Here is a 69175-nt window from a genome sequence, read left to right on the forward strand (position 1 = left end):
TTCATAGCAGATGATACGATGACAAAGGAACTACAGATCAAATCGAATCAAACAGTCATTTTCAACTAACTGAGATGTGACAGGCGAGACATCTTGAAGGCTTACAGAATGCCCAGTTCTACTGCAATGCAAGCCTCTTTTCTCCTGTTCCCATATTCCACTTTCTCCACTGCAGAATGCAGCATCAATCATATATCACTGACTTCGCCAGGACTCAATGTTTGGTCCAGGGTTTCCTTCAGTATGCTGCCAAACTGAAGGTTAAATCTCAAAACTATCTCTTAACCACCCCAGAGGGGGCCAGTGCCATAACTCCAAAAGGTTGTGTGTTGCTTCATGCTGCCAGCACTGATGTTACTATATGTTCAATTAGAAGATGCTCTTATCCATAGGGATTTACAATGAAAGAGAAAATAAGTGTGTCCAACAGAGTTTTGTATGCAACAGCACCAGACTAGCAAGGCTAAGTGCAGCATGAATAAAACACTGAATGTAAGCTAACTAAATGTAAGTACCAACCTAAAACCATAATACATGGTGGGAGTGATGCACAGTATTAACAACAAAATAAATACAGCATTCACACAGAGGTACATAGGTCCTCCCAGGATGGACTCCTATAGATAAACTCACCACTTCTATTATGACTGGACTAGTAGATTAATCAGAATAAATCAGGAATTTATGTATGGCAGTTAATTGAGGGAGGACCTATGTACCACTATGTGAATATAGCATTTATCATAATACATGCATCTTGTGGCTGCTATATTATGGTAAGGGTCTCTTGGCTAAAGTATGTTTATTACTATTCTTATAGCAGTAGCATAATCATTACTCATTTTGCAGTTGGCTACACAGAAAGTTTGCCTGGCTAATGCTCTTCATTTATTAATGCATCTGTTTTTGGATAAGTGATTTTTTGTCTGTTATTAAAGAAACAGAAAACTGTAATATATTGTAAGTATGTGAACTTTACATAGGAGGATTTCACAGCAGCGTAATATGCTTCAAAAACAACTGGCAATAGTTTATATATTTCCAATGTATTGTGAACTGTTATAATCTTGAATCTTGATAATTTTATTTAATTTCAGTACATCCCATTTACATAAGGGTAGTTCTTATATTTTTGGCTCTGTACTCCACAATATTAGATACATAATCGCACGTGGTTAAAGTGCACATTCTCAGCTTTTATTAAAGGGTAATTTTATACATTTTGGTTTCACCATGTAGAAATTACAGCACTTTTTATGCATACTATAATGTTTGAAACAAATTGCTTCACAGCTGTTCACAATTAGTCAGGTGTGATCAATTGCTTCCTCAATGCAAGTTTAAGAGAGCTTTCAGTATCTAGTCTTGATTCTAGGCTTTTGATTGGAGGATATATCTTAAATATATAGATTATTCAAATGGCTTACACATATTTAACATAGCCAGACCATTGGTCTTACAAAGAGTTTATGTGCAAGCTTATGTTTTTCCTCACTGCTTTAATATCTTTTAAATTTTGTGACATTTGTCATATGGGCATTTTAACAAAACTAAGAAGAGATTTCTAGTTCTTGATAAGTAAATATGACTTTTAGCAGCTTTATCCAGGCCAGAAAACCAGTAAGGAAAACACAATGAACTAGAGGCTGAAGACATATGTGAAGAGATTCTAAATATGTGGAGAAAGAAAACAAAGACAGAAATGTACAAAACATTTTGTAGAATTTCAAACTGCATGAAAAGGCAAAGGCAGATGTAAAATGATTTATTTACTATTCTCTTGCTGAAGCTCATAGTAGGAGATGATAGACTGGTATCCTAGCAACGTCTCTGTCTAGCCTGCAATAGCTTTATAGTAATGTAGCAGTATCTCTAAGAACATAGAAACAGAAATTCTCAGGAGTGGCATCAAAAACCATCTTAATGATCATGTTCCTCTGAGACTGGTACAGCGTGGCTTTATGTACACAAACCCCTCTCTTCAGCATATCAGTGCGTGAACATCTGTTAATCCTTTCACAGCATCAGTATGTAAGCGTCCATGTATGCATGCATGTGCAGTACTTACAGGACATACAGAGTGCACGTAATCAGGTATGTATACCACAACTCAATACTTGCATCTGATAGATATGTTATCATTTAAATATCAAACACTGAATGTTTCATTGCACATAACATTGCTATTTAATAAATTAGTATTAGTTGTAAAACTTTGTGTACATGGTTATTTTCCACAGTAATGGAACTGAGTCACAATATAAGGCATTAGTGCATCTACTGTGGTTAAGTCTCCATTCTGGTAATGATCTTAACCTATCCCTGCATCCCTGTAAATTCACAGGATTGTTTAGAAAATACTCATACAATTAAAAGAAAATTTTCTAACAATATGATGAGGACTCAGACATCACTTGCACGGTCCCCAGAGAGCTGTAGTTGACCCTTATGAAAAATAATGTGTTTAAAAACTACATGTGTAAAAAAAAACCACGTGTGAACAAGCAAGAGTCCACGTAAACTATAAAAATAATCCCACTTAGAGAATGAGAGAGAGAGAAAAAGGTAACCTGATTTCAAGTCACATGTTTTGTTTTCACATGTAAAAATTGTAGTTCACATTGTAAAAAATCTGTGACGTACTGTAGTGACGTTAAAATGTGAACATGCAAATGACTCAATGTGACCTATTTTCTTTACACGTGGAAATCTGCAATCACATGAAAACATTAAATGTCCAGTTCACGTGACATTTTCTTTTCACAAGTAAATATTTTAATTTGCATGTTAAAATGTTAAATTCACATGTGATATAGTGATTTTCACATGTGAAAAGGCAAATTTCACATGCAATTTTTTTTGTAAGGGGAGGGTGGCAAATAGAGTGTCCTATGGATAAGAGATGGCATCTGTTCTGACATACTGGGCATCCATGATTTTCAATAATTACCGTGGTTCTTGTATCATCTGTATAATATTGTGCAAGCTCAATGCCAAGTCTACCGATGTGATGAACAGCCTGGTTTTTTCAGTTGTTATGTTATCTTATGTTCTTTTATATTGCTAACTGTCATGAAAATATTGCAGTATTCTTTCATCTTTGCCTTCAGAACTGTTTTAAGGTTCGACGTGTTGCGCGTTCAGAGATGCTCTTCTGCATACCTCAGTTGTAACAAGTGGTTATTTGAGTTACTGTTGCCTTTCTATCAGCTCAAACCAGTCTGGCCATTCTCCCCTGACCTCTGCCATCAACAAGGCATTTTCGCCCAGCGAACTGCCGCTCACTGGATATTTTCTCTTTTTCGGACCATTCTCTGTAAACCCTAGAGATGGTCGTGCGTGAAAATCACAGTAGATCAGCAGTTTCTGAAATACTCAAACCAGCCCATCTGGCACCAACAACCATGCCAAGTTCAAAGTCACTTAAGTCACCTTTCTTCTTCATTCGGATGTTTGGTTTGAACTTCAGCAGATCGTCTTGACCATGTATACATGCCTAAATGCATTGAGTTGCTGCCACGTGATTGGCTGATTAGATATTTGCATTAACGAGCAGTTGAACAGGTGTACCTAATAAAGTGGTCGGTGAGTGTGTATATATATATATATATATATATATATATATCTTCAGTTTATTAATAGTGAAAGTAAGTAAATAAATAAATAAAAGCCCATAAATGTGCACACCAGCTTTATTTTATTGATGTAATTGCTTAGCTTATTGAATCAGCCAACATCTTTGGTGGCCATGTTTTTCATGCAGAGTACTTCTTTAAACTTCAACTGCATGTCAAATGACAACTGACCCTTACGTGAAGACTGTTTTCAGAGTGGGTCACTCTTTTCCGAACTGCAGATAATGCTGGGAACTGGGAACTGGGGCTAGTTGGCTGTGTTCACCTTCCTGCCGTGCACCCCCATTTTACCCCCCTAAGAAACTAAGTAATCAAGTGTGAACAAATATAAGAGTCTCATAAAGCCTCATTAGGAAAACATGGTTGAATAGCTGTATAAAACAAGTCATTTTAGTGTGTTTGTGAGTAACCAACACAGCAGACAAAAAAAAAAGAAAAAGAGGGAAGGGGAATGCATTACTAATGAGGGAAAATAATTCATTTTCAAATATTCTTGTACAAAAACACAAAATAAGACACTTTGGGTACAGTGTAAATAAGCGGGGTGGGAAAAAACTAGTGGCACTATTCCATGAATCACGCGAGCCTCACCGGCTTGCGTTCTGCTGTTAGACTACCGTACTTTATTAGCTAGTGGTCCAGCATGTTGATTCGCGGCACATTTAAAAGTAATATTTAGGGCTTAAGTGCCATGCACATCTGAGTTGCATTCATTTCAAAACAACCGTTTGTTTTGATTCCAGAAAAAAGTGCATATTACTCCATATCCATGTACAATAGGAAAGATATCAATAAAATACTCGACTTTTTAAATTATTTTAAGCTTTCAAAAATTTGATTATTTTGGCACAGTAGCTAATTATCGAGGGCATATGATGCAGTGAATATTAATAGCCTGTTTTAAATTTCAGTGAAAGGGTACCACATTGTACTTTCTAAAAGTGAAGGGCACCTGATTTTACCGGGAAATTTGCATTTTCACAAACTAAAATACTGAAACAGTTTAGTTCAGGCTGTCAGACGTATGTACCGCTAACCAGAAAAATCCTTCACCTGCATCTCAACGTGCATGTTCCGCTGACATTGTTGCCTTCATTGGAATGCTCCTTTCCTCTCTGTTGTGTGTATAATACATTGGTGAGCTGGTAGAAGCGAGTGTTGTGACCACATGGCTCTGTTCCAATGAGAGGCGTTTGCGACCAAATCTGACACTGAAGCAGAGCAGTTACAAGTTGTCCATCGTCCTGGGCACCTGATAGCATCACTGTTGCTAACTGGCATATTCCGTTAAATAGGGAGGAAAAACAAAACAACGAAACCAAATCTCTCTCTCTCTCTCTCTCTCTCTCTCTCTCTCTCTCTCTCTCTCTCTCTCTCTCTCTCTCTCTCTCTCTCTCTCTCCCCTCGCACTCTAGCTCTCTCTCTCTCTTCTCTCTCTTTGGGTCAGGCATCTCTTAACCATCCACTGTCTTGTTAAGACAATTGCGGGTGATCATCGCGTGAGCCAAGAACGTTTACTGTACAACCTATATCGGTGAGTAGCCTACTACGTCTTCATCTTGTCAAGTTAAGCATTCATCCACTGTTGGGGAGTCTTAATGATGAATTAATGTTGATTTGATCAGAGGTGAATCGCCTTGTCTGTTTGGCTATCACTCTTGGCACACGATTAAACCTCTACATCAAAAACTCATCAGCTGTTGCCTTAGGACAGTTAAGTAAAGAACATTGAGTTTTTCAGTGCGACAGAAAAGCGTATCTGTCATTACATACTACATGTCATATTTCGGAGAAAGAAGTAGCCTACCTAGTTGACCGGATATATTAATTTTCAGATTGCTTCGTGTAGAACAACGCAATTAGTCGGATGACATGAAGACAAAAATGTAACCTGTTTGTTTCGTTTTCAGGCTGTTACAACGTCATGACAGCCGAAAAGACTATCCCAATAATTAATGGAAAACCGGACGATGCTATGGACCCCGAGGCTTCAAACACCAATCTCGTGGGTAGCAATGACAGAAAAGTGAACGAGAGAGGACACTGGAACAATAAGATTGAGTACGTGCTGTCCGTCGCTGGAGAAATCATAGGACTTGGCAACGTGTGGAGATTTCCTTATCTTTGCTATAAGAACGGAGGGGGTAAGAATTGGCAACAGTTTATTTAAGGGACCGTCGTCGAATTTTTGTGTTTTAATTGCTTATTTGAAGCATTTTGTTTCTTTGCATTAATATATATCCTTATTCATGTGTTGAGAAATGGAACAAAATAATAACCACTAAGAATGCTGTGCACGTGCAGTTGCGCTGGCATGCGGAGGTACGTGAAGTTCTACAGGGTCTACATGTCAAGAGAACACAGCAGATTACTGATACCAAATAAGTGTTCTACATCTAACACCTACTATCTTTTTCATAGGTCCTTTTGCAGTGCTCTTCCAGAGTGTCATTAATAATGCATTTCTGGATTATGTAATGCAGAAGATAGAAATATCACATGGTTGTATTTTCTGCTCAGTGTTTTCGTTTGGTACCCTAATTCCGTTTACTGATAAAACTGTATTTGTATGTTGTGTATTACTTTTTCAGTAATGTATAAAGGTGCACAACCTTGTCTTGCATTTATGCAGGAGATAACCAAAACAAAAAAATATATAGACAATTCAAACGTCTGAAAGTTAGTCGTGTTTCTGTTTCTGTTACCTCGTGATCATAATTCATGTCCACACCTCTCACTTAGAGACATCGGGCTGAGCCCCAGGGGCCTGGAGGCTTTGCCTTAACACATGCTCTCAGTTTCTTAATGAATGTGGACTCATTCACTTGACATCATTAACATTTAAGCCTGTTGGATTAATTGTCTTTTTAACTATTAACTGCACCCTCAGACAACAATTGCGGATTTTCATTAAGGGCGCCTTAAACATTGCCTGGTTCCATTTGTTTGTGTATTCCAAAGAGAATAGAGAGTCACAGACCAGAATGAATCCATTCATACCTCTTTGAGCCAGCCAGGTGATGAGAGTTACAAGAGTAAAGTACTGCAGATGTCTATAGACCATCCTGAAGATGTTTTTTTTCTTCTATTTGGAAGCATGAAGAATTAAAGCAACATAAAATATAATCATTTCCTGTATGGTATAAGGTGCTTTCTAGCTTTCAATCAACATGAATCTATGCAAATCTAGAATATTGATTCCAAATTTTATAGAAGATGAAAGTCATCATTAATTAAACAAAATTTTGAACATTTTACTTCAGTCAATGCTTTACAGAAATAAAAAATGAAATGCGAATTCAGAGAAATGGAAACAGCTTGCCCCTGAACTTTGGCAAATAGAAAAACCCTGAACCATTCTCAGGTTTAAATCATTAACTAAAAATTTCTGACCGCATTACATGAGGCTTGCACAAATCACAAGATAACTGCTTATTTGTACAAAATGGATGCACTTGCCTTGGTTAATATTTTGCTTGGTTGATGTTTTGCGTGCAAGACAAAGTGACATTCTAGCATAAACATAGATAAACTTCTACTTAGAATTTGGTGAATCTATGCTGGCACTAAGATCTTTGAGGGTTATTTTTATTGGTTTATGCATCTAAAATTAATGCCACAGCTGCTTCAAGGACAGGGAAGGTGATGAAATTATGGAAATGCATCAAAGCTAAAATTAATGACTAAAACTAATGCCTTTCTATATACATTGCAAAGATTCACTTGTCAAGCTTGGTATGTTCCATTTGGGCTTTGCTGTGAGAGAATAATGACTTTTCCTCTGTTGATGAACTTTATCTTGCAACAGTAGAAAACAGCATAATAACCCCATGCCTCAGCTGGCCAGATATTTTGCTATAGATAATGTCTACATTGATAAAACAATTAGTTTGTTGACATTTTGGGATAAACTCAGGATTTTCAGTTTCATGAAGCGAGTTCGCAATTTAGCCAACACTTGTTACCAGGGCAACAGTCTTAAACCCAAACCTAGTTAGCAAGTTAGTCGGATAACACGGACATAACCTATAAGCCACAATGTGGAATCACACACACAGCAACAGTAGAAATTAACGCACAGATTGTAAAAGGTTCTTGTCGATAAACAAGCTATCATTATAAGAAGAGAATTTAGAAGGGAACGTGTTTTTAGGGACCGACAAGATCCTTTAGGCCGGCCCTTGGATGATTATCTTTATGCGCTCTACTGAAAGTCATGACAGAATTATTTAACTTCAGCAATTAATAGGAGTTCACATTGCCAACTTTGAGCGAGCCCCAACAATGATTCAGATACTGTATTGGACGCTTCCTCGCACGTGCACATTTCAATATGCTGCTGGCGATGCTGAAAATATAATACCTTTATGAGTTAATTTGTTTCAAAAAAATGTTATACAAGGTCTTTCACAATTGAAGACAAGAATAAAAGCAAAATAAAACTAACAAACAGGATTCAAGGTTACACAATAAACAGTAGCAAAATGAGGAAATTAAAACAAGACAGAGGCAAATGAATGAATGGATGAATGGATGAATGGATGAATGAATGAATTAATGAATGAATGAATGAATGAATGTGAACTATCATTAAAGCCACATAAATGAAAATATAGATCTACTGCAAGTAAAGCCACCGTATGCCAAACACAGAAACGTGTACCCTGCATTCTAAAGGCATATCAGTGTGTTCATGTTTCCTGGCCATGCAAGGGTGAATACTATTAAGGAATGTTTCTATGCAGTCACAGGTAAATGTGATATAGTTTGCGAGATCGTTTCACAATTCTAACATTTACATAATCACTAATAAATAAATTTAAACTAATTTGTACATTACCTAGTTGAAAATGTAAAATTGCAATTGCAATATATTTTCATATTTGTCGTTGACCTGCAGCCAGCCCCTTTTGTAGATGCCGTTACTTGCGTTGGGAGGTCATGAAAATAATATAATTTAATGTGTCAGTGTTTTGACATCAAAAAGTATTTTGAATAAAATACTTCTTATGTGTTTCATTTGTCTGCAATTATCTTCCAGGCATCCTTCCTCATTTTGGCCACTCTGGCTATGTTTGATTTGCTAGTTACAGTTTGAGAGTTTGTCCAAAATATTGATTTCGTCCATTTTGGCGTGTCACGTGACCCCGCAAAGGGCAGCGTCACCTCCCTTTGTGTCTATATAAGGAGTGTAATCCTGCTTTTGGCGTGCAACTCCCCTTTATAGAAGAGTGCGTGCACACAGTTATCTGAGATAATTAAACCTTAGATTAAGTCATCAAATTGTAATTCGCGTTCATGAAATGGAGTAAGCTTGAATTTGATTCATGAGATAATTTGATAAGATACGCATGGTTTTTTTTAAAGCAACCTATGTGAAACAGAGCCCTGTGCATACCTGAAAGAATATCTATCCTCTCAATGTAATATATATTGCCCCCCCCCCCTTCTCAATACACACAAATACATACATACAAATGCACACACATGTACACAAAATTATTATTGCATAACTTAAATAGAAAAATGCCTGCTCACCAGGAAACTTTGTCACAGGTACACGGAAGAAACAGTAACCAAAATACAGACATGTAAATCTTAGGAAAAATAACTTTACAGTAATGAAGCCTTTAGGTTAAACAGACTTACTTGAAGATCATTTTGAGTTCATATTGTAATCAATGCATAGCCTACCAGAATTTATGAATAAGAAATCCTTAGGATGCTCAAAACCAGGCTTGACAAAACGCTGGTTCCTCTTTAGACTCATGTTTGCCAAGCTGTTTCCCACAGGCCACTGACTATATATAGTATGAAGAATTCTGTGGAGTAGATGAGTATTTCATTTAAAAACAAGCATGTTTTTAATTCACAATATGCACAAACCTTTCAGAAAAAAGAAAGAAGAAATTCTATTATCTATGGATTTTGTGCATATGTCAATGTATCAGCAAACCAGCTGTCTGTGCATTAAAATCATAACTTTTCCAACTAACAGGGAGGCTCTCTTGAACCATGGTTTGACAACCGCTGGTTTAAGCAGTAAACATGACAGGGCCTATTCTTGTAATCAAGAATATTTTATTTTTGCCTCTCTGTAGAGGTTTTAAACACAATTATATCCAAGGGACACAGTTTAGAGTATGACGAATTGCCTTTTTATGCATATAAATGTTTTTCAGGTGCTTTCCTGGTGCCATATGTGATATTCTTCATTTGCTGTGGAATACCATTGTTCTTCCTGGAGACAGCTCTGGGCCAATTTACCAGTGAAGGGGGGATTACCTGTTGGCGAAAAGTGTGCCCACTTTTTGAGGGTAATTATTTATGCCTGATATTTCAAAAATATTTTTGGTGTGATATTTATGATATTTCAATCAAAATGCAACGCATTGTATTGGATGTAGACGGTGTCACCATCAAAAAGGTTAGTTTAGAGTGAAGCTCTAGCTTCCTTATTTTACATTAAATAATGTAGTTTATTAAAAATAAAATGAACAACTCAATTTCTACAACAGAATGAAAACATGTAGACTGCATGACAGTCAAACACAACTTCAGGTCCCCTTCCTTGTGCCAGTTTTATAAGCAATAACTCAGGGCATACAGTATACTGTATTGTTCACACCACTGTATGGATTTCATTTTGATACAACTGCATTTTCTGTCTCTTGTATAGGTATTGGATATGCTACCCAAGTCATCGAAGCCCATTTGAATGTATATTATGTCATCATTTTGGCTTGGGCTATCTTTTACCTATTCAATTGCTTCACAACGGATCTCCCTTGGGCTTCATGTGGACATTATTGGAATACAGGTAAATATTAATCAGTTGGTAACCATAATGCTACCTTATTTCTCTTGTGCACCTACTCTTATGTTGTAAGATCATACATTGACTACTACTATTGGTTGTAATCCTGATTACTTAGCATCAGCAGTGTACTTTGCCCAAATTGATATTAATGCACTTATGCAAGTTGGTCTGCATGAGAGCAACTGCTAAATGCCTAAATGTAAATGTACATGCACATGATGTAATTTTCTGAATACAGTTGGATACTGGTTCCCAAACTTCCAAGTATACATGACAAAAATAACTTACTGCATATTGGTATATAATTTCCATTGATATTATACCAGCCAAATTAGGCCAGTTGTGTTGCCTGCACCAGTTACAGTGCACATGTCATTGTTTTGGCATATAAAACATTTACATCCTACATTTGAACATATATTAATATGGGAGAGATTACAGTTCTTGTATTTGCTCATTTAGTCATTGGCTCAGAAACAATGGGACCCCTGTAAAACAAGCATGTTTCTTTTTATGCAATTAAAAGACAAGTCTTTTCTTAAATTCAGAATGTCAGCAATACACAGTAGAATTCTGTCTATGTTATTTTAGCTGATCTTCATACATACATTATGTTTGGCTATGTAGATTTGGTAAGATATGGAACTGAGGTCATGATAATCCAAATACTTTTCTTTATAAGACCTGCATTGTTCCCTTCAGAGTTAAAATTATTTATAATGCCTTTTCTTCTAGAGAGCTGTATGGAATTTCACGTAGTGAATGGAACCAATGTCAGCCACCCCAATGCCACTTCGCCAGTCATAGAGTTTTGGGAGTGAGTATTCCTGTTTCCATTGCTTCATAAGAAGCTTAGCAAATATTTGTTTTCACAGATGTATATGCTCTCATTAGAGGTCATGACATTGCACAGTGTATGTTTCCCATTTGTGTGTTCACAGGTGTGTCTGTCTGCTGACACATCTGCTTGTTAATTACTCCTCTGGACAGTGTGTCTGAGGACACTCTCTCTCATGCCTTACAGACACAGGCTACAGATAACACTGGCTTTGTTTGCTGAAACAGCCATGTTATTTCTCCATTATTCTTTCATCAAATGGACACCAGGGGACGTGTGTGTGTGTGTGTGTGTACAGCTTGCTGTTGCAGAACCAGTAATGAGGAAGCTTTCCCCATGTGGATACTTGTCCTTTAACAACCATTATCTGCTGCTGGGAGCTTGGAACAGCTGATGCTATTGATGGAATGCCAACAAGTATGCCAGTGTGCTGGGATGTACATAGATTCATCAATGATAACAAATCAGGAAGAGATTTTTATATTTCAGATTAGCCCCTGTGGATAAGAGTGTGTTATCAGGAGTGTTTTCATTGCTGGTTTTTCAAGATTTTATGAGAAATGCTGAATGAATAACGCAGAATGGCCGCAAGGTAGCTTGCCAGAAAGACTTTTGGCGCAATGTAAGTGTGGAACAGTGAATGTTTAACCTAGATTATAATAATTTGTCATTTCTTTTGCAACTCTCTTGTCAACAAGAATCAAAAGGGCACTTGCACAGCTAGAGGTGGTATGGACACAAATTTGGCTCTCAGGCTATTTCTTTCTTGCATATTTTTTGTACAGCTGCCAGTGGCAGGCAAGGGTCATAACTGCGGCTGTCTAGACATTTCCAAAAAAAAAAAAAAAAAGATTTTTTATGGTCTGATGCCAGATATTTTGTTAAGTTACTAATGGATTGCTGGGCATACACCTTAGCACAAGGTACAACCACTGAGAAATTAAGAAGATCTCTCATAGGGTTGCTGTTTCAAAATGGTTTACGTTTTGTTATTCTCTTATAAAATCACAACAGAACAATTCAGTATGGGATTGCTGACTCTCTGACTCCAAAGTCAACCTTCCCGAAGGGGTACTAAATGTTCCTGGTATCCAGGGGTATGGGGTTTTATGGTTGTAGATCAGAATTAATGTATATATTTTCAACAAAATGCAATGGTTTCATATAAGATCAGTGACCGTTAAAACCACACTCCAGGATATTGAGAAAATGCAACTTCCCCTTTAAAAAGTGAGACATTGAGCCAGCAGTGCCACATCGAATTGCTCGATTTGTAAGCAAAAGCCTTTTTAAATGCAAATTTTAAAAATGTAAGAAATTTTAAATAGGAACCAAATGATAGATATTCATAATTTATCACTCTTGCCGTTTTAGGTCAAGGCCCCCCTCCCCCAGTGGCAGCTCCCTTTAAATACTTATTTGGTTGGTTTCCTAGAAGGATGCAACAAAAGCGTCCAATCTTGAGTTTGAACCTGCAGAATCAGAAAGAAACTCATTATACCATATTTCCCAGCATTGTAACAGAAACCAATTCTTTTCTTAGTTCTTCCTCCTCAAGTGATATTACACCCAAGGGGAGTATGTACTGGTACGGGTCAATGTGGAGTGACCCAGGCTGAGCAGTGACCAGGCTGGCCTTTAGTTCTGAGACTGATATTAGTTGATGCCCCACTCTTGTCAAGGCAGTGAAAGGAAACAGGACTGTTTTAAGGGTGAATTGCCAGGACCATGCACATCTTCCAAGAACATGTCAAAAATGATCAATGGGGTTCCAATCGGATGCCATTGTTGGCTCGCACATTGTGGGTTTTCACCTCATCCTACGGGCTGCTGCATGGTCTCATTCTGGGAGAGGCCAATGCATCAGGGAAAAAGTGAACCTCCTGTCTAGCTGATCATCATCCTAGTATGTTCTGTGAAGGTTGTGGTTTATATGTGGTCATTTGGCTTGTCTATGGTTGAGTGAAGGTTTCAGAACAAAAAGATTTGGTTCAACTGTGCATCAAGGCCATCAAGAAATGCTTCTCATTCCTTTTTTATGTAACTGGTCATTTCCAGGACAGCTAGCTGAGAGACATTGATCAGAACCACTGAACTGGTTGTAATATTTGCATCTCATATTTGGAAACCCGTAACAAGTCTTATAGAAGTCTTTTATAGTTTATGTAAAAGAGATGAACAGATGTGCATGAACACAAACAACAAAACAATCTTCACGAATCCAATGCATGATCCAAATTTCAGAGCTGCATGAGGAGCCAAGTTTAATGGGTCTACAGTTCTGCTAAATGTCTCATAATATGCAATTTAATGACTTAGCTTATCAATAGGACACTTCTGTCTATCACCTGTATGGCTGTATGGCTGAGTACTTTGATCCATCATTGAACCTTGTTTCCATCGACAGGCGACGCGTCCTGGGCATATCAAGTGGAATCGAACACATTGGGAATTTAAGATGGGAACTAGCTCTGTGCCTGCTCCTGGCATGGTTCATATGCTATTTCTGCATATGGAAAGGACCCAAATCCACAGGAAAGGTAAAAAAGACAAAAAAACACAATACACATATATATATTAAAATATCACATTGGTTCTTTTATGTGGAATGAGAAAAAACAAGATCACTGTGTTGAATCCATGTTGAAAGGAAGTTGCACTAAACATGGAGTATCTGCATCAAGAAACAGGAATATGTGACCTTCAATTCAACAAATTCTGATTTTGGATAGTCATGCCTGTAATGCAGCTTTGCAATGAAAATTGTAAGGATGATTTTTGAAATGGGGTGAGAAGGAAATAGTGGCCATGTCTTGCTGCTTTTAGCTGACAACTAATGAAGTATTGGAGAAAACATATATGCAGACACAGTGGTTGCCTGTATTGTGAATTATTCTGAGCTTTGGAACAATTGGAAGTTGGGCTTACAGAGTAACAATTAAAGTTGCAAAAATAACAATTGAATGTATCTCAGATTTATTTTACTAAATCTGAGATACATGAAGCAAAGCTTCCTGAGTTTACACTATATTTCTCACTGAGAAGACTTAATGGGCGTACGTCTTCCCAGAATGCTTTGTCCTATTCTCCTGGCAGACGTGAGAATGAATTAAAAAAAACGAATCTATTACAAAGTGTCAGCAATTAAAGACACCATCAATTGCTGCCTGCAGTGCCTCTGAATAGAGTATTGCAGAGTGTCTGCCTACCTCCTGTGTGAAAATTGACACTTGACTGAATAAATCTCTCTTCTTCCGGTTCACTCTGACCCACAGTTGTAAACAGTTTTTTTGAAGTCTCACTACAGTACCTGTAAAGGTATATGATATCAAAACAGTAAACAAAATTGTGCATAAAGATTATACATGATTATGCAGCATGTGGGCCATGCTGAAAATTATCCTCATAATATTTCTGAATGGTTTAATACCTTTTCTTTGAAAAACTGTGAGACAAAACTAACAGACAAAAATTCACATATTTTGTATACATTTTATAGCATGTTTGGATGACACAAGCAGTATATGAAAATTTTTCCATGTAAATTCCCTAAAAATACACTGAAGATCTGACTTAAAATCAGCATGCTACGATCACACATTAAAGTTTAGCCTTTGATTTAGCATTTTCGTACATGAATATAAAATACAAATTTAAAAAACTTTTGGGAGTACTGAAAAGAATATTTCCAAATAACTCAACTTGATGGCAAGTTATGCCTTCATTTTTAAAAAACTTTATTTGAAGTTGTAAGCAGGTAGATAGATAAATAGATGTATAGATATTAGATAGATAGAACAACAACAAATGGATCAACTAAGATAAACTTAAACAATTGTTGTAAAAAGCCTTACACTGAAGAAAAAAAAAAAAACTTTTACAACCCGACCAAGACAAAACACTCTTAAAGTAATGTATTATCCCAATGCAGTGCAGACAAAGAGGAACTGTGGCCCTTCCTCTACCTTATACCCAGCATCCCCTGCATTCTGAGGGCCCTGGTGCTACTGCCAACAGCTAAAACTCAGTCAGTAGATTTCCCGCTGGAAGCTTTTCTTTTGCAGCCTTTTTAAAAAAGTCTAACAGATTCAATGAGGCATAAAGAACCAGGAAAGAAAGGGGAAAGAGATGTGTGAGGGAAAAATAAATGGGTTCACATTGTACAGGACCTGGAAAAGGAGCTAGGCAGCCATGCCTATATCTCCTGAAGTGGCTTTTGTTTGGGCATGAAGTAATAGGGAAGAATGCTCCTTCATGGCCAGGCTTTAGCGGCCAGGCCAAGATTGATTTCTGTATTCACTGGAGAAAAGTAGAACGTTCATGAGAAGCATGCTGAGTTCCCTCGCCCAGCTCTCCCCTCCGTGAGGAATTACAGCGGCTAGTGAGCCTCTTTCTTCCTCTCCCCCCCGTACCCCCATACAGATCTGAGCATTCAAGGCCATCACTAAGCTGTTTGCCACAGGCTTTTGTGTTCTCGTTTGAGAGCAATTCTCACATAGCCAGCTCCAGATTTATGGCAGCATGTTTGATCTGTAAATTTTCTAGGCTTATACTCAGTGTGAAGATGGGGGTCTGATATAAACAGAGCCTTGTGAACTGGGACAGAGGAAATGCAGGCCGGTTTGTTTTAAAACCATGTATTTAGCCAAGAAGTTGGCTTATATTTGGTGTGTCTGTGATTTGACAAGGATGAGCTTTGGATGTGTAATCATCTAATCAGTCTAATTAAAGATGTTGTGAGTTGGCCACTGTGGGAGCTTTCCCATGTTCACACTGTAGGATGGATAAGGAAAACTGAATATTGTTTTTCCCATGGCGCGCAGGCAGGACTGCCGCCATGGGCTATCTGTGGCAAATTGTGGTCACTCACTCACTCATGGACGTTTAGTTGGACGCAAGTGCAGGTGGTGCCAGCTAAAATGTGTCTGCGGAAGTGAGTTGCGCCGTGGGTCTGGACGGTTTTGTGCTTGTTTTGGAAGTTGCCCTCACGTTGATGGCGGTCTCATTATTCCCTTAATTATTTTCTTCCCCTCTGATTTTTTGGCTTTGGTTCTTAAGAAACCATGGTCACAAGTCAGTAATTCTGGCTTCATTCAAACGTAGTGGAAAAAAATGCTAAACGCTGCATATCATTTTGAGAAATTTTTTAACAGAAACATAGTCATAATTTGTAGTGTCATTTTGTAGTGTCATAGAGACAGGCATATAGATTGGTCTCTCTCTTACACTGCCTGTTTGTTCCATTTTGTCTCTACAACAGCAATGGATACAAAGCAGTTCTTTAGAAACAAAACAGACCATCAATGTAATCAGTGCCCTAAGATGCGCTTTACAGTATAACAGTGAAACAGGTCACCTGAAGGGCTTCAGTAATTGGTGGGTGGTATGCAGCTAGTTTTCCCACACTGCCAACAGTGCTCTGTTAGGCTTCTTCTAGTGGAAAACTGAGGAGGAGGCTTTTGTGTTTAAGACCCGTCTTGTCCTCACATGCTCCTGACTGACTGCCAGGGAAAGAGGGTCCTAGTGCCTCTTTTGGGAGGGAGGTGGAGCACATGGAATTGTCTGTAGAAGAGCCACAAGAATATGTTTAACAAATTTCCTGAGAACCATTAAAAAGCCTCAAAAATGACCGTGAAGGTAGAATCACTCAGATAAACCTGGTTGGAAAGGAAGCACCTGTTAGACCCTTGGCCACCCGTAGCTGTCCTCAGGGCTGACTCTTAAAGGTTGTGCTGCAGCTCTGTGTCCACAGAGACTTTTGATCTCTGTGCAAGAGAAACCACCTCCTTCTGCACAGGCAGAGGGTATCCACCCTGCTCATTGAAGGCATGGTAATGATTCTGACTTGCAAAATTCAGGCTGATAAGTTGTATCTCTTGCAGAGGCCCGCACACTATTTTATTTTATTTTATTGCCTTTTTTGTGTTTATGTAGCAAGGAGACATGCTGCTGGGTGCTTTTTCCTTCCAAACCTCTGGCTCAGAGCTTAGCCTCTTCCTTCCTCCAGAGAATTAGCCTTTCAATCTGCTCTCAATTAGGCTTTTCAGAAAAGAACCTGCTCGCTTGGCACCGCCACACGGCATCCTTAACCCCTTCCCTGCACGGCTCCCCGAGCATCCCCCCATCTCCCTTCACAGACTCACACACTGGGGCCACCGACTCATAATTAAATAAAGTACATTTATACCTGGGGGACCCACCTTTGTGTTTCCATGTTTGGCAAATTAATAAGCTGCAGTCTTCACCCTCTGGTCCCCTATGCTGCCTGACCAAGCTTCAAGTTCAACTGCAATGCATGATTTATGTGCTTTATATTCTGCTAATTTATGATTTACATAGATGAATGATGAAAGGTACACAGAGCACACTGTGTGTGTATATATATATATATATATATATAAACTTGATTGCGATGGAATGTAGAAAATTAGCCATCACATGTGCTTTAACTAATGAATATGTCTGCTGTGGAGCACTGTCACATTTGATTTCAGTCATGCATATGGTTCTGCTCTCATAGTTTATGCCCTAGTTAGGCACATAAAATCACTGAAGTCTAATACAGACATCTACAGTAACTTCATGGGCCAGGGACAGAGAATGGACACAATAACCAATTATCTGTCAACATGAGCTGTCCTTTGACTTGTTTTATGATAATACACCTAAGAACATCCATTGCTCTTATAATTTGTCCACAGGTTGTGTATGTGACTGCAACCTTTCCCTATGTCATGCTGCTGATTTTGCTGATTCGAGGGGTCACTTTACCAGGAGCGGCAGATGGGATTAAGTTCTATCTGTACCCCGACATATCCCGGCTGTCTGACCCTCAGGTAGGAATGCATGGTTCCGTACATGTTCCATATCCTGTTTTCTCCTGAGCATTCGCTAGCTTTGCATCCAATCCTATTTTTACAACCTTTTTTCGCAAGCCGCAAAATATAAAATAATAATATGTTGAAAGCAGAGTGCCTGAAATCTCTTTTTCTATTTCTATTATTTATCTGCCAGAGTTGCCTTCACATTACTTGGTGTAATATGTGTTAGAGCATCTGTCTGTGGGGTACAAATTTTTATTTTATTTAAAATTTCTTATTAATATGTTGTGTGTAAATATCACGTAAAGCCACTCTTGCTATGCTTTATGCCATGCAATGGATTTTGGATTAAAACTAATTCATTAGATATCCATTTGACTTCCTTTGTTCCCAGCGAATTAAACAGACAGCCACATATTCAGAATTTGTCACATCATGTTTCATGAAATACCTCAGATACAAAAATACTGTATCTGCATACAAAATGTTACATTATGTTGCAAATGTCCATTCCAATAGGGTTTACTGGCAAAATGAGTTTTGTCATATACGTTTTATTGCAGTATAAATAAGTATAATTCTAACAATTGTATGTGATATGATATTTACGTATTGGATTCTGAGAATACATATCCTCTTAAAGCAGAGAGTGCCCCTACCTTATATTCCCCTCCATTGAACACAACTGTTAATGACAGACAGACGTCCATTTGATACTATAAAACATTGAAGCAACAGGAAACATGTACACCAGTGAGTACAGGTAGCTATGCAGCCAGCCATTTGAAATGTTACAAGCAGTAATATGTACGACTTTGTATGTGTCCTAGCTAGACTTCATGCTTCCTCCTCTTGTAATCCACTCTTCAGAGAATTTGCTTTAGCCATGCAAATGAGTTGGCAAAATGAGTAAAATCTGCCAAAAACTGAAGGAAAAAAACAATTAAGTCGCAACGAGTGCTTGTATATTACTGTGTAATGTTATGGTTTACTGCATAATGCTGTGATGAAGTAACGGCTCAAGTTATTGCACGTGGGTCCTTCTAAAATCATTTAAAATGAGACACAATACACATTTGGAAAGCTTATACTTTCCTCTATTGGACAGAATAGATATCAATCAAACCAGAATAAATAGAACAGTTAGACCAGTCTAAATTGCAAGTGATGTTTTGCAAATGGTTGTTGTAAATACCTACCCCTGCTTTCTATTTGCATATTTATTTCTCAAATGGATGGTTCAAGACAGCAAATGACCACTGAATCTTAACATCTTTTTTGTGAAACCAATGGTAAGAGTGTATATTTATTCCATTTTTAGTCCCAGATATTGATAGGAGAATGACATGGCATAATTCCACAAAAAAAAATTCAAAAATTCCTCTTGTTAATTTTGCTATCCAGTGAGCAACATATTTCATTGCTATATTGGCATACCCTTGGGATATTGTGGGGTTTAACTAGTTAAAATGACATAATATGAATTTTTGGAGGTGACAAATATTTTTAGGAACTCCCAGATAGACACTGTTGTCCCGTGTGTCAAGCCTGGGGAGTGTAGTGGCAGATGAGACTGCAGGAAGGGGTGCTTGTTAAATGGACAACCTAAGCGACAATGGTGGCACTTAGAAACTCCATCTTTGGCATAGTTGTTGTGTATCTTCTACTAATAAAGCTAGAACAGAATTTGTTGTTTCCACTCATAGTTTGGTTTCAATAGCACTGAATGTCTGAGCTGAGCGATCTGAGGATGCCAGGGTCCTGTCCACTAGGCGGCTTGCACGAAGGGTTTCATTGTTAATCTGCTGTTGCTATAATTGTGCAAGACTCATGTCCATATTGCAGATATCACAGTTTCTTGTTTTGGGACAAAAATTTTGTCCAAAAGGATTTACTCTTGTTGTATTGTAAGTTGTGTAATGCAATTATGCAGCTACAGATGAAAACAAATGATACACAGCACTGTACATGAGGGTCAACTTACAGTAACAGTAAGGGTCTTTCATGTAGCAGGTGCCAACCCTCAACATCCAGAACAAGAGTGTCTAATATACAGCAGTCTAAATACTCAATAATCTGTCCTCTGGAGTGCAGTGCTTGTTAAAAAAGCAAAAGAATAGCAAAAAAGAGAGGAATATTAGTTCTGAATTACTCCAGGTGTTTGATTTCGGAAAATGGTCATGGACATGTAACATTTGTAAGCTGTTGTGAGCTTCCCTCAGATTGTGAGTGATGGATCAGTCTACAGAACAGAAGGTTTGACCCTATCTCTTGACTGCAGACATCTGAGGTTGCTAGGCAACAGCTCCAGCAGAATATCTTTGGTTCTGGAGTCATTCAGCTGCTTGAAGGAAAATGACTTGTTTTGCACCGACCCGGAAAAATATCTCTGTCCCCCCCTAGTTGCTTGCCAGTTATGATAAACTGTCAAAAAGGGCTAAACTTCTACATTTGTAATAAGAGCATTTCCAAACATATACATATTTTGTATTTACATTTCAGATAAATGATGGCATGGCATGTGAATTTGTCTGCAAATAGGTTGTCTTTCAGTTGGTGATATTTAATGAAATGCATAGGTTTGGTTGGTGATACTTGATAGTGCTATGGCAACACAGACAAATATCAGCCCTGTGTGGATTAGTCAACAAAGTCAGTAAACCCCCTTTGATTACACTGAGATTCTCCCAAGCAGTCTCCCCCGTTCACAGTCTGAAGCCAGTTTCACAGGACCTCAGGGGTGTCATTGTCTGAATTTGGTGTTGTTTAAAGACATTAACATAGGGCCTGTATGTTATGCTTTTAGCTGCAGCTGCAACATTAGCTTTGGCTGATTATTATGGCCACTGTATACACTCTAGAGAATCTTTATCCTTATCTTAAATACAATTATATCTCAATTTTTACAAAAGTAAGAAGAAAATTTGAGCTATGTCTAGCCCTTCACTGCTATTTAGTCATTCCAAGAGGCTTTTCTATTGCATGGGGCTCTAATAAGACTGGTATTGTGCCATAGACATAAATCATTTTGTAACACAGGGCCGTGATTTGTCAGATAGTTCAATCGGAGTTTAGCGGTGGTCACTCATGCCAAAGTCTTGACTGCTCTCATTTATCGCAGTCAGTGAAGAGCTGATAGAAAAATAAAAAGAAGGAAGATGAATTTCTGAGTGTTAAATAAATGCAAGTGTTGTTTTACATACACATACACACATTCTCCATAATACTCCATAATGTTCGGGACAAAGACATATTTTTATCTTGATTTCCCTCTGTACTAATGGCAAGGTTTATTATTATTATTATTATTATTATTATTATTATTATTATTAATAATAATAATAATAATAATAATAATAATAATAATAACAACAATAATAATAATAATAATAATAATAATAATAATAATAATATTTATTTGTGTAGTACCTTTCATATAGTGATGCTGCTCAAAGTACTTTACATAGTGAAGTGGAAAGAAAGAAAATAATAATAAAATGAAATAAATTAAAAGGATATAAAAATAAAATGGCAATGAGTAGCTAAAACAGGAGTAATATGCTCTCTTTTCTTTGTTTATCCATGCATAGCATGGATAAACAAAGGATGGGTGCTTTGAGGGTGGGTGCTTTGGATCTTGGGCAGTTCCTTTTGGCCAACACACTTTGCTATTGCCATCACTCTGATACAAGTCAATCTTAGTCTCATCTGTTCACAATACCTTTTTCCAGAACTCTGCAGCTCTTTTAGGTACTCCTTTGCAAACTGTATCCTAGCCATCCTGTTTTTGTGTCTAACTAGTGGTTTGAATCTTGCAGTGTACCAGGTATTTGGGGGGGGGGGTTTCTTCATTATGGTGAGGCATATTCTCAACTATAGAGTCTATAGTCTTCCTTGGCCTAGCAGGCCCTTTGAGAATACTGAGCTACCAGTGCTGTCTTTCTCCTTAATAATGTTCCAAACAGTTGATTTTGGTAAGCTTAACATTTGGCCCATGTCTCTGACTGTTTGTTTTTGTGTGTCTGCATTTTGCCTTGATTACTGCCTTCCCTTTGCTTGGCATTGATTCCAGCAGCTTATGCAACACCTCATATTCCATTTCATCCCAGCACTTTCTCAACACTTCCCATAGATGATCTGTTGATGTTACTTGATATCTGGCTTTTTCCCTCTTCAACTGGTCCTACATGTGCAGTGACTGTGGTGGGAATATCATCCTAATAACCATCCCTTGTTCTCAACAATGTATTTTTGAATAAGAAGTGTAATTGGAGTAATCAAAATCGCATTATTCCTTGATAAATAATGAAAACAACCAGGATGTGGTATTGTCCTCAGACTTTTTGGTCAGACATTTGGCATGTCCCACAGTTTAAAGAATTGTGTTTGATTTTTGTCCTTGTTTGCCTCAAGTACTTGCTGGAAATCAAGGTTATGCAATGTCTCATCAAACATTAATTAAAAGACCTAATTATTGAAGAGCCAGGTGGAGACAGATCCCACACTAGATATTAGCAGAAGTTGATGAGCTCAAAAGCAATTCTGTCTTTTGGAATTCGATTTGCACGTTTGGTTTGGTAGAAACATTCAGCAGGGATTTACTGGGGCCCTGTAGCATTTCCTGGGGTAATTTCAGTGATGTATTTTGTACACTGCCAAACAGTCCTATTTTTAAAAATAGTTTTCATATTTTTAGCCCAATTTTTACTAGAATTTATGCTATGACTTTTATGTTGTGCCTTACATTATGGAGGCATACAGAGCTGTACTGTTGTGCGTAACGTTACGAGGGGCATTACAGAGCTGTGTGGTATAGCATAGTATCAGAGGGATACACACAGAGCTGTACTGTAGAATGTACCATTAGAAGGGGACATACAGAGCTGTATAGTATAGCATAGTATCAGAGGGATACACAGAGAGCTGTACTGTAGATCGTACCATTAGAGGCGGACATACAGAGCTGTGTGGTATAGCATAGTATCAGAGGGACACACACAGAGCTGTACTGTTGTGTGTAGTGTTACAGGGGCATATAAAGCTGTACTGTTGTTTGTAACGTTACAGGGGCATACAGAGCTGTACTGTTGTTTGTAACGTTACAGGGGGGCATACAGAGCTGTACTGTTGTGCGTAACGTTACGAGGGGCATACAGGGCTACATGGTATAGCATAGTATCAGAGGGATACACACAGAGCCGTACTGTAGATCGTACCATTAGAGGTGGACATACAGAGCTGTATAGTATAGCATAGTATCAGAGGGACACACACAGAGCTGTACTGTTGTGCGTAACGTTACGGGGGCATTACAGAGCTGTAATGTTGAGCGTAACATTAGAGGGGGACGTACAGAGCTGTGTGGTATAGCATAGTATCAGAGGGATACACACAGAGCCGTACTGTAGAGCGTACCATTAGAGGGGGACATACAGAGCTGTTGTTTGGCAGTGGGGGGAATTCTCTGACACTAGTATTTAATTAGCCACCCTTAGGACAATAGAGGCTCTATTTACCCTCTGTGTGTGCCACAGTGTGTCACCCACCCTCTCCACTCTGTTTCCAGTCATTCCATCACGTCCCCCATGCGAGGCTCTGCGCCGTTTGTACCAGGCTTGTTTCAAGTTACGGAAAAATCTAAACTTGTGCCATTAATTTCTAACTACCAATTTTACCTGGAAGTTGCTTGTGTTTATAATGATGTAATACTGCATGAGGATAATTTATGAAACTATCTTTAAGATTGATGATATACAGTCACAGTGATTGTCTGAACATTGTTTACATGGCTCACAAACAACATTGTGAGACTTGTTGGTCTTATATGAATAGTTTACCGTCACTGACTGAAGCTAGTCTATGGTGAACCAGGATGTAGCCTCATTGCTACATATATGGAAATGTTTTTCTTTCTATATACTATACTACAGGATTTCTTTAATGCTAATTGATAATGGTACTGTACATCTGATGGGAAAGTTCTGGGATAAATTTTGAGAAAACATTGTTAGAAAGTTGGATTGATGTACAGTTCTGTTGATGTGTAATGCAGTGAAAAATGGGGAAACCTGTAAGAATACCCAGTCAGCATATAATTATTTCAGTGTTTAACCCCTTTCTGTATCGCCCCCTTTTTTAAACACAAACATAATGTTTTCTGCGTGCATACTGAAAAACGTATGGTTTGTTTATGCAGAAGAGACAATATGTGTCCTTTCATGCAAGCCTAACAACCTATACATGTTTAGAAACGTAATTTCATCGGCTAAAATGCTTTTCAATTGTAACTATAAAATATCGCCACTGGCTGGCTGTGTACAGGGCAGAACTTATAGTTTCCAGCTGGAGTCGTCAAAGGCGATTTAGAGGGAATAGCGAAAATGTTTGAAAATAGTGAAAACCTGAAAAAAAATCAGAGGGGAAAGAAGGACAACAGAATCAGGTCGCTGGACAGCCCTTCTGCCACAAACATTTGTCAGGCATCCTCAGTTCTGTTGGAGACAGAATGTTGCTATATCAGCCGGATGCATGCAGTGTGTCTTCACAACAACCAGCTTAAAGAACATAGATGTTATCGCCAATGAACAGAATTAAGCTGGCAAGCCAATTTAGTTCATAACTATAAGGGGGTATGTTTAGTCTGCAGGTCTGTGTATTTGGTGCAAACCAAAAGAGAAAGAAAGTAAACTGGTTCTGAGATCGCCAACAGCAAATTAGTTTTTTTTTTAACCTAGAAATTCCTCAACTAACAATTTACAGCTGTTCAGCTGTTCAATTTTTTTCAGAACTGAAAAGCTGCTCATTAAAACAAGATATATTTGGGAATATAATTTTGGAAAATATAATATACACTAGGACCTCATAATCATAACTCCTGGGCATAAGAGGTTGTTTGGATTTTCAAAAATGATATATATAATAATAATTATTATTACAAAATAATGCCAAGACGTTCCTTTGTACAACTATTATTGTATTTTACATTTTAATCTATGCATAGTGTGATGGAGTTTTGTTTTTATGTGCCTTAAATGTTATATTAGTGCTTAGAATTAATAAGGAGTAATTAGAATTAAACTTCTGGAATGTTACTATGTAGGTTACCAGTCTTTCCAAAATACTGAGTTCCGGATTTGTGAAGTTCTACTGTAGCTACTGTATATAAACATGCTCAACATTAACATGGATTTGTTGCGATACAATATCAAAGAGACCAGTACATTTACCGGATTTGACCATTCAACAGACTGATCATGACATTTTAAGAAAATCACCACAGAAAAATCCTTGCTATACACTCCTTTGCCAATTCCAGCTCTTGCTTTGATGCAAAATCCCATGTCTATGGCTGTGTTCCAAACCTTATACTTGTGTTCTATCAAGAGCATTGCAGATGCAGTAAAATGCTTATGTAAAACGGTCATGCGATCAAGTGCCATGTGTTCCAAACTAAAGAACACAACAAAGCAAGAATGTGAGCTTTTTAAAAAATTTCAAAATGGCTGAATTGTTTTTCTGATGGACACGATAGATCCCAAGCGCAAAGTTCTTCAGCATGGGGAAATACACCTGGGTTACCAAGTTTTAGGTCTCTAGACCAAACCGGGTGGGAGGTTTAACTGAGAGTGGTTATTATAGCTCCACCTACATTGTTGTCATTTTTGGTGTGCAGGTTACAGACAACATTCCGACTATATGCCAAATTAGATAAAAAGTTACCAATGCAGGCCTGAGTTATAGAAGAACTATGGGATTAAATATAGGGAAAAAAATTATTATAACAGGAATTACTTGAAACACAACTAGTTCCCAATAGGTTTTTTGGTACCCTAAGAAAAGTAGGGGAATGCCAGGTTAGCATAAAGTTGTGCCAATGCATAGGTACCATGGGGCCGACACTGAAGACATATTGTGGGAATGCTGGGTTGGCATAAAGTTTGTCACAGGACCTCGCCCATGACCCTTTACCCAAAACCCGAAACACAGATGGGAAGTGTTGGGAATGAAATGCAGATGCACAGTAGGTGCGTTGGGACGATGCACCCTGACATCAAAAACAAGAGGAGCAGGCTGGGCTTATTGTCACATCCTGCAGTCCAAACAAGACCAAACACAACCCCTCCAAATTAGCCACAACATCAACAAGTAATTCCCTGGACAGAAGCCCCCAGATTCACCAGGAGCCAAGAGAACGCATCAGCGGTAGTCGTGTGTAAAAACACAAAGGACATAAACGAACCGCGGCACAGAAAGAATGCTCTTGGAGGGAAGCAGGTTTGTGTTTGTCAGGTCAAAAGTGTTTCCCTGGAAACCCCCACGATGAAGCAAATACTGCCGGTTGTCAATTGTTTTTCCCGTAAATAAGATTAGTGGCTGAATGGTTATGTGAGGGCATTTTTTAAAAGAGGAACTTTGGATTTGAATTTGTCACCACTTCACTGGGCCCATTTTGTTAGTTTTACCATGAGACTTTGCTTTAAAATGAGTTCACCATTGGTCAGAGTCGCTTATTAGACCATGTTGTGTCATGTAATATTTTGTTCCCACAGAATTTTATTTCACTATTTACCCACTACATGTAGAAATCATGTATTTCTAATTAAATGTTGAAACACTTATACGCTACTTTTAGGATACCTATTTATGATTTAGGTGCCATTGTCGTCTGCTTCACTGTTGAAATGAGGTCTTGACAGCTGGTTTATATGAACCAGACTGCTGTGGAGTCACTTGAAAAATAAAAATGAGCTCTCTTCCTGCAGGGAGTGTAGAGATATAGCACCAAACTACTGTATATGCTCCAGGTACCTGCTTTACTAAAGACTGCATGGGCAGGCACTTACAGTCCATGGGTAGGTTTCAGACAGGTCACAGGTTGCCACTCCTATCGAATACAAATGGGGGGCTGGGCATTTTTGGCCTGGAGATAGGGTAGTGTTACTCGCTAACAAGCCAGCTACTAAAGAAAAGTAACTTCTACTTGACTTGTAATTTTAGTGCAATAAATACAGAAGTAGCCTATGTGAATCAGATAAATCAGTTTTCACTATTACCAAACATACTGCCAGTTAACAAAAAATATATTTCCAATGTACAGTTTTTAGTCACATCACATGTAGTTACATTTTCTACAAAGTTTGGGTCAGTTACCTCAATTCGCAATGTCATTCTACCACAAGCATGGACTTTAATGTTTTCAGTAAATAGCTAAATAGCTCAATGTTAGCCCAATATTTATTGTAGGCACAGATGAAGCTGGCTAGCTAGAGCAATGGTACACATTTTAGTTATTTCTTTAGTAGCGTCAATAAGTGTAGTGTTGGGTTTGGCTGAAATGATTTTGTAATCAGCGATTTCACCACGGTCTCTGGCTTACCCTGCTAACGTGTTCCTGTATCCGTACTATGGATGTCGTCCGTGTTCCCCACCTCATCCAAGGACAGTGGGTCCTCGTCAAAAAAAGGCCACAGAGAGTTCAGAAGAGCAAGCAAGTCCACTACGCTAGCTAGCTTGCAAACTATTTCTGTTTACAGTTGGACAGCAGCTACCCATCAAGCTACCCCAAATCTCTCATTGATGTGAGTTTGGTCAACACCCCTTCACCTACGTCGGAGGAATCTCCATATCTAAATTTCCCATGTATTTCAGTTCTTCAAAAATGAGGAAGGTAGAGGTACACATCATCTTGACTCAAAGACCATGTAGCTACACAAAAGCCAATGTACTTTACTGATAGTAAAACGCATGTATTATTTCATGTCCCATATAATCATAATCAGCATAAAGAACATTACCACTTATTTGTAAATGCTTAAATATTAAACAGTTTGCCAAACATTTAGCAAAAAAAAAAAAAACAGGTAATATTTCTACCTTCTTCCTAGTTCTCTCCATGTTTTTTGCTTCAGACTGTAATACAGTACTCTGAAGAGACACCTCCACCCTTCCCTGCCTTCATAGCCCTGCCGAATGAAAGCAATGACTGTGAGCCAGGAATGAGAAACTTCCTATTCCAGCTGGACAAAAAAGCTATTTTCTCCACATTTAAATGAATGAGGGACTCCATATTGATTGCTAACTAAAAAATTGATAACATGGATATGGATCCAGATCAGATCAGACCTCTGAGAGATTAGCTGGATGCCAGAAGCTGAACTTATTCCATGAATGTAGATGATAAATGAAGGAATGGATCTGAGTTACACGGCCACTTCAGGAACTCAAGGTCAATGACCTTGCTTTGCACATGTCTGCAAAAGTAACGACCATTACAAACCACCTGCCATTACAAGGGACTTGCGAAGGTGGAACAGGTTAAAAAAAACCTGTCCTGTATAGTCCAAAATGTCTTTTCATTTCACCAACATAATTACGCATCAAGGCTCCATGATTTGTTCTTATTTATTTATTTGCTGGTTCCTTCATCGAGAGAAACTAACAAGCCTACGGCTACATGGTGGGATGTGTTAACAGCATAATGCATCTGGAGAGCACAAGAACAAAAATCACAGGAACAGAATAGGCTGAATTTGAATTTTGAGTTGAAAAACAGAACTAAAATACAAGTCACTGCAAGGACTTGATCAGTATCTTCAAGAGTGCCGTTCTGTAAACTAGCATTCACATTGAATGAGAGAAATCAACTTGTGAACGTCTTAGTATTCATATCTTGCCAGAACCTGATCTACCAATATGTAACATTATCTTAAATGGTGCCTTTCAGTTTATGAAATGATGCATATGATGGAAATATCCTAATTTTCTTCTTTGTAAAACACTTGTCACTCGGTGGGATGTTAAATGTGCTGGCACTTTCAGTAACAATGCAACCGAGTATTACAATTCAGACCAATCAGCAGGAACTCTGTGGTCACTGAAATGCCATTAAAATGAAAGGGTAAGTCATCTGAGTGGTTAGATTGTAGACCTCCTTGATGTATCAAACAGCTTAATTTCAATTCTAGTTTGAACAAGATGCCAGATGTGAAGTTATTTCATCATCAACACAGTAGCTCTCCCAGAAGGTTATCATTAATGGGAAACACTTAACATTATGTCAAACCCAAGTTATTTATGAAATGCATATTTATGTTATTTAAATGTGTATCAATTAGTGAGGACCCATTAAATAGGTTACCCTAAGAGAGGAACTTCTCCGATGTCCTTCAGGTTTGGGTGGATGCAGGAACTCAGATATTCTTCTCCTATGCCATCTGTCTGGGCTGCCTGACTGCTCTGGGAAGTTACAACAGCTACAACAACAATTGTTACAGGTACTGCCTTTAATTTCTTTAAACTGCTTCAAAATGAAAAACAATTTGTATAAATGCATATGTATCATAACTAATGCTTAACTCATCTGTGGTGGTACATAATGAAGGCCTGCCTACATTTTTAGAGTAACAATAATGAACTGTGAACTGAAGGGTCTTAATCAGTTGATGGCTGGTAGATCTGAAACTTTCCACATACTGCCATCTCTGGGTTTTTTTTACTTTCCCAGCAGTTTTTTTTACTGAACGTGATGTCGGGAATTCATGACATTTTTCTCAAATGTGCTATTGATTAGAAATCTGACATCATTGTAACCTTATTTCTTAAATAGGCTGTTCTCATTTTGTATCTATGATTGATTGATTGATTTTATTTTGGGTGTAGACATTGTACAGCTGAGGGGATAACATTTTAAAGTGTTCAACACTTGTTTCAAACATGGTCCTATTCTATACTATACTATATTGAGTACTATTATCCAGGATGTGCAGTATCTGCAGGTAAAATTAGAGCAGCAGAGTTTTGCCTCTGTTTTTTAAACAAAAACATATCTGTCATAGGGATTGTATCATGCTGTGCTGCCTGAACAGTGGGACCAGTTTTGTTGCTGGATTCGCCATTTTCTCTGTGTTGGGATTCATGGCTTACGAGCAGAATGTGCCAATTAAAGCGGTCGCAGAGTCCGGTGAGTATTTCTGCCTGGTTTTTTTTTTCTACAGCATGAAGTTCCTGTAGAATAATGCAGATTATGTAATCCTCCAGTCCTCCTGAGCTACTCTATGACTATGATTTATTCAACACAAAGAAAACGTAAATAATTTAACGGAGCAGACTATGATGGAGTGGATTCCAGTGTTTCTTTTTTGCTGACAGCCAAGAAATAAAGGCACCATAAGCTTGTGCTAGTATGCATTCAGGTTGCATCTTCAACACAAACGTATTTTATTTGTATACATAATTTTTTCCCTTGGATTGCATTAAAATTGTATGCTAAACAGCATTATAAACCCTAAATATCAATTGTTTCTGCAGCTGTGTCACAGTATCTGTATTATTTTTTTAAAGATTGATATGATTCCCTTTGGCAGCAGCGTGTTGTAACACTATTCCCTCTGTAAAAGATTTGAAGGTTAAGAGATTCACATATCACCATGGCAACCGGTTATGAGCCGTTTTCTTTGTTGGAGAGCTTAGGCCAGTCTGTCACGGGCCTCATACACAATGCAGTTTTCTTTGTTCTGGCTGAAGTCACATCCACACCGTACTGTTCAGCCATTGGCCCACATTACCAGCTAACAGTGTCTCTTTCATGTGTAATTGAGACCGCACAAATGACTTTTCGCTCTCCTGAAGAATACATTAAAAGAGGACGTGGAGTGAAGGATACCTCTTTTCATCTGTACATCTCAATTTCGGAAAGGATGAAAAGATGAATATGGCATTAATATGTATATCTTTTGGTTTGGCAATGATATCTATGCAAAAATAAGTCATTTCGATTTTTAACCTTGAAAATGAGACAGGAGAAATAGGCCATAATAACAGAGTAAATGTAAAGAAGTCATGGTTGCTTTGAGCTAATGTCCAGTTGACCATCTATATATTAATACAGTAGGATTCATTCAGTGGCAGAGTGCCTCCATACATTTTGTTGTTTCAGTTGGGACAGAATTTGGCAGAAGAAAGCAAGGATATTAATTTCAGGGAAATTCTCATAGGTCATGGCTTCTACTTATTCATTACTCTGTTAAATACAACTAAATTAACATCTTTTCAGATTGCTTTCATTAAATCCCCCCCCCCCCCCCCCCCCCACATTTTTTCTCACCAATTTGGAATCACCATTCGCACCCCTTGCGTCACAGCTGTGCCACATGCACCCATATGATGCTATGTGATGTGATGCTCTGTAGAATTCAAAGTATTGATTTAAAACTACCATAAAATCTTTGTTCACATGTTGTGCTGACCAGCTTTTAAATACTGCACATCTAAATGTGCCTAAACTACTAGACTGAGCATAACATGCAGGGTACCATAACAATACTTGAAACTGAAGTCTAAACTAGAAGTTGTAGAGAATGGTTAATGAGCTATGGACTCCAGAATCCACTATGCAAAATACACTATGCTTTGCATAATTAATTAATCTGTCTTGCTCAGATTAATCAGACATACTTCCATGTTTCTGTAATCAACAAAATTTGTTTCACTGACCATTTCATAAATACATGTTATGACAGCAGATTTAGCATTTATTTAAGGAATTTAGAAAATAAATATGAATATAGGGCATGCTCACAGCTGATGCTTCTACACTCACAACTCTAATGTAGTTCTGCATTGCTACTCTTAAGTAAGAGATTGGCTGAAGGTTTGTCCCAACCTCTGTAGCATTTCTCAATTTTTTGGAGACAGTTAGAAGTTATCATTGCATGTTCGTCAAGCTCTTCAAGCATTTTTTAATGAATTGACAGCGACAGCGACAAATAACTTTCGAGTTTTGGCTCTAATAATGTAATTTACTTGAGAATAAACTGTATAGATTGCAGAATAATTCACTCCGTAACTGTTGAGACAACCATATGTGTTTTAAAATAAGTTTAAAATCATACTGTTTAAAATTAAACCTTAAAAACTATTTCTATTATTGTCTGCAGAATGCCTCATTACCTTACCGTTGCATTAAAAAAAAGCATCTCATACTTACAAGGACCAAGGGCCCTGTTGATTATAAGTACTGTTTCTTAATTTACCAACCTAGTGTTAAAAGTTCTGGTGAAATCATTAGCATTAGCATAGCGGAGACCCACTCACCCTAGCATCATTTCTAAGGATCAAACAAGCTTTTTAATGAGCCTTCATTTTCTTCAAATATTTGGAGATTTCTTAAACAGCTTCAGCTTCATCAGTCCTCAAAGCGGCCATGTCCTCAGAAGCTGTAGAAAGCTTTTGACAGAATGAAGGAGGCATGCATCTTGTTCTGAGAAATTTGGCATCAGAAGCGGGTGGTGCAAGGAAGTGTCCCCACTTTTATTTCTCACGGGCATGTTTGCACTAATGCTTATAACAAAATAAATTCATAGCAGCAAATTTATGTCAGGGTGTGCTTTTTTAGATGGAAATATATGCTACCGTGTGCTTTTGTACTATAGTAGTAAAATTCCCAAAATTTCCAAGCCCAAGTGTTGATGGAATATTTCAATGGAAAGTTTCCACCCCCTTTTTAAAATGAAGAGGTTACTGTAGACCAGGCAATTTTGGATTTTAAAATTTTTTATTGCAGTTTATCTTCAGCCAACAACTGATTCAGCATAGCTGATTTAACACTGCCTTAACCCATCCAAACACTGCACTGTACTGGCCCCATGCCCCATATGCTGCCCGGAGCCCATTGGAAGCTCAGACCTAACATTCGTCATCCTTCCTTTGGCACTAGTTTGCACCTCACTGTCTATTGCAACACATCTCATCCTGCTGAGCTCTTGAGTCTGCTAATTTGGACTCGGTTGCAATGCCAATTCAAAGCATTGTACTCAAGGGCTTATACGCAATAACCATTTGTAACATCCCTCCATAGTAGATTTTGCTCTTCTGTGTGGGCGAGAGAGACTTGATGAGTGAAAGAAAACTTTAAGACAAGAAAACTTTTGGGTCATGTTCAATTTTGCTCATGTAAAAGTCAAATCAAGCAGCATGTAACAATGACACTAACCCATATCTAATGCCAAACTGCCTGCCACCGGCAGACCAGATCAATGTGTTCTGGTCATGTTTTACTTGTGGAGTATCAACATTTTTTTCACCTTTAAATGACACATTTTTAGTCAGGCCAAAGTACATTTCTTAGCTACATTTTATGCGCTTTCTTCATAAATGAATAAAATCAAATAGTATCGATCATTTTATTAAGACTTCTATTATCGCACTAAAACAACAAAAATGTTTAATATTGATATCATGATGAATGCTTTATTAATTATTATACCAAAGGTTTTAAGTCTTAAATTATCCTGTATATGCAAGCATGTACGTGTGCCAACATAACACTGGACAAATAATTTTATATAATATCCATCCATCCATTATCTATACCCGCTTATCTTGGTCAGGGTTAATTTTATATAATATATAAAATTATAATAATATTATTATTTCAAGGGAGGGGACCTCCCTCTGACACATTGATTTACATAACACTGCTGTATCATGAGCAACAGGGGAGACTTGTAAGTCACAGCATTATGGTACATCCCGTTGGTACAAGTCCCAGACTTGATTACTGTTGGTAAAGTGAGATGACAGATTGAGATTGTTTGAGTCCCAGCATGCCCAGTGCACTGTGTGTGAAACCTCTCGCCTTATCAGTTGCCGGGCAAAAGAAATGTCAGTCTGAGAAAAATGAGCTCTCTGTCTCTGCATCCCTCCATACAAATACATTTTTAACAGAAATCAACGGGGTCATCCCACTGGACTTCTTCTTATTTGGTAACCACATTCAGACCTCTCACATATCATATTATCCATAAATCTTTCCATGTCTTTCCTAAGTTGTGATGTGTTATGGACAAAAATGTCCACAAATACCAGCGGGGATTTGATGTTTACCCTGTTAAGTATGGCACGATTAGCACTAACTGACAGGGAGCATGTGCACATGCATTATCCTAAATACAGGCTAATTTACAAGTTAGCTCTGCTGAAATGTATGAAGCAGTCTAAACACAGATTATACCACATGGCCTTTGCTGTTCAGTAGCCTGTTTGGTGGCAGCCAGGAAAGGGGTTTAAGAGATTAAAGCATATCTATAAGTAGCATTTGTGTTGGTAATTGGGTTGCATTGTGTCTTGCAGGCCCGGGTCTTGCCTTCATCGCCTACCCTAAAGCTGTGACCATGATGCCTCTGTCTCCCTTGTGGGCCTGTCTGTTCTTCATGATGCTCATCTTTCTGGGGCTGGACAGCCAGGTCAGGAAACAAATGGCATTACGTGTTCTGGAAACATGTCTATAGACTGCTAAGTAAGAGGAGCTAGACTTTCCCTGTGCTTTGGTTTCTCATTTTCTAATTGTGTCTTCTGCTCTCTGACACACTGGCTTCAAAACTGTTGGCCAGGACTCCCTAGGCTTTTGCGATATGTACATGTGGGGAAACAATTCTGTATACACATTCATACCAGTCAGATTAATCACTGTACTGGTTTATGTACACTTTGTAGTGCACTAGATTAAAGTCAGAAGGAGGTGGGTCACAGGAAATGTAATTTCTAATCAGTGTGCCATGTGCGTGGGTTTGATGAGCGCCCAGTAAAAGGGATTCATTTACAGATCAACTGAATTTTTTTAAATTGGAAATCAAAAGGTTCATAGTACAACAGATAAGCATACACAGTGACTTATCTCAGGTTTCAGTTGTTCACCTACTGTAGATTCCAAAGGAGTTCAGGCGATGGAACTTCAGGCTCAACACTACAGTCGTCCAGTTTTCTTTCTACTTTTAAAATGTGTTTGGAGCTTTTACAGAACCCAACTGCCAGCTTCATCGGTAAAGGCCTGCCTGGACTTGAGAGCAATGAGACCATCCAGATGTTTGTCTGATGCCTATGCTTCCTGTGTTGTTCGCAGTTTGTGTGTGTGGAGAGCTTGGTGACTGCGGTTGTGGACATGTACCCTCAGACCTTCAGAAGGGGTTATCGCAGGGAGCTGCTCATCCTTGGCCTGTCAATAGTCTCCTTCTTCGTAGGTCTCATTATGCTAACAGAGGTACGGATACAGCTTGTGTCTCCCCCTCGGGGGTGGAGTACTTTAACAACGCATTTGCTCCTATATATTTACTACAATGTTGCTCACTCTCAGTCATCTTTGGCTTTACAAAATGTTTCCAGGCTTAAATTTGATTGACTAATAGCATATTCAGAATGCTGAATTTTTAGAATATTTAGAGAGCATCCTTCTTCAGCTCATTATGGATCATTTTCTAGGATCAATTATGTCTTTGTATCCTCCTGTCTGGTTGACTCAATGACCCAAATTTAAATAGTACTTATTTTACTGTCAGATCATTCCCCTATGACTTAACTTACCCCATGTATCAATAAGTGCCATTATTGTCAAATTGTGATGTTCTGTCTCAGTTGAATTATTTTTTTTCACATGATCTAATGAGTCCACTGAACTGAACTTCACAACCTACCTGGGTCATCTTGTTTCTTATACCTGCGGTTGGAGGCACTGATGTGTCCTCAGGGCATACCATGGAATACCCCCTTCCAGTTCATCCCATGTCCATTTGGTTTAAACAAGCACCGAGCTCTCAAGGCATCTCGGCAAAAACTAATAATAAATTACTGGAAAAAATTTACAAAATCCTACCGATTAACTCACTGTGACTGAAAGAGCAGGACGGTTATGGTATTAATCCAAATTGGAATACAATACTGTCAAATTTAACTGAATATCCAAGAATCTTACACAGAAAATTATTTACTTCAAATTCATCCCTTAGGCATATGTTATGCCAAATACATACTACCAGATAAGAATGATAAAAAACAAAGGATTAAATTATGTATTGCACAGGGACTGTTTGAATATTATAAAATAAATTGGAGAATTCCATTAATTGATTTGCATTTATATTTAAATTCATGTGCATTCTGTAACAGTTGTCCTAATATTTTAAACATTAATATGATCTTTTATTTTGGAGACACTTTTCAATCCCATTTACTGATAGGCGTATATTGGATATATTTGTTTTTCTCATAAAAGAAATGAGGACAAATACAGAATTTCATGTCCCCCAAAAGATCAACACACACGTGTGGGGGCGGTACATGTGGTTTGCTTCAGTGGCACTTGACACTAAAAGCCACAGGAGAGCAATCCCACACTCCTGGCATGTGTCTTACGTGCACCATGCTCTTAAGCCTGCACTGAGCAGTGTAAAAATAGGCTCTGCATATTAGAGGTTTTTTCTGGCTGAAAAGCTCAGTCAGGTGAAGAGCAATAGGACTCGTCATGAATAAATCTCTTTTGCTGGTGACCGTGGAATTACAGAACAGCTCAAGCAGTAATTTGCTATGGCTGTTGGTTTCATATTGCTTGTATTTTAGAATTTAAATGTTATCAGTTCAGGCTACCCTCTCCGAGCCCCCTACTTTGTTGTGAAGGAAGCATTAGTGAAGTTTAGACACAGTTGAACTTGCAAGAGCATCATTTTGCCTTCTCTAAAATAACTTGCTACTTCTGCTCATTTCTGTAGCTGACCTGTGTCAAGTGTTGTGAGTGGTTGTGTGCTTTACTGTACAGCAGTACAGTCACTTGCAAAGATGTGAAGTTACTGCTGTTAAAGTTATCTGAATGATTCCGTCTGTTTGAAATGCAAGCAAGTCATGTAATAGAGCAGAATACGGAGGTATGATGTCACTTCCCTAGCAACAGCCAAATAAACCAATCGTTTTTGTATTGCTCAACAATCCAACTGTTTCTACTATCTATTTGAAAAATGAGAGATGTACGGTCAGAAATTTCATACTGCATGTCCGTAACATTTTTACCATCTCATATCGCCCCCCCCCCCCCCCCCCAAAAAAAAGAATTTATTGGCATTATTGTTGTCATTGTAAGTAATTATTTTATTTCCTTATTTTCTGTCAGGGTGGGATGTATGTTTTCCAGCTGTTTGATTCGTATGCAGCCAGTGGAATGTGTTTGCTGTTTGTGGCTATCTTTGAGTCGATATGTATTGGTTGGGTTTATGGTAAGTATTTAAAATATTTCACCAAAATACTGTATGTAAGAAGCATGTTGTATGTTTAACAACCAACCTTTAAACTCTTTACATAATATTGAAACACTAATACAACATGAATTTAAATTCAATGTGTATTAGAACATGGATGTATTTTTCTCTGAGCCATAGAAAAATAAAAATGTAGTTTCTTCAGAATGCCATTATTGTTGCTACCATGCCACCTGCTGGATAAGACACACAAGCACATGGTCAGTTTTCATGTTCCAGAGAAATAGATGAAATCCACTGAGCCATTAGTAGAGTGTTTAAACAATTATTCTATTAAGTGTAAGGATTCCATTATCCTTATCGTGCCACTACTGTTGTGTCAATACTACTGTATTGAAATTGAACATCCTTGATGGTGCTCGGATTCATGGTAATTTTGCTTTTCCACAGGCAGCGACAGATTCTATGATAACATAGAGGACATGATTGGTTACCGACCTTTCTTCTTCATCAAGTGGTGCTGGATGTTCCTGACTCCTGGCATCTGTGCTGTGAGTTACAACCTTATTGGACAATATTTTGTCAAATATAATGTTGTGAATGCTCATTGGTGTATATTTATGAGCTGATTAACATTGAATTACTTGGAAAGAGTGCAGATTTACATTAAATAATTGTTTACACGCTGACCTAAGCTTTGTTTGTGTATGAGGAAAATCTTGCAGAACAGAGATATCAACTCCTGGATGGCCACAGTATATGTAGGTGTTTGTTGCTTCCTTTCAATCAGCAGTCATTTTGAGAAGGGTATTACTGACACTTGGAGCAGCTCCACAGGGCATTGGTCTAGCTCCAAAGGGGAGTGGCCTAGCTCCAAATGGGCGGAGTTTAGGGTAACCCTTACCCTATCCCTACCCCTAACCATACCCTCCTCTTTGGAGCTAAGCCACACCCCCTTTGGAGCTAGGGCCCTCCCATTTGGAGCAGCTCCAGGCGCCAGAAATACATACTTGGTCATGGAAGTGCTGAAACACACCGAAAATCAGAGGAAACTGTGACTGCCCAGGACGAGAGCTCAGGATGCTGTTTGAAGAGTTTGTGATTCTGGGATCAGTTTTTAAATCACTTTTATATTTTCTCCCTCACTCTTACACCTTCAGGCGATCTTCCTTTTCTTCTTGATCAAGTACACGCCCCTGAAATACAACAATGTGTACACTTACCCAGACTGGGGTTATGGGATTGGTTGGATGATGGCTCTTTCCTCCATGGTCTGCATACCTTTGGGGGTCTTCATTAAGATCTGGAAAACAGAAGGCACCTTTTCAGAGGTACAGAAGAGTACATCCATTTACACACATTAGTCTTTTGGTCACTTTGGCAAAAACCACCTGCTGAGTGACTGAAATGTAGTTGTAATTGGTGTCCTTCCCTTCTTGTTTTGGATGGATCCTGGTACTTTAGCTCATAAAAAAGGCGCACCATGTATGTGGACAAGCCTCAACACTCCTCAGCTCCCAGAACTTGGCTTGCTTCCATGAAAATGATGCTTGGTAGATCATTTATTTTTGTTCACACTATCTGGGCTGCCTGCCACAAGCCACAACATCTAATGTGTAGTACTTACAGTACAAATTAGAGTATGTCCTATATGTTAATAAACTACAAGCCACAGTCAACATTCAGTCAACTCTGGGAAATATATTAAGAAATATAAAGGGGTGGTTTTCTATGGAGTTAGATGCCTATGGAGTTACATAGCCAAAACATTTTGTTATTGTCAGTTGAGATATGCATTTGTATTCAGAGAAATGTAAATGTAAAAGCTGGATTGTATTTGTAATTTTCTGATCTGCACATAGGTCATAAAATTTCAGAGAATTCATTTTTTCAGATTCAGCTTTTAACTTTCACTTATCATTCATATGAATCTTATTTTACGAGTTTGTGCATAGTTTTTTACATACAGACTTTTGGCAGTTTCATTGCACTTGTCAATAATCATAACCATACTTAAAAGCTGCGTGAGGCAATCAACTATCTAAACTGGAGGTTTTGCTTTCTTCTGCCTTTAAAATAAAAGTACTAGTCCAACGGAATGCTCTATAGCCTAAAACCTTTCCAGCCAATGCATAGACAAAGGTATAGAGCTGCCTCACTTGCATCTATGTAGCAGTTCTCATATGAAGTTGTAGTGTCTGCGACAAGAACATTATGCATTTCTGATGATTCATTTCTTGCTTTTTTTGTTACAATGTATGGTTGGAGCCACTGGGCCTGCAGACCTACAGCCACTCGGCCCTCTGGGCTTGGTGTTGAATAGCCCTGACCAATAACCATGTTCATATCACGGTGCTAGTGTTCCTATTCCTATTCTATTCATATTGCAGTGCTCGTGCTCCTATTCCTATTATATTCATATTGCAGTGCTAGTATTCCTATTCCACTTATTATGCCCATCATCTTGTATGAAAAATTTAATTAGTTTGCTTTTTTTGCTTAAAAAAAGATAACACCCACAGGTGTATGCTGCTAAAGAATGGCAACGTACGATTATACGTGTATTTCCAAATTTCAGTTTACAATTACGGAATGTTTTGCTAGCTATCTATATTGCTATATAGGAGCTTGCTTGTGCAACTGAGTGTAATTGAGTTACAGATACATTTGTTACCTTAACAATAACTAGCTAGGTATACAAGAGTGAAAGAGTGAATGTCAAGTTTATGCCTACCTTGCGCAACTGCAAAGTGTGCCGTTAAATCCACAGTGTAGTATAATAATAGCTATGAACTATTAATAACAGAAATAAATATAGTAATTAAAAAATTAAAATTGGACAGCATATGAGCCAAGAAATTTGCCTTTTGAATTGGCTATGATCTTGTGAGCATTGCACGCAAAAGCCCCAAAATGACCAACATGCTGTACGACGGGTTACGAATTGCGCCGTAGACCTGGTCAAATTGCAGCCTAAGCTCACACCAAAATTGTAATGAGCTGCAACAAAATTGCAGTGCGCTGCTCAGTCTTGACTGACACACCCCCAACAGCAGCTCTCCTCCCACTTCAGCGCACAGCTAATCACAAAATTACCAAATGGCACAGGCGCATCAAAATCCATGACGGAAAACACTTTGCCAGTGCGACAGCTTGCATCATGCCACGAGCTGGCTGGAAAATAGAACCAAGTTTCTTAAAGAGTTCATGTGTAGTGAAGACCCCCAGGGACAGCGTGTTATCAAACACATCAAGAGCACCCTGAGTAAGAATATTTATGAAGCAGCCAAGGTTTCTGGTGGATAAATATTTATAATTGTTTTTTCCCCACAGAGAATTAAGAAGTTGACCACGCCAAGCCCAGACTTGAAGATGAGAGGTAAGCTAGGGGCCAGCTCAAGCCCCTATGCAGTAAATGACTGTGATGCCAAACTGAAAGGGGATGGCACCATTTCCACTATCACGGAAAAAGAAACACATTTTTAAACTGGCCGCCACCAATGCCATCGATGCAACAGAAAATCAGAAGTGAACAAATGACTGTGTGTTTTATTTTGTAAAAAAACAAAACAAAAGAAAAAGAAAAGATGAAACACATAATTATAGAGACTGGCTTGTTTTGCACAAATTTTATTAACAATAGATATACATTATGTGATGATTAAATCTGTTACCTTTTAGTAATGTTATAGGTAAATACAGAATATGAAAATGTTCAATATGTCGTAGCATCTAGTCTACATTTGTGACACCTAGTGAGTGTTTACTGTTAGGATGATGCTGATGTAAAATGTGATGTACAACTTTTATACTTGGACTTTTTTTTGTTTGTTTTTGCAAAGTTTTGTATAGAGATGTATTCTAACATGTAGATACACTCAGACCATTCCAAATTGTATTGTATGTCTACGGGTTGAGAGAGGGCCTTGTTCTAGCTGTGGGGAAGCAGAAGGGCTCTTAGCAGTAGCTATCATCACCTGAAGATGATTTTCACCTCACGGCCTCCCTCGTTCTCACCGTCAGCTGTAACTCGCAGGGCGAGTTTTGGGGGGTCAGTACTGTTTTTTTGTTGTTGTTGTTGTTGTTTTTAAGGCCTGGAATCCTGTCATTTCACAGTGATTAAACTGAGTTTAATCGAATGTGACAGGGGTCATGTGATTTAAGCATTTTGCTTTCCTGCTCTTGCTGTAAACAGAGGCGAGCGTTCTCGACGTCGCCTTTCAAAAACTCTGCAGAACGCTTCATCCCCCCACTGTTAGATTTGCTCTCAGATCTGATATTCGACTCTCTCAGCATAGTGGTGTTGGACCTGCACACCTGTGTGTTGAAGGGGACTGCCGGTGTGGTCAGTGTTAGTCTATCAGCCGCAGGTCAGTTAGACCCCTTCTCGGGCACAGTGGTGGGGATCAGGGTCCTCAGAGACAGACACTGGTGGGTGGTTGTGCACTGCAGTAAGGGCAAATTGAGCTGGTCTCACCCCAGACTTTTTCCACACCCGTATCAGTACGGACCTGCTCCTGCTACACAGTCGTGAATGTACTGTGAACTCTGTACACATGCATGCTCCTTTGGTGTGGTCTTCTCCGTCGTGCATTATTACTAAAGTTTGTGCTAGCAAACGTGCACATTAAATAGCCACTTAACATTTAATGATAGATGTATATTTTTAAATCTCATTAGCTTTTGTGTACTATTTCTTGAAACAAATGTGTTAAAAAGGAAAAGAAAATCATGTTTCTGTGAAGAATTTTGATATGTTGTACAACAGTTTGTCCTATTGAAGTTTTAGCAGTATAATGGAAATGTTGTATGTACTGTTTTACACAGATTTTGTTATTCACAGGACACACGGTTTTATTGTCTGCTTACTCATTTTTAAAAATAAATGTTAAAAAAGGAAAAAAAAATCAGTTGCTCTTCTTTGTGCTATATCAGAATGCATACATATAGTGTACATACAGAAATGACTGGGTGCATGGGAGAGATCTGTGTGTAGCCCTGTCCATTTTGGTCCTGTCCTGTTTTTTCAACACCAGCTACTTACTTTTTCATAAGCTTAAAGATATTGTTCTTCCATAATGCAGTGCAAAGAATGAAATAAATTTGCTTTGTAGTTTGATCAGCATAATCAATGCTGCAGGCTAACATTCGCTCAAAATAGTTATATGAATTTTCAGCAGTGGAAACTTTCATCCAGAAGTCAGTACAAGGCACGGTTAATTAGCAGCATCACGTTGTAACCTGTATAAGCAGTGCTCTGAGGGACAACTGATAATGGTTTGTCATCAAATATCCCACAGCTACCAATGATTATGACTAAATGAATTTCATTTTTTTCTTCCATTTTTATGTAACAAAAAAATACAAGGAGAAAGATGAGAGAATGCCCATATTGGGAATTTTCCAATTAGGTTAGAATTGTGCACAGCAGGTTTCACTGAATGATTTTGAAGCAAATGCACTTATTTCTCTAAAGGGAGGTTAAAGCTGGAACAAATTCAATTGGGTTCTGCTTTTGATAGAGCACCATATACAGTGCATGTACATATAGTGACATTTGCATCTGTAATTGAAATGTAAAGCAGCAGATTTTGCAACATGAGAAGGATATTTGATGAAATATGTCTTTTTGTCTTGGTGTTTGCAAAGGGTATACTGTTCTAACTGCTATTGCACTTCCAAAAATGATATAGCTGTTTTTGAAAAAAATCTTTTGCTGTACTTTCACTGGCTCTGCAAGCATATTCCAGCACCAGAGAGAGAGAGAGATGATGTAGGCATATGCAGCAGCTTGTGAAGTGATTCTGCAGTGTAATCAAAGTGAGGAAGCTGGAGTTGAGGAGCCCAGATAGAATGGCAGAATTGCCAGCCAGTTCAAATGGAATGCAAATGACGGCCAGCTGAGCTGATAAGCAGTGTGTGGAGAGCGAAGACAAAGCATAGCACTGTCAGCCCGGGCTCCCACACTCAAATTGCTTGAGAGTGTGATTGCCCTTGGGCCAAGCGTACACCAAAGAGAAAGAGGGGAGAATTGCAGTGCAGGGAATAGAATTTGCTAAGAATGTGCTATTTATAGGCATGGGTTGGAATAAGATGATTTAAACAAGATTGGCATCTTGAAAACCATAGCAGCTCTGGGGAGAAGGGGCCGAAGGCAGAGACGTCATGTGACCACTGGTTGGAAATGACAGCAATGTTGCGAAGTCAAATTCTCTGAGCTGCACTTGCCTTCATCTGCTATTCATAACTCCAGCCCTGAATATGTTTACAAGTATAATTAGGGAGGCTTGATATGAATTATTATCTTCGTCGCTTATTGGCTTACGGTCACAGGTGCCCACCTTAATCCAGTTTGATTTATACAGCAGGATTTTTGCCGGAACAATTGAGGTCAAGTACCACTTTTCATAAAGCAACAATGAATTCGCACCTCAGATTCAGCTTAGCTCTCAAACCACGACATCACAGGCTGCCTACATCGCATCACTGTGGTTTATTACTCCTTTAATCTTTTTAAATTATTTAGCTGACTCCTTTTGTTCTTTTGATTTTTGTGAAGAAACCCCCCAAAGACAGTGTTTTCGAAACAGTTTGCTTTGATTATGACACAATTATTCATCAGTTTTAATTACTAGAGCTTTTTTCAGAGCAGAGAGAACTCTGTCTGCTCTCTGATCCCTTCTAGGTTTATAGCCAGGAATACAAAATATTATGTATATTTACTCAAAATGATAATACTGGTGTAGTGGTAATAACTGAAGCTATATCTGAATTGTATAAACAGAATAGTTTCAATCTATAGGTTTTTTAATCTTTTAAAATACAGCTGAAATAACTGCACAAGGCTGCAATGAGTGTTTTCCATCTGGTTGATTTGGAAGCTATTGCATATTTTGCAGATAAATTGCAAATAAACTAACTAGTTAGCTTACTTAATTGTCTCACTATAATTATTTTGCACCAAGGGGCAGGTGTTCACAATTAACTATTGTTTTTCGCACAATGAATACATTGCTGTACGGTAGCAAGTGACTGTGCTCTTTTTAGTAATGTTTTTTTTTTTGTTGGCATGGTCCCTTTGTTATTCTCAAAAGTATGAGGACAATTTTAAAATGGTTTGTCAACATAAGAGCAAAAGATAGGTGCTATTCCCTGATACCACTTGTTTGAACTAACCAGTAGCTGAATATCTACATAATATCTAATTTTTCAGCCAAAAAACCCTATTTGTAACTAAATAGTTCTATGATCTGCTCCCTCTTTTATAGTCATTGATGTATCCATTAATGTGAATCTGTTACGTTCTTAGCTAGTGACGATCCCAACTGGTTTAGCCAACTCATGTCAACTCATTCCAAGCTCTTCTCTCAATCGCTGACGTTTTTGGTTGCATTCTTTGCTCATTGGTGCACTGGCGCATCCATGGTTCAACAAACATTACCATTATTTCCTTATTTGTTTGCTGAACTTGGCACGGAATTACCAGTAGTGATGCCATCAACCAGTGACCACAACAACAGGATGAGACATGACTTAGCTGTTTAAGTTCCCATTGAAGGTATTCAAGGATTAAACAGTTGTAGCTATGGTGCCCTTATCTGATCCCTTTCATGTTTGAATGATATGCAGTGAATAATGATGGGTTGTCTAAGGCTCCAATGCTTCTTGTTATACTCTAAAACTAAGGATAGGATTTCAATACATTATGGGTCCTTGAAAATAACGGCACTGAATTCAACCTCTTGACCAAATAAAAAAAGGTGCCATAGGGTTCAATAAAGCACTGAATGGGCAGATGACTCCAAGTTATTATGGATTTGATCAGCAGGGGGCAGCAGATTCAAAATATGAAATCATTTTGTGCGGAAAGCCGATTCCTGCAGGCGTACTGATAGAGCCTGGAGAGACGACATCAAAAGAACATCTGCAATGTTATTTTCTGGGAACATTTTAAGCATTTCATTTTACAGAAAAGGCTAAAGGAACGCCCCCCTATCTTCAAACAACTGAAATCATAAGAATATTTCAAAGACATACCACAGTGCAGTATTTAGAGTCTTGTGAGGGGTTGCTATAGAAACTCCAGTCTGTAGTAGCAGGTAGAAAATGCTGATGAAAGAACAAAACACTTGAGTCCAAATATGCTGGCCAAATTTAGGCTTCCCAGCTATTTTTATTCTCATCCCGTGTCTCAGATATTATGCGAGAATGCCTTTCCCAGACATGTACACAGATCCACACTCTATGGTAAACAATGTGCACAATCATAGCAACACATTTTATTCGATGTGGTGAATTCTTATACTGTCCAAATGTATTGTTCTAGTGTAAGCCCATTATAGATATAAAATGCATACCAAAAACATTCAGTCAAATGCTGTCTAAATGAATATTTTGTACACTTACTACATTGCTTGGTCATTCTGTGTTTGTATTCAGGTTGCCTTTAGACATCATTTTACTGCGAATACAATCACCAGCTCTGGTTTCTATAGTAACTGAACAATACTGGGGAATGGGGTAAGAAGGCAATCTAGCATATAATGAGAAATCGGAACACAAAGAAAATAGCAGCGACCTCGTCCTAAAAGTGGCTGGTGAAAAATATTAAGATTGAGAGACCAACTGGGAATTGAATGTTGTTTTTTTATTTATTGTGAGAGTGAGGCTGGTAGAGAAAATGCGTATTGAAAAGAAACTCTTGTTTGTGAGCAAGACATTGACCTCACCCTACATTTAGTAGCTTTTCTTCAACGGCTTATCTGTTGTAGTCCCCCACGGCCTCTCCTTCATTAGCATCTCTGTTTAATTAGTTAAATTCGTAAGCGCCTTCTGATTCGACGTTTGTATCCTGATGTGAAATTGCCGGGGAAGGTGTAATGTTTTTGCCTGTCTGTCTCTCTGTCTCCGGTTGCTTGTACTGGGTGGGGGCTGTGATGTCTGGGAGGCATCTGCACCACCTTCTACCCTCTTCAGAGCACTTAGTTTCATGGGTCAAAGGAAGAGGACCCTAAGGACATTTCTTTCTCTTTCTATGAAGCTATTTTTGCAGCATTATTAACACAGAGCAGTGCACTATTTTTTCAAAAAGGGGACAAGTACTTGAAAATAACAATAATATATTTTGAAAATCAAAAAGATACATTGCTCATATCATTAACATGAAGAAACAATTGCCATAAAGGATTCAGACCTAGATGAAATGATGTCCCATAACAATAACAATAATAATAATAATATCCACCCCCCCTTCACCCTTCAGACTTCTGGTGCTCTGTCATTGTGAAGAGGCCTGGGGCAAAGTCCACCACAGCAAGCTTCATGTTGAGGTGTTGAGATTAGGCCTTTGTGTGAAAAGGATATATCATTTTGGGCTCATCTTTCATAAAGGTTTTCTTATTATGTATTTAAAGGAAATTGTGACAAACTTATTATTATTACAACTATTATTATTATTATTATTATTATTATTATTATTATTATTATTATTATTAGTAGTAGTAGTAGAAGTAGTACATAGAGATATCCACCTTATGCTCACAGAAGCACACACATTCAATTAGGCTGCACATCTTTTACACTTATCACTGTGATAAGGGAAGAGCTGTGACAAGGGACCCACCAGAGCCTCTGTCTGACATGTAGTGAGTCAGTTTAAATGTCTATGTGTGCTAATTACTATGTAAATTACACTTTCATGGGCTTACAGTATGGCTTATAATATGAATCAAATTTGATGTCCTAATAGCCTAACAGCCTACTAGCGACGTATAAAAAAGAAGGCAGAGTAGAAAGAGTGTAACATAATGTCCTGAGAGGGAGGCTAACCGTATCGACACAGCCAGTTTATTATCGTTGCGTCGTATTACGGAAGGTGTCGAGAGTCCAGCACATTACGTGCTAATTGGGTAAAATGAATTCCAAGGGCAGAGTGTAAATATATTACTGCGAAAAGAAGGCCAGGCCCGCCATCGGTGTTATGTGACACAATGAGAGAATTTCCACCCTTGGTATCTGTTTTTTCTGCAGACGTGGTGGATGTAAGCTCTCATTACCTTTAGCATTGTGTGTGAGGAGGCGTGTTTGTGTCAGTGTGGGCTAACGGGCTCTGGCGGCAGCATGGCTCAGGCTGATTTAATGGCAACCGACGAAGGCTCTACCTTCAGAGTGTGGCTGTCTGTCCTCCAGAGCCACGGCGACCAGGCGTGACCTCACCCCCCCCGCTGATGACCCGCGCCGAAACAGGGCCACACCATAGTCACCGTAGAGACACAGTTGTGCGTCACAGCCACCCCCCCCCCCCCCCCAACGATATGATAATATGCTCCATCACTGTGGGCTCCCTCTGTCACAAACTGTAAGGGCCCTCAAAGGAACGAGGCTCGACCAGACACGTGTGCTGCAGCAGGAGACCATGAACACATTACTCTCTGTGAGCCAGCAAGATCGAATGCAACATCCAAATTACCTGACTCAAAAAATGGAGGAAAAATACAAGGAAAGAACTAGAACATTCTAACTTTCCTAAACAGTCATCGGCACTATTTGGTATGGTGTCAGGTTGGGAAATAATTTGGGAATCCACATTCCGGCATTAAGAACAGGGTCTGGAGCATGATTGTATTTTGCTGAATTCATTTAGGCTTTACTCTTTGCTTTGCAGGGAATTTATTTGATAGAACTGACCATGGACAGCCATATGCTTTTACATTTAAATATTACCCACAGGGTCTATGTTTTAGTGACCACAGTGCAAATACTGTTGCAGCGGTATGAAAGCATGTTTATAAATTATATTCCCCCTGTCAGAAATGAAAATGTTCTCTACTTCACTTACTGGCAGTAAAATGCACCATCCTTTCCCACTATTAGCAAATTCTGATATTCATAATTACCTTCATCATCACTAACATTTTAATCAAACTAAACATATTTTGAATGTTGCACAATTTCAAATATGATTTTATATATGGCAGAAATAGGCTCCTCTGCAGCTATATCGGGGAAAAGGAAGAATGAAGAAAACACGCAAAGGTTCATTTTATGGCTGGACACTTCCTTAAAATCCAATGCCTGACTCTGAAAATGTGTTCACACGGGTCACTGGTCAAGTAGGACAGTCCTTCCCGCATCATTTCCATATCCTTCCCTTCATCGCAGCCGCGATAATCTCATCAAATCATTTCATCGATGTCACTTATAACCGCTTTTTGTTTCCAGCCACAGTCCCCTGAATATAATGATTATTTGGCCCACCCCCTTTCCCTGCAAAAATGAGTTTGTCAAGTTGTGGCTCCAGCTCATATTGATTTGTGAAATATCTGCTGTAACTGCTGACAGGCATTCTGGTTAATGATAAAATGATTAAAGAATGTGACCTGATTGCGGCACAGCCTCATTCATTTGAACGGGTGCGCTTAAGAACCAATAAAGCTCTGTGTATTTGTCATGATGCATGCCCGACACACTGTGATTGGTTGTTTTCTTCTGAAATATAGCCCCTGTCAGGAAGCGCACTGAGAGCAGTTGATATCCATTGAGACGGGCTCAGGGAATAATGCTGCTACACAGAGATGTGGAAAACCACAGGGGCACTTTGATTCATTCTGCCACAGCACATCAGAGCACGTTTCTATATAAATGTCATTATTTCACCACCACAGTGACCTCTAAACCACTGTGCACATGGCAGACCTGTAGGGTAATTGAGGTTAACAGTCTGATGCAAGATCTTCAATTGCAGAAACAAAGCAAACTAATGATATTTTGAGCATAAATGTAATTGTTCCAACATCTTCAGTTGCCCTGTAGAAATTAATGACGCAAACATTTTCATTAAACATATATTTTTTTCTGAAATAGTAATCAGAAAAAACATAGTTTGAGGTGGTACAAGTCATACTCGCCTCAAACTATGGGTTTTCATAAGATTCCATTGGAAAAGGATTTTTTTTCTTTATAAAAATAAATAAATATGCAAATAAAACAGACATGCCCCTAGTGAGCCATCAGATTTATAGTTGCATGCATCAAAATGAATATGTCACAAACAGAATTTTATCAATTGATAAATAATATTACAATAAAGGTACAGCCCGAAACACTAAACCTCAGCTGGGAAATGTTATGGAAGAGCTGTTACTTCACCCTTAATTTTTATATTACTTTGCTTATTAACATGAGATGAAGTGCTTTACAGTTACAGTATATTATCCAGAAACTGACGGGTGAGCATACATACAAATATGTCCACATCCAATGCCTTGTTAAGCCACCACCTACAAACAGTATCCTTAACAAAGAGCTTAAGAGTAAGCACACTCACACGTGTATACAAATATATGCAATGTATATGTATGTGCAACATGTAATATTTTCCTTATGAATTCAGTTGCACAAAATGTGCATTTTGTGGCCACATTCTGTAAGTATGACCCAAGCTGAAGGCAATGGCTTAAATCATTGACCCGTGACACATTCCCCTTCCTTCCACAAAACTGGCAATGGTTTGAGCCATTTTCAAATCTCCATATGCAAATGAAGAAAGCAACGATTCAGTAACGGAAGAAATACAGCACTCATACTACATTTTTTGTTACGTTATCACATTACTAAGTAATGTACGTTACATTACTAATTATATTACAGTACACAACATAAGTAATATAGTACATCTTAATTATCTACCTTAATTAGAAAATTAACTCTTTAGAATCCTAAGACACTGTCATGTCACACACAAACACACACACACACACACACTCTCTGCAAAAATTTTCTAATGTATTCCTGTAGTTCTGTTAATGCCACTGGCAACACAAAAGATAGATAACAAATGAAAAGGGAAAAAAAAGCTTTGCCAGTCAGGCAAAGAAGAGAGGGAGTAGAATCCCAATCATGACTGCACACTGACTTTGGCTCCCAGGGGAATATGATGTACACACAGTGGGGGGAGAAGCTGTGTTTTGGGTTGGATCTTCACACATTTTCTTGGGAGCGAGGGCTCGTTTTGAGTCCCACCAGCGTAGCCACAAGGGCAAAGAGGACGCTGAACAATGTGATCAGCTATCAGTTTCCCTGGAGGAGTGGCTGTCAATTCCAGGACCCCCAGCTCTGCAGTCAAGCATGCTGGTATCTGACAAGCACATTGATGAGAAATGTAGTAAACAAGCATGCTTCATACAATGGTACAACCCCCATGAACCACCCAAAGGTCAGATTTCAAATAAAACCACAAAAACAAAAGGATTCGAAATGTTTTCTTTTTCAGTGAAGGGGTTGTTCGTGGTACATGGTTTGAGTTATCTGACAAGAAATCTCCTGATTTATTGCATTGCAGAGTCACAAACCCACGTGCAAGCACAAATCTAAAAAAAAACAGCATATAGCTAATCTATGTGTACATAATTTCTGAGTTGTTCTTCACAATATTGACACATAGCAGACCCCCATTCCAAAAACACATTTACGACCAGTATGTTAAGTCAATTTATATATGCCATTGATTCAATGAAATTTGTATCATACAGTGTATTAAGTGTTTTCAACAGTGACTTTCTCAATGAATTCTCCAAGGACACATTCAATTCAGTGGAAAATATTTAAACAAACTCCCCACTGATATGATGTGTGTTGAGCGAAAGCGCTCTGGTACGGGGGGAATTATACAGTGTACATAGCCGTTAAAGCCCTGTCCTCAGCACACGTGCTTTGCCCATGTGTGAAACATAATGAGTAACACTGAGGTGATCCGGTCCCACATGTATTAGTGTATCTGGCGTTGTAGTGCCCACCTTTAGGCATTCCGTCTTACTGCGGCTAAGCAAACGGAAGCCGTTTTCATGGTTCTCATAGCTGTCGACTCAGAAACCCACATCGCTGCCCACTGAGACACACTGAAACTCCATTAACATTTATCCTGAACTAATACATCCCATAAGTGCTTTTATCCCACCTGAGATCAGTGTCACTAAAGTGAATTGAAAGTTAAAGACTGAAGTTAAAGATCTGACCATGATATGAAAAAAAAAATGAAAAAAAAGTGCAAACCCTTACATTTACCTACCTAGACTAGATGAACACTTCCGTAGGGTCCTATACAGACTTCAATTGGCAGATGTACACATCTGCTTAAGCGTTTTTTGTTAAGTTCAAGTCAGTATCATGCTTATCTTTGATATTGGGGGGTGCTTCTTTGCATGACGTGAAATTTGCAGAGGGACAGTGTATGGTATAATTTCTTTACAATACCACATTATATTTCCTCTCAAGCACCCATGCATACAAATAATATGGGTGCAAACATTACCATTCTACATTTTGACTGCACAAATTGGTGAAATAGGCTATAAATTAGTGCCAGATGAGCTTTAATTATGTGTCAATCAACATTTCAATCCAATACTTTGACAAGTCAATAATTGTCTAACATAGCATTCTCAAATGCAATACAGATCATTTGGTAAGTGAAGAGAGACGATCCTTAGTGACAGAAATATGCACTATGAAATTCACTTGTCATTCAAGTGTAGAATAGTGCAGACTACTGTTTCAAATAAACATTTTCTTTTCACAAGTCAGCAAATTTTCAGTAGTTCATACACATTTTTTTAAATTGATGCAAATTAATGCAGATCATTTTTCAACTACTCTGTTGAAAACTTCAGTTCAGTTGTATGGCCACAAACAAAAGACCTGACTGATCCACAATTTATCTATGTAAAATAAATTGTTATTTTTTAAATTCATTTTTATTTGCTGTAAACCAACACCCAAAATTCCATTAAAATTACAATTTGTCTTAAACTTTGTGAACTCTTGCATTTACCTGCAAGTTAAACACAGTTCACAAATTCAGCAAGCACCAAAGTTAAATCGACACATTGCGATTGCGAAGAAAAAAAGCCAACACTTACATATAATTTAACTTTAAATGTTGTATGAATTCAGGCATACAATAGTTTAGAATAATAGTCCCAAAAAGAGTTGTGTGAGTAAAATAAAATAAAATAAAATAAAACCTACACAGCTCATCTGACAAATGTGGGCTGGAAAAATCCTGTTTAACCATACCATTTATTAATAAAGCAAGTTTCTGTCTTAATCCAATGATAAAGTTAAGAAACAACTTAACCATGTGCTGAAATTAGCAACAATTTGTTACAGGATTTTTCTAATATATTAATCACACCCAGGAGGAGTATAAACTGTACCTACAGTAACTTATTTTTCTGGGGGTGTCCACCCACTGTCATGTCAAATTTTCATTATCTTTTAGCACATTTCTCTATTTAAAAAGATCATGCCAAGTAGATTCCAATGTTTCAGAGAAAGCATAGAACAGAGACAGAGACAGACAAGGTATAGAAACAGAACATCAGGATTTGCAGGGAATTGTGGGTAATGTTTCATAACCTTCATACAGTGCCAGATGCAGTATGTTGAAATTCCAGCAGAGAATAATTCTTGTTTCCATCAAAAATGTTTAAAAAGATGATTAACTGTCATATTGAGGCATTGTTTCCAAGTAAGAAAATACGCTTATCTGTGAATTTGTTTCCTGTATTTGCGGTAGTATGGACGGTAAATTATAGGGAACTGGCTAACAACACTGGGCTATATTTTAACGATCTAAGCGCGCGGCCTAAAGCGCATGTCACAAGTGCATTTAGGGCGTGTCCAAATCCACTTTTGCTAGTTTAACGGCAGATAATCAGAGTGTCATCTCCCATTCCCTTTAAAAGCCAGGTGCACTTGCACCTTGGCGGATTGATATTATAATGGCGGATTTGTCAAGTAGTAGGAAAGAACGCTTCTCTGCAGAGGAAACGGATCTGCTCGTGCGCCATTGACTTAAGGTTTTTGTTGGTCAATCGCACAATCGCTTTATGCTGCCTCAACATAGCAATGTGCCAACAATGCGCCTGACCACACCTCATTTTAAGACCAAAACGCCCATGGGCGCTCGGATGGGCGCAGGTACATTTGCTATTTAAAAAAACGTGGGAGCTGGACGGGAAAATGACAACTGCGTCGGTCTGAAACTAGCAAAGACACTTCCGTTGCGCTTGGCGCCGCGTTGCGCCCGGTATAAGATAGAGGCCTGTATGTTCTCCACAGTATTCCTATTTTTGCAGTATCTTTAACAATCCTGTGACTGAAATGCTAAGGTCTACCTCCTCAGTTGCTCAGGCAGCTGTGCTCTCATCTTAGTGGGGGGGGCTGATTAGTCAATCTGAAGAAAGAAAATAAATCACTGAAAGATGTTTGGCAGGACTCCAAATGTCTAATTGCGGAAGAAACCTTAATTAAGCATCTTCAACTGTTAGAAATTCTTCAAGGACTTGAGGCCTAAGTGTGGGCTGAGATTCCTCCAGCCAGTTCATAGCAATGAGGGGCAAGTGTTCGGTGCTGGGCTGTGTAAAAAAAATTAGGGCAACATTATCAAGAAAAAGAGGGATTACTTTTTCAGCCATTCTTTCCTTTTTTCCAATGTCTGCTCAAAACAATGGATCAAATCACACGCATTTGGGCTACACCAATGACTGCCATTTCTACATTAAGTGCATGATTGTCAAAAGAAAACAATTTAAAATGTGCAGATGCTTCACTTGTTTTATTATCATTTTCATCATACTTGAAAGTCCTTTTTTTGAATGGTCTTAACTAATTGGCACATTAAAAAGTATAATGCTCACACACTATTTTAGATCCTAAAACAACCTTATAGCAGGACAGTGTTTCAGTCTGAATGTATCTTCATCAGGTTGAGAGTTATGGCATATATGCTGTCTCACGTACTAGAGTGATGCACACTTGCTTTATAATGTTTCACACACTTGTATATAATATTTGTGCCAATGGTAATCACAGCTTGTCTCAGAGGTTCATATGTTCATCATGTTTGATTTATTCTAAACAGACAATGTGAGATTGAGGGTACGGAACTGGGCTTTTAACCAAACGGTTGTAGGATCGATTCCCAGATGGACTGCTGTGCCCTTGGCTGAGGGATGTAAACTGAATTACTTCCAGTACTTGCAGTACAATAATGTTAAGCCTTTTACATCATCCTGGACGAGTGGATCTACTGACAAGAAAATTAATCAAACAATGAAGATTCTGTACATTCTCACTCATAAAACACCTACAGTATAAGACACCAGAATGAGCTAAAATTTGTTTTAATTCCTAGTTGAGTCACATATTAGAACTAATGGAATAAATCCTGAGCCCTATGTGAGCCACACATTGAGCAGAGAAGGGTTTGTTTTCCCGAAATTAATACCAGTTCAACGTAAATACAATAACACTGATGAGATGTAGAAAACATGTAAAAAAATTTTACTATATTGGTACAGATGCGAGTGCCCAGTCTGTTATTTGAGAAACGCTATCAGCTGCTCGAATTTCACTGCCTCCATTTTATAAAGACTCAGCCTGCAGATAGACCTTTTAATGCATGCAAATAGCATCATATTGAGTCAAGGGGAAAAATAATTATTTGAATACTGAAGTCTCCCGGAATGCCATTAACACACGTGACCTTTTTGTAGATGCAGAAAGTCAGAAATAAGGAGAAGCAATCATGCAGGCATTTTCCAGCATGTGGTTCAATGCTTCCTAAAACTGTAACGTTATGACATAAATCCCTTACTGTAATACAATTCCGAATGTACAGGCGACTGTTCTCAGCCCTGGGGCCTGTGCATCTAAAATATAATAACTAAAATGTATAAGCTTTATTTCTGTTGCATGTTTTGAGCAGTCTTTTTTTTTTTTTTTGCTTTAAGGCATCTACACTCATAAAGTATATAACTAATACCAACCACTTACATTTCTATGTTCCATTTCCTCTAAATGTTATGTACTGTACTACACTACAACTACAGTATTTAACTAGTAAGTCTGCACAACAGAATTGCATTACAGTACTTTTAAGTAAGCAGGCAGATATTATGTTGTAAGAGAGTGTAGAGTGACTGTTTAATTTAGAATAAACACACCAGGGAGATGCACAATAATTTAGAAATTTCTTAAACAATCAGATCTGAGCTATTTTTGGCATTTGAATACTTATGTGGCTTTCCTATACAATTCCACAAATCATGTCAACAACATTACATTTTTATATATCACAACATGCCAATGTTCTGATACATTAAGTTGAAGATGACAAAGAAAATATATTTTGAAGAAAGCACATTTTATGTTTTATAACATTTTACATGAAATTTTAACATGATAAGCTTCAGTGCTTGTGTTGACAGATTCAAAACACAGATAATGAAGTTGCAGTCTTAATCTCAGTCCAATCTACAGTAATCTAATCTGTTTAAATTAAATTTGCATATTCCTTCAGGTAAATCAGATGCAAAGTTTGTGAATGTAGCACAATATTTTAAGGTTTTACCAAGAACAGAACCTTTTCCTTTAGATGTGTGGCAAGCGGTATGGTCCGTAAAATTTCCTTATAATACAAACAGACCTTATTCTCATTGAGCTCTGAAGCGATTAATTAATGCTGTTTCAGTTCAGTTTCGAGGTAATCATGGACACTGCTGACAAATAAATGGTTTTAGAGTTACTGATAAATTGTCTCAGCTGACCATGTAGACCTACTCATCTGAACACACATTTATTATATTATTTTCTCCAATGTTTATTATATCATAATTGATTGTTCTCTGTTAATAATTACAATTTGTTAATAACTGAAAAAGTGCAGGATCAATGATGCACTGGGTGAATGGAAATGGTTTCCGAGTGTTTCAGTGTATTTTTCTGCCACAGACCGTACTTCCCTGTTTCGGGTTAAAAGTAACTGTCTGAGATCGCTTTTCCCCCTCAGACAAAAGGCTGCATGGACCCCTGCCTCCCAGGCTGAATGTGCACACCACATGCAGCTGCACCCAGACTGCCCGCCACGTACAAGTCATCAAGGGAAAAGAAAAACTGGAGCAGTCATTTTTACATCAAGTGCATTCTTGTGCTTGCCATCCCGTTGATAGCTGATTATGCTTTCCTTTGTTGCCGTTAATTACTCCGGTGTTCATGCTGAAACTTGGGCCTTCTGAGCCAGAGTAGCAATGACCCGTCTTTTCATTGCACCAATCATATGTCCCTGATTTCTATACATTGGGGGGAGGAGGGGGGGGGGGGACTGGGGTGTGGAAGGCACTGACTGCAAGCTGCACATGTAAACATGATTCTCCAGCCTTATGTAAAAGCCCTGAACTGGAGGCTTAGCCCAGATAGTTTGTTCACATGATCCATCCCATCCGGTTTCAGATGACGGTTTGGACAGCCAGCCTCCCTTTCGCTTTGAAGCTAATAAACCTCTTAAAAGCATGACCAATATATTTTTCTTGCAATTTTGCCAGGGGCAGGCAGGGGAATGGGAAAAGGTGTCAATCGCTTGAAGAGATTACAGTCTTCCAGATTCCCCGGCAACATATTCATAGACTACAGACATAACAGATATGGGAACATTCTTCATTGTGTCTTGCTAAAAACAGTTGGATATCTAGAAAATGATTAAATGCATATGTGACACAATAGTTTCCTAAATGCTTGAAAAATGTTTGAACTGTCTGGCCCAATTCAAACTTCAAATGATCATTTTAATTCAATAAAACTGGAATTGTAAATGTACAAATAGAACACGTAAATGTACACTGCATTAATTACCACCCTTATCAGTGAAAACTGCTGACTCAATTAGTCAGATGAAGCTGAAAGACTTTAAAGACCTGTAAAAATGTGGTTGGATGGTTTGCGTCTGCAGGTAGAGATCAGCCCTTGTTAAACTTATCTTATGGGAAAATGGCATTTCCCTCTTGTATTCATCAAAACCCTTCAACATAATTACATTCTCATTCAGTTATTACAAAGCTGGCTATGTGGAAACGAAATGCGTTATCTTACAGACTGAATTGCATATTGACAGATTTTTATCTCTTCTTACCACTTCATACTAATTAAACAGGAAAACTTCTTTTCTAAATTAGCACTAACATAATTTGGATGTACCCACACCCTGTGAGCACTGACATTCTCTTGAGTGGCCCTGTCTTTGGTGACATTTGAAAACCCATTCAGAATTATGTTACAAAAATATTAGTGAAGAAAAAAGAACGCATTTTATTTAGTTTTTCCCCAAGACAGACAATTATTTTACATTTTCTTGCTTTGTGGAAACATTTCATCTTTTGCTGAGTATCTGTAAAATAAATTATCAGATCATCCCTGACAACTGATCTATGGAGGGGCAGGCCTTCACAAGTTTGGCCAGCAACTCTGTATGTATTCTATTTAATTTAGAAGCTATGATAATTTATTCATATTTATTCAATTTTACCCTGTCTCATTGTGCTGCAGTCCACCAATTGAGCTGCACAGTCATTGTGTCGGAGGACAACGCTTCAGGCAAACTGCAGTTTTTCAGTTCACCAGTGGGGTCGCTCTTTAGCAAACTGTCAGGGACAACCAAGCCGAATGAAACCCCACCCCCTGGGCAATGCTTTTGGCAGTTAAGCACCGGTTTGTGGGGTTGCCAGCATAATTTGGCACTGATTATGCCAGGCCATTCACATCACATGCTGAAAGCATGGCAACCCGCATTGTGCACGCATTTGAAAATTTTCTTCTGGAATGAATAAGGCAGTGTATTCAACAGCATTACACAGCTGTTTACATTATTGTCTGGTAAGCAAACACGTCAGTTCATTGGCTTTGTCAAGAAACGAATACTCTAAAATGTATTCTCTGCAGTGAATTCATTACGTATTTTAATCTGGTACATATTTCTTTTTTGACAGTCAATATTTATCACAACTAAAGGCAAATACCATGCAATCAAAGTCATAAATTAAAACAAAATAAATACAATTTTTAATTACAAAGACAGACTCCTTACTGACCTAAACCTTAAAAAATGCATTCTAACAGTAGTCTCCACAGCTGAATAATTAGATTGTCACTAAAGCTGATCATGCAAAGAATCATTTCAAGAGTTTAGCAGTGCTGTCCACTTTGAGAAACAATCCTGAAAGCACCTGGCACCAATCTCAGCTCCTTCTCAGGAAAACATCATATTTTAACCACAATCTAATGGAAAATTTGCTTCACTACTACTTTATTCTGTGACTGCTACATCTTTCAGGGAATAAGTAAATTGTATTACAGTATCTACGGTGGTTCAGAATATCAATGCATTGTGCACGGACCTCCAAGAGTCATTTATGATTATTGTGCACAATAAAGTGCAGTGTATATCTATGGTTAACATCACACAACTCTGTAGGACTTCATAGAACAGTACTAAAAGAAAAGTACTGTTCCCATTTTGTATCACAGGCAATTTGCCCCGTGGCTGTACCGCATAAGCAGGGCTAAGCACCTGAAGGCCGAGCTCTTGAGCATCGGAGCATGAGAGGCAGCATTATGAAATACTATGCCCATTAGCCCATTATATACTTTGCTCAGCTTTTATAGGTGACTGAAATAGACCACAAGATCCATTCCTGTGAATTACCCCTAGTTTCTAAGTTAATGCTCTCCTGACATATATCGCAGTTGATAAAGACAAACTAATCAATGAGATGTTTAAACTGCAAATGTGAAACTGGTAAGCTTATGTATGATTGTGTGTATAATGTTAGCTGAAAAGAAGTGATTGTTGTGATAATCATACATTAACATTTGAAAGATAAGTACTGTATCTACTCAGAGCAGTCCCCATGCAGTTTTTATTTAGACATTTATAAGTAATATTACATTACATTACATTACAGGCATTTGGCAGACGCTCTTATCCAGAGCGACGTACAACAAAGTGTATAACCATAACCAGGAACAAGTATGACGAAACCCCTAGAGAGAAGTACCGGTCCAAGTACAGGGAACAACCGCATAGTTCAACTTGGACCCTGGTGGTTAAACTGATTAACACTAACAACGAGAACGGCAACAACGCAATCTATGGAAAAATAAAAATAAATAAAAATACAAGTAGTCGTTAAGACTGGCGCATCAACTAAGTCACCTATTAAACAGCTGCCTAGTTACACCCCTAAGTTTAGTCATTTACAGGGGGGGAAGGGAGGGATGGGGAGAGGTGCAGCCTGAAGAGGTGGGTCTTCAGTCGTCGTTTGAAATTGTTCACAGTCTCAGCTGTTCTGACCTCCACAGGGAGGTCATTCCACCATCGTGGGGCCAGAACAGACAGGAGACGTGTTCTGGAAGTGCAGGTGCGAAGAGGGGGAGGTGCTAGGCGTCCTGAGGTAGCAGAACGGAGGGATCTGGCTGGCATGTAGGGTTTGAAAATCTTGTGAAGGTATGCTGGGGCTGATCCCTTGACTGCCTGGTATGCTAGAACCAATGTTTTGAATTTGATGCGAGCTATAACAGGCAGCCAGTGGAGGGTAGTGAGCAGGGGAGTTACGTGGGAGTGTCTGGGGAGGTTGAAGACCAGACGAGCCGCAGCATTCTGGATGAGCTGCAGGGGTCTGGTGGCAGATGCCGGTAGTCCAGCCAGAAGAGAGTTGCAGTAGTCCAGGCGGGATAGAACCATTGCTTGGACCAGGAGCTGGGTTGAGTAGGTGGTGAGAAAGGGGCGGATTCTGCGGATGTTATATAGGAAAAATCTGCATGCCCGGGTTACTGCTGCAATGTTGTTGGAGAGGGACAGCCTGTTGTCCATCATCACTCCGAGATTCTTGGCGCAGGGTGATGATGTCACTACGGTGTCCCCTAAGGAAATGGAAAAGTCGAGGAGGGGAGAGGATAGAGCAGGAATAAAGATTAGCTCCGTCTTTCCCGGGTTGAGCTTCAGGTGGTGATTGTCCATCCAGCTCTGTATGTCCCTCAGGCAAGCGGAGATGCGGGCAGGGACCTGTGTGTCCGATGGGGAGAAGGAGAGAAAGAGTTGCGTGTCGTCGGCATAGGAATGATAGGACAGGCCATGGGCAGATATTACAGGGCCAAGGGATCTGGTGTACATGGAGAAGAGAAGGGGACCAAGGACTGAGCCCTGGGGAACTCCGGTAGTGAGGGGACGGGGTGGTGATACCTTACCCGCCCAGGCAACCTGGAAGGAGCGGTCAGAGAGGTAGGACTCAATCCAGTCAAGGACTGTGCCGCGGATCCCTGATGCTGCCAGGGAGGACAGGAGGGTAGAGTGGTCCACAGTGTCAAATGCAGCAGAGAGGTCTAGGAGAATCAGGACAGAGGAGAGGGAGGCTGCTCGTGCGGCATGGAGTGACTCACTGACCGAGAGGAGTGCAGTCTCAGTCGAGTGGCCAGGCCTGAAGCCAGACTGGTGGGGATCAAGCAGGTTGTTCTCAGAGAAATAAGCAGAGAGCTGGTTAGATGCAGCACGTTCGAGTGTTTTGGATAGGAAAGGGAGGAGAGATACCGGGCGGTAGTTCTGAATGACTGAAGGATCTAGTGTGGGTTTCTTCAGCAGCGGGGTGATGTGGGCCTTCTTGAAGGATGAGGGGAAACATCCAGAAGATAGGGATGAGTTCACGAGGGAGGCGACAAAAGGGAGGATGTCTGGTGTGATTGCTTGAAGGAGAGATGAGGGGATAGGGTCGAGGGCGCAGGTGGTAGGGCGGTGGGTGAGCAGAAGCTGGGAGACTTCAGTGTCTGAGAGGAGAGAAAATGTGGAGAAACAGGGGGCGGAGGACGCAGAGGGGGCGGAGGACGCAGAGGGGGCGGAGGACGCAGAGGGGGCGGAGGACGCAGAGGGGGCGGAGGACGCAGAGGGGGCAAAGGAGGTGCGGATGTCTGCAATCTTTTCGTCAAAGAATGCTGCAAAGTCATCTGCAGTGAAGGAAGACTGGGGTGGAGGAGGTGGCACGCTGAGGAGAGAAGAGAAAATAGAGAAAAGTTGACGAGGGTTAGAAATGGAGTTATGAATTTTGGTTTGGTAGAATTTTGCCTTAGCGGCAGTGACAGAAGAAGAGAACTCTTTCAGGAGAGACTGATAGGCTGAGAGGTCAGATGGGTCCCTGGATTTGGCCCACTTCCTCTCAGCAGCGCGGAGGGTGGCCCTGGAGGTGCGCAGGATGTCAGACATCCATGGACTGGGAGGGGATGAACGTGCTGGCCTAGGGACGAAGGGGCATAGGGAGTCGAGTGCTGAGGAGAGAGATGACGTCAGGGTGGAGGATGCAGAGTTAGTGGGGAGCTTGGAAAATGATTGAAGAGTGGGGAGGGAGGCAGTCACTCTGTGAGCAAGAGAAGAGGGTGATAGGGAGCGGAGGTTACGGCGGACAGTGACAGTGGGGATGGGAGGGGGAGAGGGAGGGTGTGGAGAGAGGGGGAGGGAGAAGGAGATGAAATGATGGTCAGACGTATGCAGGGGGGTAACCGTAAGATTGGAGCTGGAGCAGGTCCTCAGGAAGATCAGGTCTAGGAGGTTGCCTGCCTTGTGGGTTGGAGGAGAGTGTTGTAGGGAGAGGTCAAAGGAGTGAAGTAGTGGTAGGAAGGCAGCAGACTGGGAGGCTTCTAGGTGGATGTTAAAATCTCCGAGGAGGATCAGCGGGGTGCCGTCCTCAGGGAAGGAGCTGAGCAGGGTGTCTAGCTCATCCAGGAAGCTTCCCAGGGGCCCCGGGGGGCGATAAATAACAATAATATAAAGGTTAGCAGGGTAGGTGATAGAGACAGGATGGAATTCAAAAGTGGATATGGACAGGTCAGGGAGGGGGAGAACAGAGAATTTCCAGGTGGGGGAGATCAGTAGACCAGTACCACCACCACGGCCAGATCGCCGGGGGGTGTGGGAGAAGGAGTAGGAGGATGAGAGGGCAGCAGGAGTGGCAGAGTTGTCTGGTGTGATCCAGGTCTCTGTGAGGGCAAGGAACTGCAGGGATTGGAGGGAGGCATAGGCAGAAATGAAGTCTGCCTTGCGCGTAGCAGACTGGCAGTTCCATAGTCCCCCTGTGACCGTGAAGTTCTCACAGGGGGTCAGCGGGGGGTAGCAGAGGTTAGAGGGGTTCCGTTGTCGGGGGGGGGCACGTCGCTGGAAGCGCCTTCTGAGGGGGAGAGCACAGACTGGAATGGGGAACTGGCTCATAAACTAGAAGGGAGCGACGCTAGCGTCGCTCCGAATGTACCTAATTAGCAGCTGAAAAGCTGAGTCGAATAACGCACTGATTACAGAGGTTAACAGTTTGTGATAGTGCAATAAGTGCAATAATCGCAATCTATCAATTCTAAGAATCAAACAATCTAAAAACAAAGACACCTAACGCAACCTAAAACCAAAGACCAGTTTCCACACAGGGAAAAGTTTAAAATCTAACGCGGTATGCAATTAGTAAATGAACGCAGATACTTATCCACTCTAGCAGGACGGATTTCAGCAGTTCTACGCACCTGGACGAATTATACACTTACTGCCTAAACTGGGAGTTAGCAGGGCTAATAAGGCGTCGCTCCGAATGTACCTAATTAGCAGCTGAAAAGCTGAGTCGAATAACGCACTGATTACAGAGGTTAACAGTTTGTGATAGTGCAATAAGTGCAATAATCGCAATCTATCAATTCTAAGAATCAAACAATCTAAAAACAAAGACACCTAACGCAACCTAAAACCAAAGACCAGTTTCCACACAGGGAAAAGTTTAAAATCTAACGCGGTATGCAATTAGTAAATGAACGCAGATACTTATCCACTCTAGCAGGACGGATTTCAGCAGTTCTACGCACCTGGACGAATTATACACTTACTGCCTAAACTGGGAGTTAGCAGGGCTAATAAGGCGTCGCTCCGAATGTACCTAATTAGCAGCTGAAAAGCTGAGTCGAATAACGCACTGATTACAGAGGTTAACAGTTTGTGATAGTGCAATAAGTGCAATAATCGCAATCTATCAATTCTAAGAATCAAACAATCTAAAAACAAAGACACCTAACGCAACCTAAAACCAAAGACCAGTTTCCACACAGGGAAAAGTTTAAAATCTAACGCGGTATGCAATTAGTAAATGAACGCAGATACTTATCCACTCTAGCAGGACGGATTTCAGCAGTTCTACGCACCTGGACGAATTATACACTTACTGCCTAAACTGGGAGTTAGCAGGGCTAATAAGGCGTCGCTCCGAATGTACCTAATTAGCAGCTGAAAAGCTGAGTCGAATAACGCACTGATTACAGAGGTTAACAGTTTGTGATAGTGCAATAAGTGCAATAATCGCAATCTATCAATTCTAAGAATCAAACAATCTAAAAACAAAGACACCTAACGCAACCTAAAACCAAAGACCAGTTTCCACACAGGGAAAAGTTTAAAATCTAACGCGGTATGCAATTAGTAAATGAACGCAGATACTTATCCACTCTAGCAGGACGGATTTCAGCAGTTCTACGCACCTGGACGAATTATACACTTACTGCCTAAACTGGGAGTTAGCAGGGCTAATAAGGCGTCGCTCCGAATGTACCTAATTAGCAGCTGAAAAGCTGAGTCGAATAACGCACTGATTACAGAGGTTAACAGTTTGTGATAGTGCAATAAGTGCAATAATCGCAATCTATCAATTCTAAGAATCAAACAATCTAAAAACAAAGACACCTAACGCAACCTAAAACCAAAGACCAGTTTCCACACAGGGAAAAGTTTAAAATCTAACGCGGTATGCAATTAGTAAATGAACGCAGATACTTATCCACTCTAGCAGGACGGATTTCAGCAGTTCTACGCACCTGGACGAATTATACACTTACTGCCTAAACTGGGAGTTAGCAGGGCTAATAAGGCGTCGCTCCGAATGTACCTAATTAGCAGCTGAAAAGCTGAGTCGAATAACGCACTGATTACAGAGGTTAACAGTTTGTGATAGTGCAATAAGTGCAATAATCGCAATCTATCAATTCTAAGAATCAAACAATCTAAAAACAAAGACACCTAACGCAACCTAAAACCAAAGACCAGTTTCCACACAGGGAAAAGTTTAAAATCTAACGCGGTATGCAATTAGTAAATGAACGCAGATACTTATCCACTCTAGCAGGACGGATTTCAGCAGTTCTACGCACCTGGACGAATTATACACTTACTGCCTAAACTGGGAGTTAGCAGGGCTAATAAGGCGTCGCTCCGAATGTACCTAATTAGCAGCTGAAAAGCTGAGTCGAATAACGCACTGATTACAGAGGTTAACAGTTTGTGATAGTGCAATAAGTGCAATAATCGCAATCTATCAATTCTAAGAATCAAACAATCTAAAAACAAAGACACCTAACGCAACCTAAAACCAAAGACCAGTTTCCACACAGGGAAAAGTTTAAAATCTAACGCGGTATGCAATTAGTAAATGAACGCAGATACTTATCCACTCTAGCAGGACGGATTTCTGCAGTTCTACGCACCTGGACGAATTATACACTTACTGCCTAAACTGGGAGTTAGCAGGGCTAATAAGGCGTCGCTCCGAATGTACCTAATTAGCAGCTGAAAAGCTGAGTCGAATAACGCACTGATTACAGAGGTAATATGTACATGAAAAGATTCATTTTTGTGACTGTTTAATTTTTGTATGCTTCAACCATTATGAGTAAACATACACACTCGTGTGAGGATGAAAACATGTTATTTAATGATAAAGGATTCTGAAAAATGATTCCATGAAAATTTACCATTGCTAGTGTAGATACGAGCTAATGACAGCAATTATGTTAGATAGTTATAGTACCGATTAACCCCCTTACTATTATGAATATTTATTACCAGTATCTGTATTTTCAACACACATTATAAGGTACAAGGATTTTGTTTTTCCACTGGAGTGTTCTTTTGTAAAGAAACTCTTGGGGACTTTTCAGTATTCACACAAATAAAAGGCGGTAAGTCAATTATCTTGTTTAGAGTTTATCTTGTCTGTTCATGTGATCAGTGGCCACCCCAAGTCCTGCATCACACTGGTGGAGAATACAGGCATAGCACCCCCTGGTATACAGACAGATTTATTTATTTATTTATTTATGGACCATTTAAAAATTTTTGTATTTAAGAATTTTTTTTAAACTATGCACTGTAAGAGGCAACACAACCAGAACAAACTTTTGAGACACCAGCAAGCCAGCACGCCTCTCAGCCATCTCTACAAACTCTCTGGGTCCCATCCTTACGTGAATGTAGAGGCCTGCCTCCTGGACTACCTGGGAAACCTCCTATGCCTGGTTGCTGAGGCCTATCCCAGTAGGGACCTGAATGGGTGGTCCATGGTGGATCTGGGCCCCTGCCTGGGTTGGGTGTGGTACACCGAGGATGAATTTGAAGAGGAAGAGGTCTGGGCAGAGCCTTTGTGTGTCAGGCATGGGTCCATAACATGCGTCATGTCTTAAGGTACACGAGACGGTACTGTTGTTATCCCTATGGGAAAGTGTGTTTCACTCGGTCTAATATCTGTCTTGCATGTAAGCACACCAAGACAAATTCCAATCAAAAAGGTGGAATGGAATTGAATAGGCTATTGCTTCCTTCCAGGGTTTGGAGCTAAGGGGGAGAATATCTGACAGGAGGAGGGGAGTTGGTGTGCTGTCCAACAGGGATTAGTACTGGCCCTATAAACAGCTAGATTAGCAGCTGGGGCCCATTGTCACCAGCACAGCAACTGTTCATTGCCTAATCATTGGGCCTTATAAAAGACCTTGCTCTTAGCTCTTAGGGGGGGAGCTTTTCCCTACATGGCTGCTGTTGTGTTTGGGCTGTTTCTGTTTGTTGTGGACTTTTTCCCCTGCCCTGGCCTGCAGTGGTATTTTATTTATTTATTTATTTATTTATTTATTTATTTATTTATTTATTTATTTATTTATTTATTTATTTATTTATTTATTTATTTATTTATTTTGGTTCCCGGATTTGCCATGTCTTGTTTCACAAAGTTTTTGGAACAAATAAAAGGTGCCAAGCCAATTGCATTTTTGAGTTTATCTTCTCTGTTAATTGCATGATCAGTGGCCAACCCCCCCCCCCCCTCCCCGCCTTTCATCACAACACATCTCTGGTCATATTCAGGGTCTTCCAAATATTACACACGTGTAAATCATCAGTGGGCCTTGAGAATTTTTTTTTTTCAGTTAAATCCAGTTAAACACAATTTCACAAATTACATGCATTATTATACGTGCATTTTTCTCATTTAAGTAACATTTAATTAAATTTACCACTGTTGAATTTGTGCTCATGAACTTCAAATAGATCCTGGCATGATTATGACCTTTTTATGGGGGACCTCTTAAAAGCCTATTAATTGCTATTTAAAAATGTTGGAAAAAGATTACAAGGTCAATTGAGGATTAATAGGAATAGTCTGAAGGAAGGACTTGCCTTTAATATAGTTAAAGCATTAATGTACATTAGCACTAAGAAATTAATAAACAATCTCATAATGACTTTTTACACTGCTGTTGGAATAGTGTTATTTTTACATCAAAGTAAAAGTTCACCTATTAGAACAGTGACTAAACAGTGTCAGTTACATAATTTGAACATCATTTAGTCTGAGTCGTTATGCTCACATATTGAATTGAAGTCCAATTTCCACTGATGTAAACTCAAGTCTATAAAAAAGCCTGCATCAAAGATGTGAGGGTACACTTCAATTTTAAATAAAAGCATTTCACTCATACACAGTATGCATTAATGGTAAACACTACCTTCATTTCGGTTAGAAGAAGTCAATGCCATATTATCTAGTTTATAACTGTGAAAATATGAAGCACCATCAATATTACAGAATTACTGTAATGTATGGTTAATATTATATTATTAATCAATATTATACTAAAATATTATATTATTATAAATTGTATGATCAGCATAGCAGGATGCATACTACTCCGTCTCTCCCTGACCTGCTCCACCTGCAGCAGGGTCATGTCTCTGCAGACAGTCCATCGTTCAAGGCCATGGTTACATAATGACGTGCCTTGAAAAATAACAGAATGACTTCTGTTTTACAGAAACACCTTGTGTGAGATCCCAGTCTTTGGCTCCTTGTAAATTCTTGTTTGGCAAAATTCACTAAATCCAGTTAGTTATGCTTTTCAGGTCATATGTGCACCAGCATCATTGGACATTCTTTTTTGCATCTAAATTTAAAGGCGGTTAAATCCATGACAAATGATTCAGCATTATGTGATCATCTGTTAGCATCCATAGTCTTCAAATATCCCTTTATTCAACCCCCCTTCTACTTCCTGTTTGTGAAGAACGCAGGGAAAAGCCTGTTAGGCAAGATTGTCAGAACTGGTAATGTTAACCTTTCCCTGATGTAGACATGCGATGGCTTGGCCCAGCAGCACTGCACCCCCACCCCCCCCCCCACCCTTCCCCCTCCACCACCACCCCCGACGCCCATGGGTAAGGCAGTGCATTGCAAGACATCTCTCTGGTTATCCTCAGAGTCTTCCAAAGATTACACGCTTGCATAAATTATCAGAGGACCTCCAGAATATATATATATATATATATACATATATATATATATATATATATATATATATATTTGCTTATTGAAAATACATAATTGAAATTGGTCAAAAAGATAAGATCCAGTTGTGCACGTGGACTACTAAATGTAGCAAGGACTGGAAGCAGGTCTCATTTATAATTATGGCCATCAATCATGTATCTTATAATTAAGAGTGGAAAAATACGCATCCTGCAACTAGAAGACTGAAAATGAAGATGCCATTCTGCTGAAACATTTTCCTGACAGCAAATTAACAGCACAGTCTGAGCAAATAAGGCTTAAAGTGCATGCTCTGGCACTAATTTACCAAGGCACAGTATACTGTACCCTATACCCAGTTGCAATTGCCATCCATTATGGTCACTTATTAAAAGTATATGCAAACAACTAAAATTACACGGCTGTACAAATGCAGTTAAAAAGAAAAAGTCATGTTGTCAAATAGCTCATGAATTTAACTGTATTTACTGGTTTCTGCAATGGCTCTTAGACTGAATTGACGAATGCGCTGAATCATGGATAACCTCTATGGTCCATTTAAACATTTTACAAAGTGACAGGAAAAGGTCTGTCTGGAGTAACAGCCATGCTTTCAAAGATGGAGCACAATATATTCCATAACCACACAATAAATAATATTCAAATACTCAATGAATGTACAGTACACATCAACTGAGGTTAAGCAATATATTGTTGGCCAACTGAGGCGTACAATTTCCATTTATAAAGTGCCGTGGGAAGGGTAAGGCAATGCAGCTCTCTACATGTGTCTCACAACCTTTACGTGGAATGAAAGATTGTACTGCCCTTCAAAGAGATATTTTTTTCCTAGAGACTGCTGCAGCTCCAGCTCCCAGAGCACAAGGAGCTATAGCGTCCCCCTCACCTCCCCCAAAACCACACCACACACACACACATCCACGTATATATATACACATAGGCATCATTTCCAGCTTGCATTGCAAAACACTGAAATAGTTCACTTGCCTGTGATAACTCTGACACTTTGTATTACAACAAGACAAGTAACCTGAGAGCAATGTCAGATCAGATCTGCATTAACAATCAATGTCTGCATAAATGCAACACCCCAGATCGGTATGTTTCTGCTCTTCATACCATGAAAGCCATTAATCCCGATGGAAATGTAAAATCTTTTTGTTAAAATTTCCCTGCAATACGTGATTTGAATGATTACTTGTTCTTTTTTTTTTGCAAGCAAACTCAGGACACTTTTTTATTGGACACTGAACTGTTTTACAGTCAAACATATGATTTTAATTTGATTTAAAAAATGTATTTTGTAAAACTTCGTATATCAGTTTTAAATGAATAAGGTGACCTGAATATATAGCAACATCAATAAACAACATGTAAATGGATTACAGATAGTAAAAGCGAAGCAAGGATGGTAATAATATGGGTCATTTATAAAAAAACATTATAAATGCTGCCATGGCATTAGGAATTGACATGTCAGTTGGTTTTCTGACTGAACGACATTAGTTACTGGGGCAATTTTTGTTGTTGCCATTATATTTGCATTTAATTAAAGTG

General features: G+C 39.1%; 1 protein-coding gene across 2 annotated transcripts; it reads left to right on the top strand.

Annotated features, from left to right (window-relative positions):
- The first annotated feature begins 4816 nt into the window (after window positions 1-4816).
- slc6a11b (solute carrier family 6 member 11b) lies at window positions 4817-42031 on the top strand. Of its 2 annotated transcripts, none has more exons than XM_035388189.1 (15): window positions 4817-5169; window positions 5546-5779; window positions 9818-9952; window positions 10315-10455; window positions 11191-11272; window positions 13701-13833; window positions 17995-18129; window positions 29284-29387; window positions 29949-30073; window positions 34243-34355; window positions 35012-35149; window positions 37046-37148; window positions 37581-37681; window positions 38291-38461; window positions 40464-42031. In XM_035388189.1, the coding sequence occupies exons 2-15, from the start codon at window positions 5560-5562 to the stop codon at window positions 40614-40616; spliced, it is 1854 nt and encodes a 617-aa protein (XP_035244080.1). In that variant the 5' UTR covers window positions 4817-5169; window positions 5546-5559; the 3' UTR covers window positions 40617-42031. The 2 variants fall into 2 exon arrangements, with proteins under 2 accessions (XP_035244080.1, XP_035244081.1); XM_035388190.1 differs by lacking the exon at window positions 4817-5169 and adding an exon at window positions 5187-5262.
- Window positions 42032-69175: the final 27144 nt, after the last annotated feature.

This window comes from Anguilla anguilla, chromosome 13 (assembly GCF_013347855.1).
Source record: "Anguilla anguilla isolate fAngAng1 chromosome 13, fAngAng1.pri, whole genome shotgun sequence".
Classification (NCBI taxonomy): Eukaryota; Metazoa; Chordata; class Actinopteri; order Anguilliformes; family Anguillidae; genus Anguilla; species Anguilla anguilla.

Excerpts from the sequence above, each read along its gene's own strand:
- slc6a11b (XM_035388189.1), top strand. The coding sequence starts at position 5,560 with ATGACAGCCGAAAAGACTATCCCAATAATTAATGGAAAACCGGACGAT. Across the intron at positions 11,273-13,700 it reads CCAGTCATAGAGTTTTGGGA|GCGACGCGTCCTGGGCATAT; the intron begins GTGAGTATTCCT and ends TTCCATCGACAG. Across the intron at positions 29,388-29,948 it reads TACAACAACAATTGTTACAG|GGATTGTATCATGCTGTGCT; the intron begins GTACTGCCTTTA and ends TATCTGTCATAG.